The sequence below is a fragment of the Lygodium microphyllum genome, chromosome 9, assembly GCF_053477565.2.
Source record: "Lygodium microphyllum isolate KBCC chromosome 9, Lygodium_microphyllum_v1.1.10, whole genome shotgun sequence".
Classification (NCBI taxonomy): Eukaryota; Viridiplantae; Streptophyta; class Polypodiopsida; order Schizaeales; family Lygodiaceae; genus Lygodium; species Lygodium microphyllum.
The window spans coordinates 109,691,814-109,763,902 of record NC_141143.1 but is presented as its reverse complement, the minus strand read 5'-3'; the positions used below and the strand labels follow the sequence as shown (position 1 = coordinate 109,763,902).

Sequence of the window (72,089 nt, the reverse complement as noted above, 5' to 3'; positions counted from 1 at the left end):
TTTCACTCTTACTCTTGCTCTTGCTCTCTATCTGCCATAGCTCTCACCACCAAGCTTCTTCCTCCTGGGTTCCACTTCCCTTTCAACTGGTATTAGAGCAAAGGCATTGGATCTTGCTAGGCATTCTCTTTAGCGTGGATTTGAAGAGCTTCAACCCAAGCTTCAATGGCAGCCATGGGACCTTTATTTGTAGGTATGTTTTGATCTCCTGCCTCCTCCCCGAGAATCCGGAATTCCATTGGCACCTTCCAAGGCTGCATCGGAGCCCCCTCGACATTGCCAAGTGCTCCTGAGCATTGTTGAAGACCCCCAACCCCCAAGAACTTCAACCCGAGCTTCAATGGCAGCCATGGGACCTTCATTTGTAGGTATGTTTTGATCTCATGCCTCCTCCCTGAGAATCCAGAATTCCATTGGCACCTTCCAGGGTTGCATCGGAGCCCCCTCGACATTGCCAAGTGCTCCTGAGCATTGTTGAAGACCCCCCAACCCCCAAGAACAACCAATGCAAAATGCGGTGCATTTTTAGGGGGCTGGGCTGATCTGCTCCTGGCACTTCTCGCTTCTTCCTTGGCTTCCCGGCACTCTTTGCAACCTTCCCAATCATTGTTCAACTCCACGGCATTAGTTCTTGGCTCCTGGTGATTGATTCAAGTGCTTCCCCCTTCAGCCATTGATGTATACACACAGGACTGTCAAAACATGGCAGCACTTGACATTTACTGTTTGATGCTTCGCGGCATTGCCCATTTGATGCCTATTGATGCTCGATGATACCCGATGTTATGGGATGCTATGTCTATGCTTTGGGACTAATTTGGAGCAGATTTGGACACCGTTTGAGCTTCATTTAATAGTAAATATGATGTTATAATACAGTGGGCTGAAGCTCATTTACTTGGTGTATGCATTGGTTCTTGGATACGAGGTGCTTACTGGAAGTTTGAATGATCATACTGATGTATTTGGAGATTGTCAAATACTTCCTTTTGGTTCCAGAATGCTTTTGAGCTTGGATTAGGCTCCGAATCGGTCGTCCTTCATTGACATTTGGCTTCAGTTGGCATGCTTTGGACCGGTTTATGCTTATTGTCACTACTTGACATTTAGGCTCCTTGCATTTATGCTTTGGTCAGATATGGATGCTACTTGGTTTTCCCATGCTTGACAGTTACTTGGAGCTTTGTCTTCAAATGTATTTGAGCATTTTGGACCTACTGGGCATTACATTTGGTTGTCAGTTACATGCTCTTTGAATACTTTCAGGCTTATGCTTTACGGATCTAAGATAGCTTGGGATTTATGCTCCGGATGTTCCCTACTGGGATTTGGCATGTCTGATGCTATGTACTCCATGTATTAGAACATCGCTTGCTCTCTTTGCATCTGACTTTACTTCCAGCGGGAGCCTCTTGGTATATTCAAATGTACATAGAGTCTTACTTACACTTGAGCTTGAGCTTGTGGGATAGTTATATGCATTTCCTCTCTTGAGAGCTTTATGTCTGTAGTTAGTCTATAGTGGGCTAATTTGATACGCCTACTCTTACCCCAATACCCACCACATGCATGACTTCTAGACCTATGAGATGTCTCTTGCCTGATAGGTTATTGGTTTGACAGTTCTTGGTACCTTCTCGCCCCTTGACACTCACTATTGGATGCATCTTGCTACCTGGCAGTTGCAGTGACATATGTATCAGTGATTGCTTCACTTTGAGACAATTTTACATACTGATGTCATTTATTCCAACAAGCTGAAATCTGTAGATTTTGAGTAGTTCTATGAGGGTAATGCTTACTATTTGATGTTATCTTGGTCATATTTGGTGGACAGGTGTTTCTCTTGGTGATATCCACTCTTTCAACCAGTTTTAGTAGTGATTTTAGTGCATTTTTTGCTAATTACAGCAACATGTAATTTTGCTTTTTTGCTTTGATTTGGGACAGTATGGTTGGTCATTTGAAAGATACAGCTCTCTTTAACATTGCCAAGTTGGATGGTACCAACTATGGGTATTGGAAGTCCCAGATATGGCAGGTTTTGGTGCAGAAATTGCAGATTAAACCCTTGCGTTTCAAGGGTGTTAAACCCGAGGATATGGATGATGATGTTTGGATGGAAGTTGATGAGCTATGCAATTCTACCATTTTCTTGTCATTCTCAGAAGAGATCCATCATAATGTTGTTAAAGATGAAAATCAGAGTGTATGGGATTTATGGGAGCAGATTCAGGAGCTCTATGCGCAGCAAAGTCCTGCGTCACAGATGTATTGTCTGAAGCAGTTAATGGACCTTCGCATGAAGGAGGGGACCTCCCTATCATCTCATTTCAATCAATTTCATGCTATCATGAAGAGTCTGTTGTCACATGATATTGAGTTCAAAGACAACTTGCACCCATTGTTTCTATTTGGCACCTTGCCTGAATCATGGGATGTCTTCCGTACTGCCATATGCATGAATAAGCTTGATGGGCTGAAAATCAAAGATGTTGAGAGTGCTTTATTGACTAAGAAAATCAATAAGAGAAAAATTTATGCTTTCCGCTCTTCACATGCATTGACCGTTAGAGGTGGTAGACACGACATGCATGATAATGATCATAAGGGCAGGGATTCTCAGAAGTCCAGGTCTAAGTCACGTGGTCACAGTAAGTCCCGTGGACGGAAGTCTGATCTTACTTGTCATTATTGTGGGAAAGCAGGACATATTAGGCCGTAGAGCCATAAAATGCATGATGATAAGCGCAAGGAAAAGGAAAAAGAGAAAGTGCAGGAAAAGTTTTCTGAGCGCAGCATTGTACTTGCAAAGTCCATTGTGAAGATAGAAGAGGTTAATGTCATGCAGGCCACTAATTTAGATGACGATTACATACTTGTAGCTTCTTCATGCAATGCCTTACAGGCTTCTGAGATACATTCTATGTATGGGCAGTGCTGGCTCTTGGATTTGGGTGTGTCATTTCATGTGACGCCATGTAGAGATTGGTTTCATACATATCGTACCATCTCTGGTTCTGTGCATCTTGGTGATGACATGTCTCTTAACATTGTGGGCATTGGAGATGTTAGGCTGCAGTTTCCTTTTGGTAGTTCTTTTGTTTTGCATGATGTACGCGTCGTACCTACGTTGACTGGCAGCCTTATGTCAACTGGACAGCTTGATGATGCAGGGTATTTTGTGTCTTTTGGAGACTTTGCATGGAAGATTACTCGTGGTAGGCTTGTGCTTGTAAGAGGTGCCAAGTCTGGCAGCCTCTATCCCTTGTATTTGGAGCTACATTGGATCATGTTTTGTCTGTGGGTTCTATCCCCCATGTATCCCTCTGGCATGCTCATTTGGGGCATATGTCCCTTAAAGGAATGAAAATGCTCCGTGCTTTGCAGTATCTTCCGCCTTTTGACTCTTTGCATTTTGATTCTCGTGAGCATTGTTTGTATGGCAGGCAGACTAGAAATATGCATAAAAAGTCTAGTAAGAAACGCATGGGTGAGCCCTTGGCTCTTGTGCACTCAAATGTATATGGGCCCATGCCCTGTCAATCACTCGATGGGGCAAAGTACTTTGTTACTTTCATAGATGATTACTCACGTAAGGTTTGGGCTTATCCCATAAAGAGAAAATCTGATGTCTTAGATACATTTCAACATTGGCTTGCATTGGCAGAGAACCAGTCTGGGAAAAGGCTAAAATGCCTAAGGTCAAATAATGGGGGTGAGTATGTATCACGTACTTTTGAGCAGTTTTGTGATGAGCGGGGTATTAAGTGTCAGTTGACCGCCCCTTACACCCCTCCCTAGAATGATATGGCTGAACGCATGAATAGGACCATTCAGGAAAGGGTCTGTGCTGATGCCAGGAGGCATATTTCATGGTGGATTCCATGCCACGGTGGATTCCGTGAGGTTTTACAGTGGATTCCGTAAACTTTGATGACCGGGGCTCATACACAAAGTGGATTCTTTGTGCGAGAAGTTGATGGGGATGCCTGTCCTTTTCGGGTGTTTCATTAATTTAGTGTGTACATGGGTGATTCCATAGCGGGTGATTCCGCAAAATGCATATTAAATTAATAAACGTTTATGAGTTTAGAGTGCGCACTCGTAATAAATTAAGGTTAGGATTGATTTCTAACCAATTGATTTATTTATGTAGCTGAAGTCTGCTAGGTATTCACTTTTGTCAGTTTAATTGTATTATTTTACTAACGATTGTGAATGCTTCAATCGATGTGTAGAGATAGCAGTAGTGGCGGAGGAAAGCATTGGAGGATAGCGAGTATTCGATTTATCATTTATATTTTGATGGGCGCATACCTTAGGCATGGCGCCTATATTTTGTCATGCCTATTTATTGAGGCGTTGGATATTTATTTATTATTTTTGTATGCGCATGGGCGCACGATTATATTATTTGTACTGGGACATTGTATTGGGCATGTCAGACTCTTTGGGCATCGTCCGTTAGCTTTATTCCTATTATGTGTTAAAGCAAACTCAAAAGCTAAAAGCTTGCTATTTTGTAATTTGGGCTATTATTTGAGCTTGAAGATGATTAATACATAAAATACATGCTTTGTGGAGCGCTCACACAAGGCATGGGGGAAGATTGCACCCAATTGGTCTCTTGTTCATGTCGTTCGTGCTTTTTACCTTGAGTTTTGTGCAAAAAGTAGAGTTCTATTGTTCTTGGGGACCTTCCGGCATTCACTACGCAAGTGTACAACATCCAATCTGCGCACCAGTGGTATCAGAGTGAAGCTGAGATCAAGAGCTTCCAATCGCTACCCATCTTATGCGAAGGCGGAGCTCCTGAAACGATCGAGCTCTACGGTCAATATCGTCGCGAACAATCGATACAGGTGGATTCTTAGCGATCAAGAACCTCTGTTTCCATCATCAGATCGCGAAGGACCAGCCTGTAGCACAGCGGAGGACCACTCCTACATCCTCACATAGAAGTCGTGGAGTTGCAGAGATAAGTTTCAATCTTCATATCTTCAAAGCTTTAAAAATTAAAGCTTAGAGAAGCTTTAAGCTTCTCAAAATCTCATCGCGAGGTATCAGAATGTGCCGCGAATTTTTTCGCCGGGTTGAAAAATGCCCCTCTCCCCACCCCCCCCCCCCCCCCCCCCTCTCATGATTTCACGTTTTTCACTCACTAAGCTTAAAAGCTTAGTTACTAAAGCTCCAAGTCACTTAAGCCTTACAACTCAGCAAGTACTGCAAGTCTTCAAAGTTCTCCAAGTTCAAGATCTGCAAGTCTCTCAAGTCAAAATTCTGTGAGTCACATAAAGCAACCAAGTTCTGCAAGTCTTGGAACTCTGCAAGTCACATAAGTCTGCAACTCTGCAAGTCAGACAAGTCATCTGAAGTCAAAACTGACTTCTGTTCAAAACTCATAGAAGGGTTGTTCTTGCGTAGAAACTCCGAACTGCAAAGTTGTTCATTGGAAGGTGCTCTTCGCATACGCAGGTTTGCTGAACCATTTCAGCATACACAAAAGGATAAAACACAGATTTTTCAAAGATTACAAATCCTGCAATAGCCAAAGACGAAGATTGTGAAAGCCACACCCAAAAATATATAAGCCTTGTATACCCGATCTTGAGCTACGCTCATCCCACTAACTTGATTTTGAGAGTGAGAGGTCTTTTGAGTTTTGCAGGATGACGGAACCACATATGGATGATTTAATGGTCGAAGGTGACCTACCTGAACCTACGATGGAGCAAAAGCTGGACTTAATTATGATGCAATTGGATGAAGAACGACGAGCTAGGTAAGCATTGCAAGTTCAATTGGCTAATTTACAAAGATCGACCACCGACAAAGATGAACCTCAATCTGAAGATCTTATTCGACGTACCATCGACGCAATTCTCGAAGCTCAAACCATCCGCAAGGAAACAAAAATAAGTAAAAGAAATTTCAAATTCCGTACTTTCAATGGCACTTGAGAGGGAAAAACTGTTCTTGCATTCATTAGTCAGTTTGATGACTACTTTCATGAGGAAACCTATGCAGAAAAAGATAAAATCAAGTGTATCACTAATCATTTAGTGGATAGAGCATCTCTTTGGTGGACTGTGGTACGCAAGAGTATAGATTGTCCCACTACCTGGGAGAATTTTAAGAAGAAGTTTATGCAGAATTTCCTTCCTCCACAATTCCATGAAAAAGCCATAAAGCAATGGGACCTTCTTCAGCAACGAGATCATGAGCCCATTCCTCAGTACACCGAACGTTTTTGGAATGCATTACTCCAGTTACGCATGCTTGAAGACGTACCTGAAGCGACACACAAGCACAAGTATATGTCTGGACTACTTGGGCATTACTACGCTGAAGTTAATATGTTCAAGCCTGCAACTCTTGAAGACGCAATTTCATTAGCTCATAACACTGAAGACAAGCTGGGAGCAAGAGACAAGCGTCCATAGCAATTCCAAGCCAATGGTAACTATGGATCTAAGCAATTCAACTCAAATTTTAGAAGATTTAATCAAGGTCGTTTTCCTTCATCATCTTTCCGTAAAAATTGGGTAAAACCACCTGCTTTACCATCCAATACCAACCAAAACCCCAAGCCTATTCCACAACCAAATCCTAATATCCCTAGACTTCCTACCCTTGCAAACAATGTAACCAAAGCAAAACCTATAGTATGTTATAAATGCCACCAACCTGGACATCTAGCAGCAAATTGCCATTCGAAGAAGCCACTTGTCCATATCAACTACCTTGGAGCAATGGAAGAAGACGAACATGAAGAAAGGCTGATTTCATGGAAGATGAGGACGACATTACTACTCCTTCGGATACTCTACCAGGTATACCAACTCCACATTCTTTATTGACAATGAAATGTTTAGTGCATGGAAAGGAAAAGATTATTTTACATGATGATGGTAGTACTCATGATTTTATTTCTGCAAAGCTAGTAAAAGAATTGAAGTTACAGACTGTACCTACACATTATCGCATCAAAGCAGCATTCTTAGGCACTAGGTATAATGGCACACAGGAAGTGCATGACTTAGAAATTCAAATTGGTCAATACACTGAAAGAATAAATTTTCTAGTTGTACCATTACAGTCCAGTGACATTATTTTAGGTATGCCTTGGCATCATCAGCATAACCCAGATATAGATTATTCCACACATTCAATTAATATTCAATTTCAAGGAAAACATCTTACATTGTATGGTATGCACGCATCTAATGCTTTTCCACTGCTTTCGCATACTCAAGCTAAACGTGCATTACGCAAAAGTACTAAATCCTATCTCATTTGGGTGAATGAACTGCAAGTTAAAGAAAATCATATGCACCCTAGGCATAAAGAATTTCTTGCACATTTTAAAGACTGTTTTGCCGAAGATCTACCACCTGGTTTACCTCCTTCACGTCTAGAAGATCATAAAATAGATTTGATTCCTAGCACACAGCCACCTTGTAAAGCACCATATAGGCATAACCAGATAGAGCAAAAAGAAATTCAAAGTCAAGTTGAGGAATTACTAAATAGAGGATTGATTAGACCTAGTAGTTCTCCATTTGGTGCACATGTTCTGTTAGTAAATAAAAAGAATAATACCTATCGTATGTGCATTGACTATCGTGCTTTAAATAAGATCACTGTAAAGAATAGGTATCCAATTCCTAGAGTCGATGACTTTATGGATAAACTGCAAGGTTCTGTCATATTTAGTAAAATAGACCTTAAATCTGGTTATCATCAGGTGAGACTAGATAAGTCAGACATATTCAAGACTGCATTTAGGACACAATTTGGTCATTATGAATTTTTAGTGATGCCTTTCGGATTGACTAATGCACCTGCTACATTTAGTAGAATGATGAATCATATATTTTTGAAATATCAGTATTGTGTTATTGTCTTCTTTGATGATATTTTGGTGTTTAGTCAAAATGAGAAAGAACATTATGAGCATTTGTCATTGGTTTTCCAATTATTAAAAGATAATCAACTATATGCAAATCCGAAAAAGAGTGAGTTCTTTAAAACAGAAATTGAGTATTTAGGTCATATAGTATCATCTGATGGAATCAAAGTTGACCCTAAGAAAATAGATGCAATATTGAATTGGCCTGTACCTAAAAATGTGCATGAGTTACGATCATTCCTAGGTCTTGCTAGTTTCTATAGGAAGTTTATACATAATTTTTCATTACTTGCTTTACCATTGACTAAACTTCTGAAGAAAGGTATTGTTTAGCATTGGTCCGATAATCAACAGAAATCCTTTGACTTATTGAAACATACATTAACCCATGCTCCTGTACTACAGTTGCCTGATTTTAATAGACCATTCTTTCTAGTAGTGACCGATGCTAGTGGATCAGGAATAGGAGCCGTACTTATGCAGGACAATCATCCTATAGCCTATTCTAGTTGTAAGCTGAAACCCTCTCAATTGAAATATTCCACATATGACAAAGAATTATTAGCTGTCGTACAAGCCTTAAGACAGTGGAAACACTACTTAATGGATTCAGAATTTATGATTAAGACCGATCAGCAAAGTATTAGACATTTACTTAGCCAACTCCAAATATCTGACCAACATATCAAATGGGCATCCTTTATTCAAATTTTTCATCCTATAATTCAATATCAACCCGGTAAAGAAAATGTAGTGGCTGATGCATTAAGTAGAAGACCTGCCATTCATAATATTTATGTTATATCTTTTGATTCTTTGATTGCTATGAAATATACTTATCATCAGGATATTACTTTTCATGCTGATTGGAATAAATTAGTTCAAAATAACTTGATTCCTATTGATTCACTATCTTATAATGATGGATTTATGTTTTATGAAAAGAGATTATGTGTTACAGTTCCATTCAGATCTTTTGTTTTGAATGAGATTCATTGTCCTCCATATCAAGGTCATAGAGGTATCATATCTACTTTACGTACATTAGCTGAATATTTTTATTGGCCGCATATGGACACTGATGTATCTAACTTTGTTTCTGAATGTTTGATTTGTCAAAGAGTTAAGAGACATCATGGTAAACAGTATGGATTACTTATGCCTTTGTCTATTCCATCAAGACCATGTGAACAAATTTCTATGGATTTTATTACTGGTTTACCTAATACTAAATCTAACCATGATATGATTTGGACAGTAGTAGATAGGTTTAGTAAACAAGCATATTTCATTCCATGTAAGAAAACTTTAACAGCATCACAGGCAGCACAATTGTTTTTTAAAACTGTTTTCACTAACTATGAATTACTAAAAGTTATTATTTCTGATCGTGATTCTAGATTTTGTAACAACTTTTGGATTACTCTATTTGCTAACCTAGGCACAAAAATTGATTTCTCATCTGCATTTCATCCTGAAACTAATGGACAAACAGAAGCTACTAACAATACAATACTAGATCTTTTACGTGCTTATACTATTTCTAAACCGCAGACATGGGATATACATTTGCATTTATTATAGTTTGCATATAACAATACACCACACACATCTACAAAGAAAGCACCATTTGAAGTTATTTATGGTTATAGATTATCTACACTTGTTGCATCTTTGTCAAATAGAATTCAGAGTGTTGATGATATTGCTAGTATGCATAATACTATTTTTGATGAGGTTAAAGACATGATTGCCAAAGCCCAGCAATCATATACCAAACAAGCCAATAAGAAAAGACAAGCAATGAATTTCAAAGTTAATGATTATGTTTGGTTGAGAATAGAAAAACGTAGACTACAAAGTGTAGATAGACACCCAATTGTGAAATTAGCCCCTAGATTCTATGGACCATTTAGGATCATTCACAAAATTAATGACAATGCATTCAAGTTAGAATTACCACCTCACTGGAAAATTCACAACACATTTCACATTAGTTTATTAAGACCATTTAGAGGCCAATTACCTGTATACCCTATTTATGAAAACCCACCTTTATTAGAGGAAGAGACTGAAATACTTGAACCTGAAGCTATCATAGATACCGACTTTATGACCACTAGAGCTGGCCGAAGATATTCTAGATATCCAGTTAAATTTAAGAACCATCCTGTAGAAGAAGCCCAATGGATGCATGCTAGAGACTTAAATGCTTTCCCCACTCTGTTAGCTCCACATTGAGCTAATAGCAATTGAGATCGATTGCTATCCCACCCCGGGGGTATGATGCCAGGAGGCATATTTCTCGATGGATTCCGTGCCACGGTGGATTCCGTGAGGTTTTACGGTGGATTCCGTAAACTTTGATGACCGGGGCTCATACACAAAGTGGATTCTTTGTGCGAGAAGTTGATGGGGACGCCTGTCCTTTTCGAGCGTTTCATTAATTTAGTGTGTACATGGGTGATTCCATAGCGGGTGATTCCGCAAAATGCATATTAAATTAATAAACGTTTATGAGTTTAGAGTGCGCACTCGTAATAAATTAAGGTTAGGATTGATTTCTAATCAGTTGATTTATTTATGTAGCTGAAGACTGCTAGGTATTCACTTTTGTCAGTTTAATTGTATTATTTTACTAACAATTGTGAATGCTTCAATTGATGTGTAGAGATAGCAGTAGTGGTGGAGGAAAGCATTGGAGGATAGTGAGTATTCGATTTATCATTTATATTTTGATGGGCGCATACCTTAGGCATGGCGCCTATATTTTGTCACACCTATTTATTGAGGTGTTGGATATTTATTTATTATTTTTGTATATGCATGGGCACACGATTATGTTATTTGTACTGGGACATTGTATTGGGCATGCCAGACTCTTTGGGTACCGTCCGTTAGCTTTATTCCTATTACGTGCTAAAGCAAACTCAAAAGCTAAAAGCTTGCTATTTTGTAATTTGGGCTATTATTTGAGCTTGAAGATGATTAATACATAAAATACATGCTTTGTGGAGCGCTCACACAAGGCATGGGGGGAGATTGCACCCAATTGGTTTTTTACCTTGAGTTTTGTGCAAAAAGTAGAGTTCTATTGTTCTTGGGGACCTTCCGGCATTCACTACGCAAGCGTACAGCATCCGATCTACGCACCAGTAGCATGCTTAGCAAGGCTGGCTTACTGCATCACTTTTGGGCTAAGGTACTTATTACTGTAGTGCATCTCATTAACAGGTCGCCTAGTAGTGGCATTGACTTTCAGGTTGCAGAGGAGGTATGGGCATGCAAGCCCCCCTCTTATGATCATTTGCATGTCTTTGAATGTGAGGCATTCTGCCATGTGCCCAAGGACAAATGCAATAAGCTGGATCCTAAAAGTGTCAAATGCATTTTCACTGGCTATGGAGATTCAAGAGAGATGGGTTACTATCTATGGGATCCGCAAGTGCAAAAAGTGATCCGCAGCCATGATGTCATATTTCATGAGGACAAAATGCATATGTAGCTTGAGAAAGTGGTTGAGGTACGCATAGTTATCTTTCAGGAGGAGCCACCTGCTCCCATTCAGCTCGCTCCACGACCATCTAGACAACGTGTAACATCACTTGATGCTCATGGCCTAGATGTTAGATAGGATATCGGTCAGGCAGCAATGCTTGGGTTGAGGCGTTCTACTAGAGATAGACGACCTCCTAACCGTTTTGCACCCTATATGGATTATGTACTAGTTACGGATGCAAGAGAGCCTCTCACTTATGATGAGGCTATGCACAGGGGTGATTGTCACTCTTGGGAGAGGGCTATGCAGTCTGAGCTTGACTCATTGCATAAGAATCAAACTTGGGATTTGGTTTCCTTGCCTTAGTGTAAGAAGGCTTTGCCATGCAAGTGGGTGTACAAGCTAAAAAGTACCCCTAGACACCCCAAGCCGCCATACAAGGCTCGATTGGTTGCTAAGGGTTTTAAGCAGGAGCATGGTGTTGATTTGATGAAGTCTTTTCTTCTGTGGTCAAGATGACCACCCTACGCTTAGTCTTGGCCTTAGTTACACAGCTTGACCTGGACTTGTACCATATAGATGTCAAGATAACTTTTTTACATGGGGACTTGCATGATGAGATTTAAACATGGAGCAACCTAAGGGCTTTGTAGACCCTGGCAGGGAACGCCTAATGTGCAAGCTAAAGAAGAGACTATATGGCTTGAAGCAGGCACCTAGGGAATGGTACCATAAGTTTGATGCATTTATGCAATTAGAGGGCTATAACCGCATTGAAGCAGGCACCTAGGGAATGGTACCATAAGTTTGATGCATTTATGTAGTCAGAGGGCTACAACCGCAATGTTATGGATTCGTGCTTGTACAGAAGAAAGCCCGTGACAGTTCTTTACTGATTTTGGTACTCTATGTGGATGATATGCTTTTAGCAGGGCCAACTCATGAGGAGCTAGATGCTCTTAAGGCTCAGCTCAAGCAGAGCTTTGAGATGAAAGATCTAGGACATGCCTCTCATATACTTGGTATGTGCATTACGCGCGATAGATCTCAGGGACTACTCTATTTGTCACAAAGGGAGTACATTCATAAAGTCCTTGAGCACTTCTGCATGTATGATGTTAAACCTATTGGCTGTCCATTACCTTCTCATGTGAAGGTTTCACAGGTCGATTGTCCGCAGATAGATGAGCAAAGGGCCGAGATGGCCAAGATTCCCTATGCAATAGCCGTGGGCAGTCTTATTTATGCCATGATAGCCACCCGTCCAGATATTGCTTTTGGAGTTGGGGTTGAGGCACTTTACCTGGCAAGAAACATTGGGATGCCGTGAAGGGTATGATGAGGTACCTGAAGGGCACAGGAGATATGTGTCTTTGGTATGGTAGCCATGATACAGGAGTTGTGGGGTACACTAACTCTGATTATGCAGGACATGCAGATAGTAGGAAGTCCACTTCTGGCTATGTGTTCACTTATGTTGGAGGGGCTATCTCTTGGATGTCCAGGGCGTAGAAGTGTACAGTTCTTTCTACTACAAAGGCCGAGTATATTGCAGCCACAAAGGCTTGCAAGGAGGCTATCTGGTTAGGCCGTTTGATTGTAGACCTTGGTATGACAGATGGTATGCCTACACTGCATTTGGATTCTATGAGTGCCATTTAGTTGGCCAAGAATCCGGTCTTCCATGCAAAGACAAAACATATCGAGGTGAGGTATCACTTCATTCACGAGGTCGTTGAGGACAGGTCTGTTGACCTTGTCAAGATTCCGACTGAGCAGGATCGTGAAGACTTGCTCATGAAGAGCCTCACTATCGAGCGCTTTGCCTTCCTCAGGAGATTGATGGGCATTAGATGAGATGACGTTTTTTTCCTCATCTTGTTGTACATGTGTACATTATGTATTGTCTTTTCTTTTTTCTCTCTCACTAGGGCAGATTCGCCTTTAAGTGGGAGGTTGTTGGGGGTAAAGGCGCCTCCACCTGGCCGCCCGTGTATTACTACACTTTACTACACTGACAGTATTCGCCATTGCACACTGCAAGTGGCGGGCCCCCGTCACAGTCACTTATTCTTTATTCTTTTAGTGACAGTTTGAATAAAGGAAGGCACGACCACACATTGTGGTTGTTGGAGTTCCCACTTTGAGTTTCACTCTCACTCTTACTCTTGCTCTCTATCTGCCATAGCTCTCATTGCCAAGCTTCTTCCTCCTGGGTTCCACTTCCCTTTCAGAGGGGCGAGGCATGGGGTTGCTCATGCCAAGTGAAATGGTCAAGTCTAGTAAGAAGAGAATAATGAAGCAAGTTCAAGTGAAAAAGGTGGTACCAAGTTTGAGGATGAAGGACTAAATGTTGGAGTGACCAAATAGGGATCTATGTTAAAAATGATGCATGATTAATTGGAGGCTACCAAACCGATGTTGGGGAAGTAGGGGAAACCAAACCTAGTTCCAATAATGACTCTGATTCAAAATGAGAGTGACTCTCAAGATGAAGTTGAAGCTTCATGAAAACAAAGATTGAGGACTCAATTGAGGTTGAAAATGGTAAACCTGGAAAAGATGCTAATATATGAAAAGGAAAAGTACAAGGTGATGCTAGGAAAAAGCAAGCCTGGGAAAAACTCACGGACCTAGTGCAAGTCTAAATAAGCTGGGCCCTTTGCAAAGTGATGGAAGCCAAGTGCATGAAAAGGGAAAGTGCATAAATAGGGTGATTGAATCTAAGGGAGAGGAACTTGTACAAATGTAGGAAAGCACAATGGAAATTGTAGCCAAAACTAGCATTGTGATGCTAACAGCCTGAGGACTGCATTACAAGTTTAATGGTATGCTTATTGAAGATGGGGACGAAGCTTGTGATGTGCTTATTGAAGATGGGGATGAAGCTTGTGATGTCAAGTCCCAATTTAGTGATCTAGAAGAAGAATGTGAAGCTAGTTGTGTTGTGGATACCAAGGAGGCATAGGGGCTAAATGTTGTGGAGTATGATACGGCATGGCCAATTGGAGAGGAGAGCGGTGAACTCATTCAACCAAGCAAGTATAAATGAACTTGGACCATGCATTGATTGTGGAGTTGAAATGCATGCCTATGGGCCAAAAAGATAGTTGTGAGTGATGACGAAGATCCAAAAGAGGAGATTAGGGATGAGGTATTGAGGATAGCTTGACTAGAAGAGCAACTCAAGAGGGCCCTTTGGCACTTGAAAGCCAATGGTTTGAAAACTATCAAGTTGCGTGATGGGCAAGTGTGGGATTGTGATGGGAATGAGTTGGTGTGGAGTGAAGCAACGTTGCATGATGGAGTGGAATTGATGGAGAACTTGTCTAGCCTAGCAAGCCTAAATGAATTGGGCCCAAGTGCAAAAAATGTGGACATGGCTAGGGGGCTGAAAGCTGAATAGGGTGAAGACTCATTAAGCCTCAAATATAAAGAAATGGTTGGGTATTCGATATGGGGCGAAGTAGGAAATGAGGTGAGCTCTATTCGACCTAGTGAGCCTAAAGGAATTGGGATTGCTTGCCAACTATCACATCGAAGACTCCTTGAGTTGATAGGATAAACAAATGACTAGATAACCACAGAGGTAAATTTGATAGAGATATCCATAGGGCATTCATGTAGCAATATTCCATTAGGAGAAAAGAAAGAGCACTAGGACAATGCATAGAGGAGGTTACCTCAGAATCCAATGATGGAGGAGAGCACCTAGTCCCTTTTAGCTTTGGAACCTAGCAAGACGAGGAAGAAGCCCTTACCCCCACAAATTTTATTGTGAGTGTAGCTTTTCCTTGGTATGTAAACCAGTAATAGAACTCTCCCAAGGTGGACACCCTAGGAAGCAAAATGCATGTAGAAGCCAGGTTTGCATGGTGTTGCTTGATTTTGTCGAAGGAAAGGATTGACACCTTGTGCACTTGAGCACCTTTTGCAACTTGGACTTACCCCCTTTATCGAAGGAAAGGAGGACTGACACCTTGTGCACTTAAGCACCTTTTGCAACTTGGACTTGCACCCTTCATTATGTTTCCTATTATCCTTATGCAAGGAGCACTCAAATTTTGCCATATCCACCTCATTTTGCAGTGAGTTCCTGCTTGTAGTCGAACATAGGACTTTGTTAATCGATGTTCATCCCCTCAAGTCTCAACTGCTTCCCAATGTCACCAGCATGCATGGCGGGACACCACGTGGCGCCTTAGGCCCACATGAATGTGATGCTACCACGATGCCAAGCTCTTAACTAATGTCAGGCCCTTAATTGGATGTTCTTGCGGATTAAAGTTGTCAGGCTCCTTATTCGAATCCCTCCATGGCCCCTTGAATTGATCATCTCCCATTAGAATTGGAATCGCAAGGTTTTCTCAAAGGGTAGAAGACGTGGATCGTGAATAGGCCAGAGCAAACTTGCATGGGCGGGCGGCCCCACAGTCACGAACCACCGGACGCAAAGACAAGAGAAAACGAGTGGGGCCCAGGGACCGCTAATAACCCGGCGGAGGGATTAGGCTTAAATAAGGTTTGGCGTCCTATCCTTACTTCCTCTCTTTGGTCAGGCCAGCTCGAGTCTCACGGAAGGAAAGCTATGGCGGTGTTGATCGTCCGTCTCCTGTAGCTCCGGCCGCGATCCTTCATCTGCTTCAGGTTCGGCTCTGTTAAACCCTAAATCTATGTGCTGTAGCCTCTTGATCATCTCCGCTGTCCGCTTCTCTGCTGGCCTCTCGCGTCTTTCTTTTCCATACCTCTTGTCTGTATTTATACGTTCGTCGATCTGTTTTTGAAGCCGATCTTCTTGGAGGGTCAGTCGGTTTGGATATGTGAACTTAGCTTGTTGTGCTTTTGAAGAATGAGTTGATCTTTGCAAGAGTAGTCCTTGATCGTGACGGATCGGTCAGCTGGCGAAACCGATTGATGTCAAGAGATACCTTTTTTCCGTATAATGACGAGATTCGGCATCTGGTGTTGATTAATTGCGTTGTCTCAAGATAAATAGATACCTTGTAGGCAGCCACGAGTCCAATAGAATTTGATGTCAAGAAATATCTGTCTTCCTTTTAATCACGAGATTGGGAGTCTGTTGTTGATTAATTGCCTTCTCTCACGGTAAATGGATGCCTCGTAGGCAGGCAGAGTCCGAAAGGATCTGATGCTAATAGATATCTGTCTTCCATTAAATCTCGAGATTGGGAATCTGGTGCTTATTAATTGTCTTGTCTCAAGATTAATAGATGGCTCGTAGGCAGGCAGAGTCCTGTAGAATTTGATGGTAAGAGATACCTTTCTTCCGCACAATCTCAAGATTGGGAATCTGCTGTTGATTAATTGCCTTGTCTGAAGATAAGTTGCCAGGCAGAGTCCTATAAAATTTGATGTTACGAGCTATCTGTCTTCCATATAATCTCCCAGATTGGGTATCTGGTGTCGATTAGTTGCCTTGTTTCAAGATAAATAGGTGTTTTATAGGCAGGCAGAGTCCTACAGAAATTTATCAATTGGGATGCTTGTTATTGACATTTGCATTTGAGATTTACCATGAAAATTTCATAAAAGCATAGGATCACTGTTAGCAGATTGACCATAAAAGCATTAGTTTTGTGCAGCACAGCAGCTTACTGTTGGGAGATTGGCCATAGTTCATTTCTAGGATACATATCTATCTCCTCCCTGCATTCAAGTATGTAATTAGCTTGAAATAGCCCTTTCCCTTCAGGAAAATTTTTATTATCTTCAATGATGTATTATTCCAAAGGATAGACAGTCTTACTGTTTTATTTAGTTTAAGTTATGCTCCTTAGATACCGGACGGCTAATAGGGATCAGTTACACTGATTATGCAGGTTATCTGTAACTGCCTCAAGATGTATCGATGTCTAAGATGCTCTACTAAATTCTCAGCTTTATCTGTTGGTAGGAGTTGAGATGTATTTGCTAAATTCTCATATTTATTTCTTGGCATTAGTCAGGTATCCTGGGTTGCCCCTTGCAGCTCTTTTAGAGAACCAGGCACGTGTGGTGGCCGACTGGTAAAGTGCTATATCAAAGGCTCTTTGAGAGAACCAAGATAAGTTTTAAGTTTGCATGGGTTATATGATAATCAGCATCATCATGGTGTGTTCAAAATTTTGCAGCCACATGTGTTCCTTGTACCTTTATTCCCACAAAGTCAGTGTTTCAAACATTAGAAATGAACAAGCATTCAGCTTTATTGTCGACTTCTATGGAACTTCAGCCTCCACCTTGGCAACCTTATCGGGCCATGAAGGCAAAACTGTTGGCAGAGGAATCAAAAAGCATGAGAGAGATTTGTGGATAAAGTTCAGCCAACCCTTGCAGTTGGAAAACTGCTACTCTACTGGATCAGTTTATTTGCATGCTTATTGTGTCACTTGGAGTATTGATGGCAGCATTTTCTCAACTCTTCGAAGGCTCTTTTAGCACAACTATATCTGGACACAGAGATTTGTGCATCAGATGGTGTGAGATGCGACTTCCTGTCTTAAGATTCCCTATCTACTGTTTGGATGATTATCTGACCTGAATGGATCTTGTTCCTAGCAATCAATGGGTGATTTCTTTCGACGAGTGGATATATTGGACAGTTTCTATGTAGCGGGAGATGCAACTGCAGTTCCAGAATCATTATGTGAATGGAAAGACACTTTCCTTTTCAATTCACAAGGATCCAGTTTCTTTAGTTAATGAGCTTTCAGACAATTGTCAACAGCAGCATGGATTCGTAAGTCACTGCTCTTGTGCTTTTGGGTGCTTTGTATCTATACATTTTAAATCTCCAAGAATGCATTAGTGTCTAGTAATGTTGTAAAATGAATTCGAGCAATGCATTCGTCTATCTGGGTAGTTCACATACATAGCATGCTTATAGCTGCAGCAGTACATGGGGCTTTCTTGATCAAGGGGCTTGTGATTATCTATAGGTTTAGCATTTTGTTCACCTCATTGGCTTTTGAGCAGCCGTGTTGTGGTTTTATCTTTAGGACTTATTCAAAAATGGATACTAAAACATACACAGATGTTTCACATCTCACAACATTGCATTATTTTGTTTGCAACTTCTGTTTTTGTCTTTAATGCATACTTGTACTCTTTGAGGGATGGCTGAATCACATTAAGGAATTGCTCGAATGCTATTGCTATTGTAATGGTGTGGTTAACTGTGTTTGATGATTAGCTGATTTTTTGGAGGTAGTTGAAAGGAGCTATTGATGATTATAGCAAAGAGCGACAGCAGGTTTTTAAATCACATTGGTTCTCTATGTTAACAGATACAGGTTGATAAAACAAGTAGGTGATGGCACCTATGGCAGTGTTTCAAAAGCAGTGAATCGGAAGACAAATGAGATTGTAAGTTATTTTTGGAGAACTCAGATTGAAATTGCTTAGAGCACTCTAGAATCTTGTAGCTTATTAACTGCAATAAAACCATCTTGCCCTTTCCAATTCCTGTTTTAAAGTTTTAGCTTGTTTATTGAACCAATTGCAACTCAGTGCAATCAATTGCAACAACAATCTTTGTAGTCTCCAACCTTTCTAAGGTCTCAAAGCAGTACTAATTGCATTTATGGCAAGTACCTTTTACTGCGTCTACAGCAGCCAACTGTCCATAGCAGCTAGCCCTCATCCACAAGAAAGTTTGTAGCCCCCTCAGTTGCTCTGGTTCAATGATCGGTATTAGAGGGTGGGCTTTATAATGGGTGGCTTGGCCCAATGTTCCTTTTGGGTGGCCTTCTAATCACTTTACACTGCAAAATCTATATTCTTTTTTTTAGCAGAATATATATTCCATCATTGGCTATATGAAGAGAAACATGTGGCTGATTGCAGAAGCTGTTTGAGTGAGGACATTACATCCTTGAATATTTGGATGGGTGCTAGTAGCATTTGCACATTGGTTGTACTGCTAGCGCCCATATGGATGTCCAAGGATGTAACATGGAGTCCTAATCAAGCGCATCCAAAGCTTGGGCCTCTTAGATCCAGAGTGGCCTCTAATGTAGATCCTACTAGATGAAGTAGGGTTCAATCTTCCAAGTCCTTCTCAATTGTTCCTTAGGGACCAACCACTCAATAATCTTGGGGCTGGCTCTGTTACTCTCTGGTCTAGATTTTGGCTCGTTATCTTGTAAGTAAAGCCCAAAAGCTTGACATCCCTTTCACTCATTAAATTTTTACTGTATTTTTGAAATTAGTTACAAGTGGCTGTATTTCAGTGATTTCTTGCAGCACAATGGATCCATGTGTGCACACAATGACCTTCTCACCTTCAATATTGGTCTTCAACCAATTGGAGAATGTTCAAAAGTGCATATGAACTCTTTAGTCAACCAAAGCCTAAAAATGACAGCTAGGATTTGAATTGGATTTTGCAAAGCATTTGCCAAGACAATTGTCCTACTTTCTTAGTGACAATGTTGTCCACTTGAGATCTCAAAGGAAAAGAGAGAATCTCATCCCATAGTGCAATAACAACTTGTTTCAATGATTTTTAGATAAAAAACAATGGCATACCTTGTTGTAAATGGGGTTACAAAGTTGCCCAATAGATTCCCCATGCTAAGAGGAGGAGGTTGGTGGTTATCCTCACTTAATACATGTTATCAGCTCATGTTCTTGTTAGCATTGTATATATCTCAGGTGATAGGGCTCATAGCCAGAGGGCATTTTTTTTCTGAGATAGTGCATTCAATGTTGGCAAATCTGCTTACCATTTTATATCTATTTAATTTTATTAATGTATATTCGCTCTCTTCTCTACTATTTATCTCACATTTATACAAGCATGTTGCCTCTTGGTGGAAGAGTGAGATTGTAGTGCTCTATTGGTTGTCCATAGGCCGTACTTTTGTACACACTCTTGAGCTTTGAAACATGGGTTTTATTTTTCAAGTTTATTCTTGTCGAGTTATGTTTCTTATTATTCTTTTCAGCTCTTTGTGTTTACAGTTGTTCTATGAGCTTGGTCTCTTTGCTTTTGCTATTGCATACCATTTTGACACGGTATGAGTCTAAGTATCTTGGTTTTGGTGCTGGTTGCTGTTTTGGCCTCTAGCAATTCTCACACTAGTTGACCATGAGCTGCCTTTCGAAGATACTTGTAGTTGAGATGGCCAAATGGAGCATGCTATAGCTCAGTTTGAGTTTGAGAAGAAAGAAGAAGAGGAAGAAAAGTTGATGAAGTCTGCATCTTGTAGACTCTATTCTCCTCATGACTTACACAAAGGACTTTTCGAGACACTTCATCAAGAACTTGGAAGGAGTCCTTATCAAACTCGACTTTAAGGCCAAGAGCACAAATCTTCCTCATTGAAAGAAGATGATACCCTAAACTCGGTACATAGAGAATCTTTGATGTGCGGGCACCACCTTGCCCATCCGGAATCAATTGTGCACCTTTGGATTTGATCGGGACTGAAGAGCTCTTACCGATGAGAATTTGTCCATGCATTAGACACATACAGGCAATACCAGCTAGAGGAGGAGTCATGTGGTTGGAAGCATCACTATCCACAATCCACGCATGAGACTATGGAGCCAATATTATTGCATTAGCGGCCGTCACAAGAACATCCTTAAAATCACCTCCAAATAGAGGTAGGCGGTTGATGAAGGAGTAGCCATTGCTTTGTTCTTTGTAGTTTTCTCCTTCTTGGTGTTCTTCTTATCCTTGGTTGGGCAATCCTCCCAATGACTTGACTTGCCACAGATGTGGCAAGTATGACTCCTTGGCTTTATCTTACTTGGACTTGTTGTTCTTGTTCTTGTTGTTGTTCTTTTTCTTCTATTGGGAAGACTAACATGTCAATGTTCCCAACTTGGGAGCATGTTGAACCTTGAGTTGTTCCTCTTAGTCCAAGACCATTGGAACCAACTCCTTCCACTTAAGGGTTTTTGTTTGCCTTGAACCAATCAAGGAGGAATAAAATGCACTGAATTGGGGTGGTAGCTATGAAAGAAGAGTTATTGCCATGTTCTCCAAGGTAATCACCTTTCTTGCATTTTGGACTTGCATTTGCAATTGTCAAAGCTTATTGATATGCCCCCGCATAGAAGAAGAATTGTTGGGACTCAAAGTCTGTATTTGATCCAATTATTTTTATGAGCCACTAGAGAATGGTTATCCAATTATACATTTGATCCAACTCCAGCCATATCTTATGAGCCACGGTGAAGTGTTTGATGTGAGCAATAAGAGCTAGAGCGCGCGAGAGAGAGACAGAGAGAGAGAGAGAGAGAGAGAGAGAGAGAGAGAGAGAGAGAGAGGAAAAAGCGAATGCAGGCATTTAGTTTATCCTTATGTGCATGTACCTTGAGTAACTTAGCTTTATCATCTGTAGAAAGCTTGGAGGCATCACAAGCTGAGGATGGTCTATAGCCTCGATCACAAGCTCTGTTTGATCATAGGACTCCAAGATGACAAGTATCATTATCCGCTAGATGTGGTAACCCAAATGTGTTTCAACCATCAAAGGGGATGAAAACTTAAAATTTGCTCCAAGAGGCTGAAAATGCAGCCTTTTCTCCTTCACGAACAACAAAGACTTGCAAAAGAAAAACAACTTTGCTACTTTTCCTTGTGCTTCACCTGTGTGCCTCAACCTCCGAATGCTGAAAACAAAAACTTTTGTTGTGCTGAAATCTCTTGTTCAGGTCTGCCCACAATCAATCAACCCTTCAACATTGCTTTGGTGTAGTGAATGTGGAAGCATATGAATAAGATTGAGACATAATGAACATGAGAGGAGAGGGGGAGAGAGAAGAGACAATAGAACACAAAAATCTGCAGTAGACGAATGCTGAAATGAAGAAGGCAGATATATAAACGGGCTGTCGGAGATCTCCGTAAGCCGACCTCTCTCTTCTTCTAAACCAGCCAAGTGAATGTGGGATGATTGGAGGTTGGATAAACATAGCTAAAAAATAGGCCAAAAAATGACCATGTCACCTAGCTAAAATTGACGACCAGTTGCTGAGAATGACAACTGCATATAAAATAATGCAGAAAACTGTGATTTGCCCTAGATGTGCCATGTAGCATTGCCACTTATCCACTTATTGTCTGACCTGCCTTGAATAAGGTGACTATTGGAAAATGTCTAGATTGACAAGAAATGTGTAATTCTGTTCGAGAGAATCAATTGCACAATTGTAGCCTGACAATGCTAGTCGAGGGGATGACTAAATCTCTAACAATATTAAAGGGGTAATACCATTTATAAGTTGAACCTCTATACTAAAACACTCAAATTTCTCAATAATATAGAGTATACATGTAACATTAGAATAGATTTGATGAGCATACATGATTCTACTAGTAGTCATAGTGAGTATTGTTAAATCACAAGCCATGAGTTTCAAAACCTTTCAAGATTAGGATTCAAAACTCAATTTAAAAGATTGTAGTATGCTATGAATGATGATGTCAATAGAGAAACAATCATAGACTTGTATTATCATTTATGTCATATAGACTCAAAAAAAGAGAGTACTCAATAAACAATGATGTGAAAAATATATACATGTAACATCATCCAAATGTCACTGATCCATGAACATGATCAATAAGTCTGCAAAGTAAAGTGAAGAATAAACTGTCAAAATGATCATGATTTATCCAGTATGGATCGTGGTGTATTTGCTATCATTTATGATGTCATGAGAACATGTATTTTTGAAATCCCACTTAACATGTGGATTAATTTTTAATCACATGGTTAAGTAAATGTTGCACATGTGAGGTGTAATTGGATTTAGAGTAAATTTATGAGCTCGAGACCTGAGAAAATTACAGGGTGTTACACAAATACTTGGTAGTATTTGGTGCCAGTTGTTGGTCTAGGTTATTCATTTGGCCATGAATGTTAGTTGGTGGCACTAGAGAAGTGGCGTTTAATGATACCTAATGCCAATCTGATGGTTAAAGATGACGCAGAGACTCTCGGGAACGGAAGTTGCCTAGCCAATTTAATTATTGGCTAGTTAGATTATTTTTTTGGACATCGAAATAATTATTAGATTAATTTTTAATATTTAAAGACGGAAAATTAATATTTAATTATGAATAATGTTGGAAAAACCGTTTGGGAAGGTTGCCACTCGTTAAAAATGCCCATGCAAGACTGAAAAACCTCTTTAGAGGTTGGAGAGACATTTTTAGTGTATTCAACCTGAGAGAGAGAGAGAGAGAGAGAGAGAGAGAGAGAGAGAGAGGAGATGTTGCTGGTCTGATTTACCTCCATTGGAGGACCTTCTGAGGCAACTATGAGCAAGAGAAGACCAATCAACAACAGGTGACAACATCTACAAGTTGTTGAGACAAGGCAACAATAGTAGATGATCGATTCTCTTCAGCTCTTCATGAAGAAGGTCTGAATTTTCTCTCTCCTCAGTATTCTCTTTCATCTCCTATCCTTTCTACAGCCTTGCTTTGAAGATTACAACATTGAGATTATCAAAGGTTGGGAAATTTTAGATTTCTTTGTTGTAAACCCTAATCTGCAAAACAAAAATTAGGGTTAGCAGCAGCTTCGAGAAGCGTGCCAAACATTGGGAGCTCCAAGACTTGGATTCAACAGGGCTAAAGCTCTTTTCAGTCAAATTCTAGTGGAGGGACCAACAAATTAATGAATTTGGGGCATTTTTCATCTCCATCAAAGTGGGTGAAGGCCAATTGACTGCTCGAATCAAGGGGCAAATCAGATTGAAGAATTGTTGGTCATTTTGAACAACAAGGGGAGTTGGAATACCAGAAGGGATTGGGAAAATCCCAGTGTACATCAGTTTCTTCTTCAATTAAGCTAAAGAAATACTGAAAGGGGTGTCAGTTTTGGGGTGAGAAGGCTGTTCATTGTCTAAGATTATAAGTTAATTTGCATTTCTTAGTTTTGTATAAATGTTGCTGCTGTAACTAAGTTGTAATCAGGAAATTACTACCCATCCATGGAAGGAAGATTGGTTGCATATGATCTATCATCTAAAGATAATCGCTCAGCATCATCCAAAGGCATTTCCTTTGTCTTGGTCTCCTTAGTGCTACTATCAGTAGTATTAGTAGAGAAAGAGGAGGCATCAACATCATTCTTATCAATCTAAGAAGCCATTGGAGTTGTAGAGATAAAGTAGTTGCATGTTGAAGTCAAGCTCCTCTTGCTCTAGATGACGCATGGCCAGACTGTGTCCTATGCGTAAGTGTAGACAGGCTATCGATCTCCTTTGGAATGGTGGGAATGTCCTTTAGCTTATCTATATCAATATTATTAACATTCATCTATCTTGGCTCAAGTGTATAAGCTAAATTCCAATCAAGCAAAAGTTACAATGACAAAAGGCTAATCTCTTAGTTGGATAGTTTGCAGTTTGTTTCTATTTTTTGCATGAAACAAAGCCTAAGTGTCCTAATTTCTCTAAGCATGATCACTACCACAATCCTGCAAGAGAACAAAGCCATTCTTTTTTGCCAAATTCCATCAAGATTAGAATTTAAAATTTAGGATTTAAGAAGTATTAGCTAAATTCAAGCCCTAATACAATTCATTGTTTACTTACCAAAGTCGAAGCACAATTTTCGTACTTCTTCTGCCAAGATATTGTTGAGAAACCCTTCACCCTTCACCTACAGTTTGCGTAAAGGGGCGCCATCCTAGACTGATTGTGCCTATTTATAGGCCACTCTCTCATTCATTTCTTATGGTTGACTCATTCAGTCTGTCACCATTTCTCTCTAGCCTCTCCACTACCCTCACACCCCTTCAGGAGGACATTGCGGTTCGTGGCTGTCTTCATCATCTTCCTTGTGCTACGGCACCCTTGTTTCCTTGTATCACATTCGCTCCATGATTCGAAACTTCATCATTTCATTCATTAGAGTTTCTTCTCTCTTCTCTTCTTTTCTCCATGTTTGCTGAGTTCACTCCATGTTCCTCCCCGCCAACCCTATTATCTCGTTGGTACGTCATCTTTTGACATAGGTTGGAGCTATGTCTTAAGCAACTTTGTAATGGGGCGTGCAAATGAGAGAGTATGATCATGAAGCTTGAGAAGATCATCCTCAAGATGCATAATGACAGAAACATCTTGATTAGCCCACTTAGTAAACTAATCTTGTAGCTCCTCTTCAAGCTGCTCATTTGCATACTGATCCTTGCTACGTTGAAGGGGATGTAAACAATGTGCAACAACATGGGATTGGTTACCAATCCCTTCTCTTGTTCCACATTGCCGGAATGTCTTTCGCCCTATAGCATTTATGAAAGCTATCCCACATGTTGATATAAATTTTGATAGATCATAGATATGATTAAAAAGGAGAAATTAGAATGAATGGTCAGAAGTGATGCAACAATGGAAGCATAGACAAGTGCCGAAATAAATTGTTGAACACAAGACGTAAAAGAAAGGAAATAAAAGAACACTACAAAAGAAGAGAACTCAGAGATGTGCCTGGAAATTGGAATTCATATACCAAACACGAGAATGACTGTACAACAGCGAGTCTTTGACTCCAAGGCATTGGTTCTGGCTTCCTCTCTTCACAAATGTCAAAACGTGTAGGTGATGATGTAACTGAATGAGGAGGGAGCTAGGTATATAAAGAAGAAAATAATGCCAAAATAGGGGGCAAGTCGGCTAGCATAAAATGCCCCAAATAAACATTACAATAACCATAATAAAATGCCTAAATAACCTAGCTATGCCGAGCATTGGTCACTCTCGTCAATTGCAATTGGAATCCAGGCATAGGCTGAAAATGCAGTTTGCTGGTGTGAAAACGTAGGCAGCAGCTGAGTACACACAGGTTGAAAACCACCATCAACAGGTCGCCTAATCAACAAAGGGAAGAAAGACTTGTAACGAGCACAAAAATCTCATCAGGAACCTAGATCTTGCAATGTGATATAATGTCAGAAGTGGTGCAGCAATGGAAGTATAGACAAGTGCTAAAATAAACAGTTGAACACAAGACAAAAAAAAAAGAAAACAAAAAAACGTTGCAAAAGAAGAGAACTCAGAGATGTGTCTGGGAAATGGAACCAAACAAGAGAATGACGTGTACAATAGTGAGTCTCTAACTCCAAGGCACTAGCTTTGGCTCTCCCTCTCTCTCCACAAAATCTGTAGGTAGTGATGTAACCAAATGAGGAGGGAGCTGGGCATATAAAGAAGAAAATAATGTCAAAATAGGGGCAGGTCGGCCAGCATAAAATGCCCCAAATAAGCATCATAATAAAATGTGTAATTTGGCTCTCCCTCTCTCTCCACAAAATCTGTAGGTAGTGATGTAACCAAATGAGGAGGGAGCTGGGCATATAAAGAAGAAAATAATGTCAAAATAGGAGCAGGTCAGCTAGCATAAAATGCCCCAAATAAGCATCATAATAAAATGTGTAAATAATCTAGCCATGCGTGGCATAATTCAAACTCATGCATGAGTTGTTTGGACTGCTAACAGTCTTGAGAGAAGAAGATAGTTCTTTCAAGGACCTCTCCTATCCTATTCATATACTCGCATAAGAGGCCTAAAGTGTTGCCTTCTATGTTAGTGATTCTCAATGTTTTGTAAATGGGAGTTGGAGATTTCACCAATGTAGTTGTATCGTTCCAATAAGTCTCACTTGTGACATTTTCGATAAATGTCAAAGCCTTTGGCTGATGCCTCTCATCCTGTGCAACTTGCTCCCTAGAGACAACCGTCCTCATGAGGCCTTGACAAACTCTAATAAGCCTCTCCACAACAATGAACATGCAAATAGAATGAGTAGCTGATGGCTTCAAAAGATCTAAAATATTGCCTTGAATATAGCATGCAGTGTAGGCCTCTTTGTGATGAATTTTACCACGTTTCTGCCTCTCTTGAAGAGGTTATCTATACATCCAATCTTTTTCAAATCCTCCATAAGTATATCCAAGCAATGTGATGCACATGGAGTGCACATGATTTTAGAGAACTCTCTAACAAAGCACCCATAGCTGCACAATTACTGCCATTGTCAATGATAACTTGCAATACATCTTTTGCACCAATCTTCAAAATGGTAGCCTTGATGTGCTTATAGATATAATTACCTGTAATCATTGTCCTTGTTGTCGATGTATCTATGGCATGTAAAAACATGGTCCCTTTGCAGGACACTAAGATGTTATCCACATTCCTCCTCACATCCATCCATTCATCACATAAGATAGTGCAACCATATTGTTTGCCAAGTTGTCTTCAAATGTTGCACCCCTAGCTCTACAACTTCTCTCTCTTTAACAAACTCATATGTGTGCAAAGCATAGTCACAAGTGACAATCGTTTTTAGACTTGGAGATTGTTGGGACTGTAGCCTCTTTCGTTCCGTGTCCCCTTCCATGTGACTCTATAGTCATAATTGACGGCAAGTTCTCCCTGTTCCCCATTCCTTGTCCTTATCTTGTTTTGCATCACTTGTGACTATGGTGCATAGCCTCGTAGGAGGGGCTCTCCCACTCACATCTTCCCTTTCCAACAATCCCCTTGCTGCCCAAGTGGTATTTGTAGCTATTCACAAGCTACTACCATCACACCCACTCCTAAGATGCGGCAAAGGGATCCTTGAAGCAACTGGATCCTCCACAAATGCACTTGTATTTGCATGAGTTGCTTCTACATCCACATTCATAGAGGTGTTGGCACTATTGGAAGCATTGACATCTATGCATACTTTATCCTTCTTTGGGGCACTACCACCTATGATAGGAGGTGGGACTGTACGACGTGCACTTTGTTGTGGAGTATCATCCTCATTTGCTACATTGACCACAAGCATTGCCACCTCCAATGCTCTATACTAGCAAACATATCATCGGGCATATTAGAGCAATTATCAATAGCCTTGCCACTAACACAAGTAAGGTGATCCTTCACTCGTATAAAGCTACCCATTTGTATGGCATGGTAGTAGTTGCATTTCCACTGCTTCGAGCCACGGCTACCTCCATAGTTATTGATGATGTGCATGTGGCTCAAAAATGCGTCCTTCACCATGGTTGTATGTTTCTGGAAATAGCGAAAACCGGCAGCAAAAGGGGGGAAACCAACTCTAATGAGTGTGGACAGAGAAGGATGAAGAGAGAAGAGGGATTGCTCGCTGTGGGTGCTATGAAAAACAGCTGCAAATAATGTGTACAGGAAAGGAAAAGGATTAGGTAGCTGAAGGACGAGGGATTTAGGGTTTAGGGGCTGTGGACAGTAGTACATCTGCAAGGGGGAAGTGAACATTAGCTAAGGAGAGTGAGCAGCAGTAAGACAGGGTGGAGAGCAGAGCAAAACAGGTGAAAACTGTAGGGATGGGGGACAGAATGCCTAAATCCGGCCGAAACTGGGGTTTTACATGCATTGTCCCGAACATATTTTGGACGGAACGTTTTGGGATTGAAACGTTTTTGTTTCAAGTAGCCTGAAATGCAGTTTCAGACAGCCCAAAATGCTGTTTTGGGCAACTATGTTTGGTGGGGTAGCAAACGAAGGTCGATGATGACAAGCTTTGGAGTGTCCTAACTTGCTGTAGTACGTGCACGTTGTGTTTTGTGTTCCTTCCTATAGGAAGAAGCCATAGCACTAGTATGGCAAACTTATAATTGGGGGGGGGGGGGGGGGGGAGGGAGGGGAGCAAAATGTAGTCCTTGACGTTGAAACAAAACAAAATGAAGGAATAAGAGTTCCAATGATTTTGTCACTCCCACAACATCTGTTCCTTAGCTCTTGGAGCACCTTCCTTTTGATCCCATGTGAAGAAAGCACATAGAAACCCTAAGATAGTGTGAATAAGCTCCAATGTAGTCCTTTATCAAATCATAGTCCTTGATGTTGAAACAAAACGAAATGAAGGAATAAGAGTTCCATGATTGTCACTCCCACAACATCTATTTCTCATAGAGTAAGGATCCTTAGCCTTTGGGATACCTTCATTTTGATTCCATGTGAAGAAAGCACATGGAAATCCTAAGACAATGTGAATAAGCTCTAATGTAGTCCTTTGATGTTGAAATGAAATGAAACGAAGGAATAAGAGTTCCAATGATTTTGTCATTCCCACAACATCTGTTCCTCATAGAGGGTAAGAATCCTTAGCTCTTGGAGCACCTTTGTTTTGATCCCATGTGAAGAAAGCACATGGAAACCCTAAGACAATTTGAATAAGCTCTAGTGTTTGCACTAGAGACAATTGGATGTCCGACAATCACAAATGGTGCAAAAATTTAGAGAATAGAATGAAAAAAATGATGAATGATATACGATCATTATACAATGAGGCCTTAGGTTTCCATGTATCTAGGATTGGGGCAAATGCCTGTGTAATAGAGTTTGGAGTTGATGGAGTAATTCAAGATGATTGCATTGTTTTGGCTGATCAAGGTGGTGAAGCCTATGGAAGGGAATGCTTTGTGAAGGGAGTGAAATGCAGTCCTCTATAGCTGTGGGTGATGATGACAATGAAGAAGAATGACCTTAGGGGCTCCAGTAGCAGAAATGGAAGTGTATACTGCTGCTGATGAAGATAATGGCCTCCGTGTGCGAAACGTAGGTGGGCAACATGCCACCACAAATGGGCGGCTGCTGGACGCCAGCCAATTTCAGATAGCAGCAGCTCCAGGAAGTCCTGCAGGGGCAGTGGCACCTCCATTATGATTGCATCCACCAGGAGCATACAGGAGGAAGGGGGCAGCACTCCAATAAGAGGGAGAGTGGCTGAGAATGAGGAGATGAATAAAGATAGTCAAGAGCGATAGTGCCTTTTTAAAGGGATTTTTGGGCATTTTTCCTACTATGCAAATAAAATCCTCTTTAACATAAATAAAATTATTTGGGTTTGAAATTAGGAGCACAAATTAGGTGTAAATTTATGCCAATTAAATGTTAATACTAGCCTTGATTTTGTTTGCTCAACAAACCATTCATTCGGTAGTAGTGGATGTTCTTTGTGGGATGGGTTCTTTTATGCAATTGCTCTTCACTTCCAATCTAAGCACCAATTTGATGAGTGAAAGACATGTGAGTTCATTCTTAATTATATTTGTCAAAGTTCACTTGTGGATGTTACAAAGACAAGCATATTGTCAGAGTGCAGTGGTGCGGAAGCGTAGGACTGAGAGAGAGAACGCAGAGAGAGAAGAGAGAGAAAGAGACAGTGGAAGATGAAGATCTGCTGTATAAAGTGTGCTGTATACAAAGATATGCAGATATGTACACGGGCGCAGTGCGCTGGACTGCGTGTCTCCACCTCGATGATGCAACCTGCTGTTCACCTCGAAGTCCGCTGCAGTCTGCACTGTCTCCTGTCTGAAATCTGCGAACAAAGACGGAATCTGCGCGTGCCACCAGTCTGTAATGTGCGAGCAGAGAAGTGCGGGAGACTGCTGAAAACCTCGGCTATAAATAGCCAGAATCTAGGCGAAAAAATCAGGCAGCTGGACTGCAGTCAGTCGGACTGCCACGTGGCAATCCGACTGGATTGTGCAGTCCGGACAGGCTATGATCTCTAACACCCCCTCTCAGAGCCTGGGCGGGGCAGAAGCTTGAGGGATTTGGAATGTCTCCGAAGTAGAGCCTGGGGAAGTGCCTTCGTAAACAAATCTGCAAGATTGTCCTCCGTCTTGCAGTACTCCACAGTGATGGTCTCATCCAAAAGCTTCTCTCTGATGAAGTGGTACTGGATCTCTATGTGCTTCGTCCGAGCATGAAAAACAGGATTCCGTGCCAAGGCAATGCAACTCTCATTGTCACATTGCAGCAAAGTAGGACGAGTCTGGGGGCAGCCAAGCTCCTCCAACAATCTCCGAAGCCACACAGCCTCACATGTGGTGGAAGACGCGGCCCGATACTCCGCCTCAGTAGACGAAAGGGCTACCGTGGGCTGCTTCTTGCTACTCCATGAGATAACACCTGCACCCAAGGTAAAACAGTAACCTGTAGTAGACCGCTTGTGGTCCACATCACCGGCCCAATCCGAGTCGCTCCAACCTGCAAGTACAAGATCTGAACTATCTGTCCCTGTGGGACAATGAATCCCTAAATCAGACGTCCCCCTCAAATACTGAAGTATCCTCTGAGCAGCCTGCCAATGCATTGTCTGAGGTTCACTCATGAACCCTGCTAAGAGCCCAACAGCAAAACAAAGATCAACATGAGTGTTGAGAAGCCAAATCAAGGATCCAATCAACTGACGATAGCGGGAAGCATCCGCCATGAGAGAAGCTGAATGGGAAGTGGCCTTCTAGTTTGGATCCATAGGAGTAGAAAGGGTTCGACAATCCTCCATCGCAAAAGACACCAAGAGCTCCTGTACATATCTCTGCTGAGAGATGAAGATCCCCCTCGGAGACTGATAAATCTCATGGCCCAAAAAGAAATGGAGTAGACCCAAGTCCGTCATCTCGAACGTCCGATGTAAAGTTGCCTTGGTCTCTTGGACTTGCTGTGCATGATCACCTGTGACAATCAAATCATCAACATACAACTCAAAAAGCACACAACCATCCTCGGAAGTGTGAACATAAAGCTGCGGATCGGCCTTAGAACGTCGATATCCCAACTGTGACTGAAGGAACGAATCAATCTTCTCGTTCCATGCACGCGGAGCCTGCTTGAGGCCATACAAGGCCTTCTTCAACCTGTAGACTTTCCCATCTGAAGATCCAAAGCCAGGAGGCCGCTCGACATAGATCTCCTCCTTCAAATCACCATTGAGGAAGGTCGACTTCACATCCAACTGGTAGCAGGCCATCTCCTATGGCCAGCCAACGCAAGAACAACTTGAATAGTCGCCATACGAGCAGTGGGGGCAAAAGTATCATGACAATCAATCCCTGGACGTTGTGCAAAACCTTTAGCAACAAGGCGAGCCTTGTGCTTGTCCAAAGAATCATCGCTAAGGTACTTGGTCTTGAAGACCCATTTGACGCCAATCACCTTCTTATTCGGGGGGCGTGGCATGAGTGACCAAGTGCCATTCCTCTCAATAGCCTCCAACTCGGCTTCCATAGCTTTCTTTCATGGTGCGGACTGTAAAGCCTCCTTCACGGAGGTGGGCTCTCGATCCTGCATAACACGGGTCATCAAACAATAGTTAGAGCAAACAAGCTCCGTAGAATGTGCCTGGTGCCTCTGTGACCGCCGCGGACCATCCTGCGGTCCCCACTCCTCAGGAACCCCCTCGATCCCCGAATCACGGAGTGTATCACGGGCCCATCAAGGAGGAGGCCGAACCTCCCCTCGACTCTCCCCATCAGCTAAAGACTCTGGAATATCCACCGATGGTAACTCCTCAGGGGTGACCGGTGGAACAGTAGACTCTGTGTCAGAAACAGAATCATAATCAAAAGGCACGGGCTCCAAAGGAACTATAGCAGGAGCCCGACTCTCCCCTGGATCTCCAAGAACGGGATGCTCAGATCCAAGAACAGGATGCTCCTCACCCGTTGATATGGCCGGAACCTCCACAAACCGCACATCACGACTAGTGTACACATCCCGCTTGACGGGATCATACAATCGATAGCCTTGAGACTGGGAGCTGTAGCCAACAAATACGTGTCTTCGGGAAGCTGCTTCAAATTTATCACGGTGAGCCTTGGGAATGTGAACATAGGCATCACACCCAAAGACCCTAAAGTAAGAAACATCGGGCTTAGTCCCAAAGTAAGCCTCAAAAGGTGTCATCCCATCAACGGCCGAAGTGGAGGATCGATTAAGGATGTGGATTGCAGTAGCCACAGCCTCAGCCCACAGAACCTGAGGGTTCTGTCGGTGCTCCATCATGGTGCGCGCCATCTCGATCACACTACGGTTTTTCCGTTCAAGAATGCCATTTTCTTGAGGAGTGTTGGTATTAGCAAACTCTTGGTGAATACCTTTATCTGCACAAAAACGAGTAAACTCATTAGAAACAAATTCACCACCCTTGTTGGATCGCAAGGTCTTCAATCTCCGGCCTGATCGGTTCTCCTCAAAGAGAAGCCAATCCTTGAAGTGGGAGAAAGCTTCTGACTTCAATGCCAAGAAATAGGCCCATGTCATCCTGCTGTAATCATCTACGATTAGCATGAAGTACGAGCTCCCACGCAAGGACTGGTTCCTCATAGGGCCACATAGATCCGTAGATACAAGCTCCATCGGTGAAGTAGACCGCCGCGAAGCTGTGTGGGGAATGGCATCCCTATGCTGCTTCCCAGGAATGCAGGAGACACATGGCTGCTGGCTCACCACTATATCCGGCAACCCTCGAACAAGCTGTCCATGTGACGCCCTCCGAAGATAATCATAGTTGAGGTGACCAAACCGAGCATGCCATAACTCTGACTGTGTCTGAGAGGTAAGAAGAAGAGTAGAGAGGGCGGTGGAAGACTTCAATTTATAGATGTCGTTCTCCTCATATCCGGATGATAAAACCTTCCTTGACCCACGATCAAGGACTCGCACCGAGTTACTGTCAAACTCCACCAAAAGTCCAAGGGAGCAAATCTTATGAACTGACAGGAGATGATACCCTACACCTGGTACATGCAAGACCTCTGAAGTATGGGTACCACCACGTCCATCGGGAATAAGCTGCATCTTACCTCGTCCTGCAATAGACACTCAAGAGCTATCTCCAATGAGAATCTGCCCACGCGAGGGTCGCAATTGAGCAACACCATCTGATGAAGAAGTCATGTGTCGGGAGGCACCACTGTCAACGATCCACTCTCGAGCTTGGGGAGCCGTCATTGCAGCATCAGAAGCATTTGGGGAAGAGTCCTCAATGACAGCTAGATGAAGAAATACAGCTGATGAGGGTGCAGCCACCGCTCCAGAATCCTGTGTGTCCTTCTTGTCTTTGTCAGAGCAATCCTTCTTCCAATGGCCAGTCTTTCCACAAATATGGCATGTGGATTCTTTGTCCTTGTCCTTGTCCTTCTTTGACTTGTTATCCCCCTTCTTCTTCTTTTGGTCCTTCCCCTTCTTCTGAGAGGCTTGACTTGTCAGTGCCTTCGACTTGGAAGCATTCTGTTCCTTTAGCTGTTCCTCTTGGTCCAAGACCATAGGAACCAACTCTTCCCAACGAAGAGTAGACTCTCACCCCGAAACAATAAGGGCGGAGTAGAAAGTTCCGAATCGTGGCGGCAACTGGGACAATAGTGTGATCGCCATGTCTTCGGAGGAAATCGGCTTCCCCGCATTTTGAACCTGCATCTGAAGCTGTCTAAGCTTGTTGATATGTTCCCGCATCGAAGAAGACTTGTTTACGGACAAGGTCTGCATTTGAACCTCCAAAGAAACCCGCTTCATAAGGGTCATCCGGTTGTACATCTGATCAAGCTCCAGCCATATCTCCCGCGGCACCGTCAAGTGCTCGATGTGAGCTATCACGGCTGTAGTATAAGACAGAAAAAGAAAGGAACGAATCCTGGCATTCAGTTTGTCCCAGTGAGACTGAGCCTTGGCCAACTCCGCACGAGCATTGGAAGAGAGTTTGGACTCATCTCTTACCGAGGGCGGGTCGATCTCCTCCTGTACAAGCTCCGCCAAATCATAGGACTCAAGGATGGCCAACATCATGACGCACCAGATGCGGTAGTTGTCGCCATCGAGCTTCTGATTTGCGGGAAGAGCCGGTAAGACAGGCACCTTCCAGTCCATAATCGTCTGGAACTCCAAGTCAATCTCTGTAGACATCTTCACCTGTAATGCCTTCACAAACACAAAAGCAGCCCCCTCTAACTATGAAAACTCAGCCTGCTAAGGCTCTTCCTCGTCCTGAAACTTCTTCACCCACCAGAGGCGATGAAAAAGCAAAACCTGCACTTGAAAGCTGAAAACTCAAACTTCCTCCTCGTCAACCAGCAGTAAACAGGAGCAAATCCACCACCTGGACTCCTTTCCTGTGTGCCCATGCTCGCTTCAGCCTTGTTCCGAGGCGCAGCCTTCCTGCCTGCCCTCAAACGCTGAAAACGCAACCTTGTGTTGCGATTGAAACTCCTCTTCAGGTTGGTTCTGCACTCAGTCAGCCCTCTAACACTGCTCTGATACCATGTCAGAGTGCAGCGGTGCGGAAGCGTAGGACTGAGAGAGAGAGAACGCAGAGAGAGAAGAGAGAGAAAGAGACAGTGGATTTACGAAAAAAAAAAGAAAGAGACAGTGGAAGATAAAGATCTGCTGTATAAAGTGTGCTGTATACAAAGATATGCAGATATGTACACGGGCGCAGTGCGCTGGACTGCGTGTCTCCACCTCGACGATGCAACCTGCTGTTCACCACGAAGTCCGCTGCAGTCTGCACTGCCTCCTGTTTGAAATCTGCGAACAGAGACGGAATCTGCGCGTGCCACCAGTCTGTAATCTGCGAGCAGAGAAGTGCGGGAGACTGCTGAAAACCTTGGCTATAAATAGCCAGAATCTGGGCGAAAAAATCAGGCAGGTCGGCTGCAGCCGACTGGACTGCAGTCAGTCGGACTGCCACGTGGCAGTCCGACTGGACTGTGCAGTCCGGACAGGCTATGATCTCTAACACATATGAGGTTCCAATCGCAACAAAAAGAGTGGATGGGTAATTGAATAGAGAGATCATGAGATCAGATTTGTTGTGTTGTGCTTAGCCTTGTGCTGGGTTTGATGATTCAAATGGCTGACTCTTCTCTTCTTAACTTTCTAATTCATTCCATAGGGAGATAATTCTTCTATAAATAATGCCTTTCTATACACAGAGGCGTCCCCCATTGAACTGTTGGGAGGCTTATCAATGGGATATTGATTCACTGCTCATGTGATGCAGCTTGTGAAAGGCCAATGGGATATTGATTCACTGCTCATGTGATTCAGCTTGTGAAAGGCTAATTTCAGTCATTGGTGGCTTTGTTATTGATTTTCCTCATGTAGATCAGCCCATGACAGGCTAGATTTCATTGATGGGTTGCTTCGTTATTACTTTTCTTTTGTAGCACCAACTAGAGAGAGAGAGAGAGGCCATTTGGTTGGGGGGGGTGAAGAGTTTTTTTTGGGGGCCATCAAGCTGACTTATGGGGAGAGCATGTGTTGTGGGCATGTCTGCATGTTTTCATGTGTGTGCAAATGACTATAGCTGTCCTAGCATTCTAGGCTGGGGTGTCTAAAACCAAATGGAGAAGAGTATCGAAGGAACCAAAGCAGTGATCACAAGATGGGATCAATTCTTAGTATCAAGTTCAGTGTGCCAAGCTAAGGATACAAATGCACTTCTGGTCACTGTTTTCAATCTGTTTTGCTGCACTTGAGGTTGCAGTCGCACATACAAGTCTGGCAACTATTAGTACCAGCTGTTCTAAGATGAGAATGGTGTTGCAAGTGACCTTTTCCATAATAAGGTTTGCTCGTATCCAATCTTGTTATTTAGTTGATTGTCTTGCCACACTGTTGTGGAAGGAATGATGGTGAATCACCTACAAATGATATTGTTCACCTAGTAACTCTTCTCAGAGGGAGGGAGGCCCCATGGAATGCTTGGTGGTGACATCTTGCAAACTCATTGTTCTCATGCAATATACTCCTTGTGGCAACTTTTACAGTTTTGAGTGTGCTATCTACTATGGACCAGCTTTTAGTCAGTGTCTCAAAATTTGAGTACTTTTCCATAAGAAGATTTGCCCACTTTTTGTGAGAACAAAGAGGATTTACATTGTTAGTGGACCAGTCACCCTTTTGTGGATATTATGTTGACATTTGGGAGGGATTAGTGCAACTCCTGGATGTTGACCTGTGGTATTAGATGCTGTCAGAGCAAACAACTCAGCAACTACAAGAATAAGAGGTGTTTGTGAGCGTTTGGGTGCATGCATGTTTAGGTGCATGGTGGTCTTGATTGTTCTCCTCCTCCCTGGATGCATATACGAGACTGTTATATCATGTTGAATGAACAATGTGAAAAAGAGGAGTTGGTGCATGTGGACAAACAGCGAGCTTATTATATTTGATATTGTTCTTTTTCTTGTATCAGGTGGCTATCAAGAAAATGAAACGAAAGTACTACACATGGGAAGAGTGCATGAACCTGCGAGAAGTGAAGGTGACTTTCTTTGTATACAAACTGTGTATAATGATGGTTTTCCTGTCAGTTCTATCTTAACCTTAGTGTCCTTGTGTATGCAGTCATTACAGAAGCTGAATCATCAGAACATTATCAAGCTTAAGGAGGTCATCAGAGAGAGGGACCAGCTGTATTTTGTATTTGAGTTTATGGTGTGTAAGAAGCTTCCCATGTTTTGTTATTCTATATGGAAATCTGAACATATATAAAGGGTGCTCCTTGTTTTGGTTGATTCTCTGCAACTGACTATGTTTGAGGTTTCTAACCAGAGATTATGGATGACCATGTAGGAGTGCAATTTGTACCAGATTATGCAGGATAAGGAAAGACCATTTCCTGAAGGAAAGATACGCCACTGGTGTCGTCAAGTGCTCTTGGCATTGGCATACATGCATAGTCATGGGTTTTTTCACAGAGATCTCAAACCAGGTAATTGATTTTGGAGAACTTAATTTCAGGAGAGTCTTTGCTTTGAGTCTAATCTTTCTAATTGCTGGTAATGATGTTTTCTTGGGGACAGAGAATCTACTTATTACCAAGGATACAGTGAAGGTTGCCGATTTTGGCCTTGCAAGAGAAGTTTCCTCTCGGCCTCCTTTTACTGATTATGTTTCTACTAGATGGTGAGAGCTGTTCGAGGACTCTTTTAAAGAATATACCATCTTCTAGTGACTGCATCTTAACACATGCTATAACTTTCAAAAAGTCAAAATTAAAAAGAGCAGAATTAAATGGATTTCCAGTCGCTAATCGGGATATAAAAAGAGCATACTGTGGTGTGCTTAGAATCGATGAGTGTTATTTATTGAAAATCAAGGGGATAGGTGCTTTTGGGTAGGTAGTATGGTATACGCATATGGAGAAACAAGAAAGGAAGGATTGTCAATTCAGTCATTGGGGCTCATACAAAATCCGCATGTACCTTGAAAGGTTTACTGGATATTAGTAAATCCCCAAGCATGCCCTGTTGTAGAGCTTTAGTAAACAGACTTGCTAGGATGTGCCAGTTGAGAAAATAAGGAATGCTGATATGCAGTTTTTTTCCTAAAAGAGATTATACACATTTGTGCGAGCTGAGAAATACCTGGCTTTGGGCTGCTTCAAATTCTGAGAATGTAAGTGTATAATGTGCTAATGACAAAGGATATCATGCTAATCATGCAAAACTTGATGCCAACAATTCGTACTTTTTTTGAAGGGTGGTCTCCATATTCTTTTGTGCTGCCTAGCCTACACTGATGGCTCTACAGTAGCGTGACTTTCTAGCAGAGATCAACTTGTGGATCACAGCTGGCATTCAGGCCTGAAATGTGGACGTAATTATGGTGCATTAATCACTAATTGTCTCCTTAAAACAGCCCCAAAAAGAAGTTAATACTAAATTGTTTGTGCAACCTTATTCCCTCATTAGCCTTCAGGGCCTCTTGGAGTGCAAATGTCATCAATGTACTTGCTTCAAATGGCTGTCAGATCTGTGTTTTTGCTGCCATCATTAGTCGTCATTATTTATAGACACTGTGGACTGCTCCTACTGTGTTTTTCGGATCCATTTGTGTATGACACACTCCTTCAGCCACCTCTGCCTTGGTCCTAGAGACATGGAGGTTTGAGGCCCACTGATTTGTATCATCTTTTATTCACATTCATTCATTAGCTTTTAGCATTCTATAGATTGTGTTCCCTCCCTATTTCTGTCTTTGCCATACGATTTCCTTACACCCCTCCTTCTCTAAACTAGCCAAAGTCTTGCTCTTCTAGTTCCTCTTGCATTACTGTGGGATGGAGTAGGGTTATTCGTGGATGATGGGTGATAATAGATATACAGCTGGTGTTGATAGCAACTAGATGGGTGGGCTTGGGTTGCCAATTAATTCTTTATTTAGGAGAACACCAGTTAGCAGGTTGACTAGCTGCTGGATCGCGTTCTCCATGTTATTATTGTGCACCGTTGGCATTTCTGTCTTTGCTGACCGTTTCCTTACACCCCTTGTGTCTACACTAGCCTAAGGCTGCTCTTCTGGTTCGCCTTGCATTAGTGAAGGATGGAGTAGGGCTATTCATGGGTGATATTAGTTATACAGCTGGTGTTGATAGCAACTAGATTGATGCTTGATCCTGGATGCAGGTAGTTGACTTATACTTCCCTCTTTCGCACTCAACTGTGTATTCATAATTTTTTGTTCTTTCTCTTTGTATGTGTGCCATAGCAATCCACCCTTCTCACTTGAGTGTTCTTGTGAGCAAGGGAATGAACATGGCTCTTACATGTCCTATATGAGCCTAAGATCCTACTTGGTGTCCTTGATAGTTTGTGCTTTAGATCCATTTGAGAAATTTTGCATGTGCTCTCTTCTATGTATGGCACCGTGGCCATGAATGGGATATTGGGAGTAATAGACATGGTTTGGGTGGCATGGTAATGAGAGGATCTAGATAAGTATGGAGGTTGACATTCGGTGGTTTTCACTCATGATTAAATGACCACTATAGAGCAAGATTTTCATGCTCTTCTTGGAGTTTCCTTCATCAGCCAGGACTTGCATATGATGGATGTGGTTGTCTTGGAGGTTTTGATTTTTGGGTGCAGCCATTGTAGGAGTATCAACCTCTATGACATGATTGGGTTCATGGCAATATGATGGATGGTAGTCTTGTGCACAAACATTAATGGTTCGGTAGGCTGGTTTGTTGTCATAGCTCATGCCTGCACTCAGGTTGATTCGTTTGAGAGAGGTGTGAGATAATTGAATTTGGAGGGTGGTCCTCTTGTGGTGGTTTTGCTCAGCCTTTGACTTGCATCAGCTTAATATTAGGCTTAAAACTGTGAGAGTGCGCAACGGAAGAGGAAATACGAACACGGAGGAGAGGAGAGAAAGCAGAGAATGAAGGAAGAAAATCTGCACTGACTGAAATGAATGCTGAATACACTGAAATGTACTGATCAGTCCCTGCACGCAGCCCGAAGCGTCAGTAAGGGAATCAGATCAGGCTGATGACGATGGCAGCACCAAAGACGGAGGAGGAGGACGTCGGAGTGTGCACCTGCTGAAGAGAGATGATCAGCCAAGTGTGGGGGGCTGGCTATATATAGCCAAAAGAGCCCAAAACTGGCCGACCTGCCCCAGGGGCCCTAAAAATGGGCCGACTGCATTTAATGCAGTCCGACTGCATTAAATGCAGTCGCAAAATGCTGACGTGGCACATCTGGGGCCAAAAAATCCCGAAACAGGGGGACAATGCCTGGCAGGTGTGGGCAGCCTGGGAAATGCAGAAACTGCCCTAAAAATGCACACTGGACCCCGACAAATAAAGGGAATGTATAGAAATGCTAATTGACAGCCAGTCCGACTGTGACTAGCCTCCTCCATCATAACACATGACGGACATGTCAGAGCTCCTAATGTCCTCGTCTGACTCAGACTGAGGCTCACAGGCAGGAGATGACAAGGCATGACAAACATGACTGCTAACACCCGCTCTCAAATCCTGGATGTGGCTGAAGGCCGAAGAGGAAATAGATCCTGGGGTGGCTAGAGGAATGCCAAGGTCGATGAAGTCGGTCGATGTAGACTGCCGCTGAAGGAGCTCCTCACGGTACGAGGGAACCACCGGAGGAGAAGGTGGGGGATGGGAAGGAACCTGTGGAATAGAAGGTGCACAAGCGGGAACGGGTGTAGCAATAGACTGCCGCGGAGGACCCTGCATCAAAGAAGGGGAATGGAGCCTATAAAGCCCGCTCTCCTGCTAACCTGTAGATAAGACAGCTCCTGTAGAAGAATCCTCAATAACAACGGCATGCTCGGTGAAGATCACTCGTGTGCCAAGCCTCGTAAGGCCATAAACTGAGAGGAGGGGAAGGCCCAAATCCGGAACATGTAGGGCCTGTGAAAAGGAGCTCGAAGGGCGGTCAGTAAACAAAGGCAATGTGCCAACACCACTAATAGGCACCGATAAAAGGTCACCAACAGTGACTGAACCCTCTGATGGACGGAGATCCTGTAACAAATCACCTCGGGGAGTCATATGACTCGAAGCACCACTGTCCACTAACCAAGGCTGCGCAGAAGACACTGCAGCCACAGAAGAAGGATCCTCCTCCAAAGCATGGATATGAAGGAACACTGACTTATGGGTAACAGCGGGTGTAGAGGTAGAAGAAGGCTCCGATGTAGATCCACCCTTCGCTCCCGGACGAAGGTGAGGGTACTTCTTCCAGCATTTCTCCTCGGGATGTGTCCCTTTCCCACAGTGTGGGCACTTCGGTCTCTCTGAATCTGAGTCAGAGCCTGAAGAACTGTCCTTCTGCTTAGCGTTTGACTTCTTCTTCTTCTTCTGTCCTCCCGAACCTGCAACAAAGGCTCTAGTGGAGTCGGATCCACTAGCACTGACCTCTCTGAGTCGCTCGTCATGCTCCAAGACAAGCGGGGATAGCTCCTCCCATAGAAGCTTCTCACGGGTCCTTGATGTAAGAAGGTTGGTGTAGAAGACATCAAACCGAGGCGATGGCAGCTGAGTCAAAAGAATCATAGCCATGTCTTCAGAAGATATCGTCCGACCGAGGGATGCAAGCTCATCCCTCATATCCTGTAATTTGTTGATGTGGTCCTTCATGAAAGGACTATCATCAATAGCGAGCATCCGCAACTTCTTTTCAAGAGATATCCGGTGGGCAAATGTCTTCTGTTGATAGAGAGACGCTAGCTTCTGTCACACGTCCGCTGCAGTCTTCAACCTGTGAACATGAACAAGGACAGAATCCTGCAAACTCAGAAAGAGGAAAGATCGGGCTCTAGAATTGAGCCGATCCCATAAGGCTGCGCGATCCATAGATGTCCCATCTGCGGGATCCACCATAGGCCGGGGAGTAGGAACAGAAACAAGCTCCCAAAGATCGAAGGAGTCCAAGATACACTCCACCTTGCAGGACCATAAAGAAAAGTTGGAGCCATCCAATCGGTCCTCTTTGGGCAGTTGAGGAAGTACGGGTACCTGTACAGGGGGTACCAAAGGCTGCATCTTCGGCCCACTGGAAGTGGCTCGCCGAGATACATGAATAGAAGGGGGACGGGAACGAGGAATAGACTCCATAGGACGATCCTCGTGATAGAAATCACGCCTCCGTTCAGATGAGTGTTGAGACAAAAGCTCGTCATCTGAATCATCAAAGCCTGTAAACTAATGAGAAGACATCTTCCAATCTGCAAAATACCAGACACCAAAAAAAAACTGTGCCGATGCCGAAGAATGACCACCAGAAGGGTCACCAACCACCAGAAGAACCACCAAACTCCAAGAAATCAGGTCGCTTATCACCAGGAGGTGAAAACGCAGCTGTGTAGGGCACAAAATCCGGAGGGAAAGTTGCCAGGCACCAAAACGCAGCCCAGAAAAGAAGCGCCAGCTGGAGATGAGCCGCCAGGAGGGAAAACGACCACCTTGGATGCAAAACGCAGCCTGTAGGGGAGTCGCCCAGCTGAAGAGAAGGCCGCCCAGCTGAAAACGTAGGGAGCAGGAGCTGGTTGATGATGTGGCAGCCTCTGGAAGGGGCTGATGCAGCAAACGCAAATATTCAGACCACCTGGAGGGGCGGCCTGGCTGGTGGAGAGAAGGGGGGCAGCAACAGATGAGAGGTGTGGTCTCTCTCCAGTTGATGAAGACCTCCGTGCTCTCAGTTTGGCGATGATACCATGTGAGTGCGCAACGGAAGAGGAAATACGAACACGGAGGAGAGGAGAGAAAGCAGAGAATGAAGGAAGAAAATCTGCACTGACTGAAATGAATGCTGAATACACTGAAATGGATTGATCAGTCCCTGCACGCAGCCCGAAGCGTTAGTAAGGGAATCAGATCAGGCTGATGACGATGGCAGCACCAAAGACGGAGGAGAAGGACGTCGGAGTGTGCACCTGCTGAAGAGAGATGATCAGCCAAGTGTGGGGGGCTGGCTATATATAGCCAAAAGAGCCCAAAACTGGCCGACCTGCCCCAGGGGCCCTAAAAATGGGCCGACTGCATTAAATGCAGTCGCAAAATGCTGACGTGGCACATCTGGGGCCAAAAAATCCCGAAACAGGGGGACAATGCCTGGTAGGTGTGGGCAGCCTGGGAAATGCAGAAACTGCCCTAAAAATGCACACTGGACCCCGACAAATAAAGGGAATGCATAGAAATGCTAACTGACAGCCAGTCCGACTGTGACTAGCCTCCTCCATCATAACACATGACGGACATGTCAGAGCTCCTAATGTCCTCGTCTGACTCAGACTGAGGCTCACAGGCAGGAGATGACAAGGCATGACAAACACGATTGCTAACAAAAACAAGAAATGGCCTTCCCTATTATGGCTGCCTTTAGGTGCGGACCCTCTTCTAGTTTACTCTCCCCCTTGCACGTTCAACTATATGTACCTCATTTTTTGTTCTCTCTTTGTGTATTTGTAGCAGCAACGATCTGCCCATCTCAGTTGAGTGTTCTTGAGCAAGGGAAATGAATGTGGTTCTTACATTTGCTATAAGAGTACTAAGATCTTATGTAGTGGTGTTGGTTATTTGTGCTCATACTTGTTAGGTACGAAACGGTACGGTACGATAAAATATGGTACTAAATGGTTACCTTAAGATTTCATAAGGTACGGTACGATATTAGTACGACAAAAAAATAACTTGATTATTTTGGACAAAAGATAATAGAATAGATATTTCAAGTCTAAATAGCAATGCTATTAGAGTATATAAGACGAGTACTTGAGGGTAACATGCCAAGGCCCAAAACCTAATGCGGAATGCGCAACATGCGCTATTGCTACCTACAACTTATAACTACATAGATAGGAGTGGATACGTCATACATGCATGATCATACAAATAAGAGAAGTGTGGGCTTGATAGAGAGAAGGTTGAGAGAGATTGTTTGAATCTCAAATAACCTAATCTCATGGGAGAATCATATTAATATAAGGAGTATTTAGCTCGTCCCAAAGTGCAGTTCGAATGGAAACGATGCATCCATCAAGTTGGTACCTTATGGTACTAATACGTAAGGTATGATACCTAAAGTATGGTATAGTATCAAACCTTTCGTACGTGGTACTAGTGCAACTAGAGAGCGGAAGAGAGAGAGAGAGAGAGAGAGAGAGAGAGAGAGAGAGAGAGTTGGGGGAGAAATAAGAAATAAAGAAGAAAAAAAAAAAGAAAGGAGAAAGAAAAAAAGAAAGTTGTAGACTTAAAGTAGAGTGGCCAAAAAGTGCCCATTTTTTTGTACTAAATCGTACGGATACGTACTGTACCGTACCACACGGATCAGTCTGTACTACGTACGGAGACAACCCTGTTTGTACTAAAGATCCATTTGAGGAGCTTTGCATGTGCTCTCTTCTTTGATATGTGGCTATCACTGCGCTATTGGGAAACTATTGGATGCTATGCGTGGTTTGGTTTAGATGTTGGTGTGGTTCTATGAAGAAGGCACAAATTTAAGGTGTAAGCTACCTTACTCCACTTGCTCTTTGGTAAAATGGTAGAGGACTCTAACATGCTTTATGTTGTTGCTAAAGATAGGGTTGCCAACAAGTGCAATGGCAATTTGGCATTCACAATATGCATTGTGGGAGCCTCACATGGAAATTGCAGCTTCGCTATTGTACGCCTCAAGTAGATGGCTTTGGTGATATCATCATATGAGGCTCCATATTCAACTTTGGGTGAAGATGTAGCTACAATCCCTTGTTTTCAGCTTGGCCAATAGATGGGAGGTGAGCCCAAGGAGAATATGTAGTCACCATGGAAACGTCAAATTATTCGAGTCTCTAGACTAGTTAGAATTAGTATATGCTTGAAGGGTTAGTTTGTGCTTCAACATGTCAAAAGTGGAGCAAATAACCATAGGGCCTCCTTACAAGCCTCAGTGGCTGCAATGTACTCAGCCTTGGTAGTAGACAAGGTTGTGCATTTTTGTACCTTAGACGTTCGAGAAACAACACCTCCAACAAAGGTGAAGACATAGCTAGAGGTCGACTTCGTACTATCGACATGTCCTGCATAATTAAAGTCTGTATAGCCCACGACTTCGGTATCCTGGCCATCATAACAAATGCATATATCTGTAGTGCCCTTAAGGTATCTCGTGATGCCCTTTACGGCATCCCAATGTTGCTTGTGAGGTGTCACTATACGGTGAGCCACAACTCCTATTGCAAATGCTCATGGCATACATTAGGCTGCCCACAGCCAATGCATACAAGATCTTGGCCTATACTATGATATGTGCAATGGTGGTCTACCGTCTGAGTCTGTGATCAATAGGTGGTTGATGTACGAAAGCAAATATCCCCTTGGAAGTAGATTGTATATAGGGATTTGGATCATTAGGGCGAATGGAAGTCATGGGATTTGAGAAAATTGTCCACTCTGTGGAACCAAAATCTGGGATCTTGCTTCAGTCCAGAAAACAGCAATCTGGAGGTAAATGATGATGTGACAGTCTGCGAAATCTGCATTTGACAGCAGATGTGAATTCTGGAGGGGCAAAATACTATTGTTTGGAGAGAGAAAAATAATGTGGCAGGTTGCTATCCTGCATTTGACAGAAGGGCAGCTGTGTTTCAGTCTGTAGGAAACAGGTCTTAAAACGTTGAAGTGTAGCAAGAACATGAACTAGCAAGAGCAATCAACTAAACTGTATATCAGCAAATATATATGTTACAAACAACGAAGCTAGAATGCACCCATATTGAAAGGATGGCACCTGTTGGCCCCTAATCCTGGTATCCCTTGCAGTATTTCTTTTAATGATGAAGAGCTGTCAAATCGGAGGACAAAAGTTGATGCTCAGCTTGTACTGTGGTCTAGACTCGTATTTTGATGCCCCTGTGCCCAAATACCACATTTGGCAATCACAATTAGTGCATCCAACAAATCACTCTATGAGCCCTAATTCACAACAGTAAATTGTGTCAATGCATGCTCTTCCGAATTAGTCCAGCTTTGTCCCCTTACTTTGCCAACCGTTTCTGTCAGGCATCAACATTCTTCATCATTTAGCACACAGCCTTTTTAGTGGTTGACATGACCTTAAAACACTGCATGAATGTCTACAAATTTCCAAACTTTGATGGAATGCACAGCCACAAATTGTTCTATTCTTGAGCTTGTGTTTTTCAGCTCTTATTTATTTCTTCAGAATAAACCTCTTTGTTTAAAAAGTTTGCCTCATTTCTACTTGCTTGTGTCTCATCTTTTGGAGTGTCTAATGTGTGTGCTTGTTTCCTTTCCTGTTTAGGTATCGTGCACCAGAGGTGTTACTTCAAGCATCTTCTTATAATGCTGCAATAGGTGACACTTACTTAAGCTTGATCAGGCTGCAACTACTACTACTATTTTCTTTTATCCCTCCCACTACTACTACTACTACTACTACTACTACTACTACTACTACCACCACCACCACCACCACCACCACCACCACCACCACCACCACCACCACCACCACCACCACCACCACCACCAAAAACACAAACAAAAAAAAAGGAGAGAAGAAAAATCACATTTTTAGCTCACTTCAATTGATATGCAGACATGTGGGCAGTTGGAGCTATCATGGCAGAGCTGTTTACTTTACGTCCCCTTTTTCCCGGTGAAAGGTATATTTTTTGCTGCTTAATGATGGTGTGGCCGATATGGCCAAAGTTTTAGTCATAACAGCTGCATTTTGGCAGTGAAATAGATGAACTATGTAAGATCTGCAGTGTGATTGGAACACCAAACAACCAGAGTTGGCCTGAAGGCCTTGAACTTGCTCAATCACTAAGTTTTGATTTCCCTAAGGTATTTGTTTTTATTCCTCAGTTCAGTGCTTGCTTGTATACAATAGTTTGTTGGTTAACTTATAAAGGAATTATTGGGATTTTTAAAGTTTCCACGAACTCATCTCTCAAGCTTAATTCCGACTGCAAGTGTGGAGGCCATCAATCTTATGTCGGTATGTGACATGTGGTCTATGCCAAATTTCAACTCTGTTGTTTTGATAAGAGGGATTTGGATGTTGTGGATCTCTGGATTTTAATTTCTAACACTTTGTATCACATTCAGGCTCTGTGTTCATGGGATCCTAGCAGACGTCCTACTGCACTAGAAGCTCTTCAGCATCCGTTTTTCCAGGTGTGTAATGTATGTTGTTTTGTGGTTAGATGCTCGGTATCTTCCTTTCTTAGCGATAATGATAAGTTTATGCAGTGTTTTTTCTGGCTTGGATTGGAGATGGAAGGGTCATGAATAATTTTCAACTTGTGTCACACAGCAGGATAGCTAGTTAGCTAGTTCTCGTCTCTTTAAATGTGATTTTGGTCCCATCTTGTTAAGTTGTTCGAACAGGATCATCCACAGCATATTCAAAGTCTAGTCATTGCCAATTCATAGTAATTATTGACTGCAGACACCTATTCACAGAATTGAATGAGAGGTGGAAACATACTTCTAATTGTGTACAGCAACAAATTAATAGAAAATGATGCTGGGTTCTCTCTGCAAAATTTAGTGCCTTATATCAGTAGACCGAGGAGAAATGTCCTACTCACTAAGCTGTAAACATCTCCACCATAGCATACCACATATGTCTGATAAACATTTCTTACTTACCAGTCCCTGGAGTGCTGTTGGGATGTGTTTCAATCATGAGATTTTGAGTTGAATATGATTCTAGTTAGGAATGTTTGGCTGTAAATATGGCATGTTTATTGTTCTTATTTTTTGATGGATTTTTAAGCTTACATGCATAAACATTTTGTCAATAACACCCTTTGGGATTTTGGTCCATCGAGTATATCTAATTTTATTCCACTGACTCATCCACACATGGCGTCCTTAAAGAAGTCAGATGGAACTGCAAGGGCTCTGAGCAGTGTAAAACTCAGACTGTGTTTTTGTTATTGTTCATTCTCTCTAGGTTGGTGCTTACATTCCTCCAAGCATTCTGCGGCTTGGACAGTCATCACCAAAAACAGGTGGGGAATATTTACCTTGAAAAAATTCTCCCTTACCCCTTTCCAGTACAATTTTTCTGTTTTGCTCTTTGTTTCAAGTCTCATCCTTCCAAGAGCTATTGGCTTCTGGTGGCACGTTATGAGTGTATCTGATAGTTGATTCATCTTCTTAGGGAACTCTTTGAACCTTGGACACAAAGATCTAAATAGACCTGAGGAGGAGAAGAATACTGAGAAGGCTTTGTCTTCAACCATCATGAAGAAAAAACCACCCTTACAAGGTTTCTCTCTATGTCAATCATATTGTTGTTAATATTCTGGTGTTTTTTTGATGAATTACGACTGATGTCATCCATAAACTTGACAGCTCGCATGGCACGAGAGCAATATTGTGAATCAACTAAGATGGACAGTGTATCTAATTTCTCTCTCTCTCTCTCTCTCTCTCTCAAACACACACACACACACATGCATGCACATGCTCCCCTTGCGTGCCCTCAAGACAAAAATGTGAACACCCTACCCCCTTAGTCTCTTTTTCATTTTTCTTCCTTAATCTGGTGTTGTGTTGCATCCTATGTTTATATTCCCATTAGTTTAGCATTTATAGACTCCATGTTTCTATGTCTTTGTTCCAATTTCTAGTGATGAATGCATGCTCTTTTTTAAATTTTTTTTTTGACTGGCAGCCCACTAAAGGGATGAATCTCAATGGTGGTGGGAGAATTCCTCTCCATGCACAAGGTCTGTTATGTGTAAATTAAAATATGTACAGTAGAAAACCAAATGTAGTCAAACTCAATGGTGGAATTTATACCTTCGCAGGTGCTTTTGACAAATTGAAGTCTTCCCCAACTCTCTTCCACTCTAGGAGGTAGTTGAAGCCTATTTAAAACAATACTTCAGCCTTGGATACTGACTGATTTGTATCTATTCTGATCTGTTTTTTGATTTGATGGGTGTCTTGTTGCACAACCACAGGCAACCTTGGCAGCCGTCTTCAGATGGCTACAAAGGCCTCCCTCAATCAAGAGGAAGGCAAAATATGAGAGACTATCCTGAGCCACCGAACAATGTGTATCAGCAGTATGGGAGAGTCCTTGAGCGGACAAATTCTCGCTTTGAGAGTTGTGTTCGTGTAGGGGCTGCCCGTCGCCATTAATCTATCAGTATACATATATACTACATGCTTAGTTTCTTCCGGTGCTGCATTTTTTGTTTGAACCACTTCCTCTCTCCATCCAAACTACCCTTCAGGTTTTTACTCTGTAAAATCTATTTGAAAGTCATGTATTCTATATGATGAAGCAATGAACTTCAGAGCGTTGACTGGACGAGTACTTGCTTTAAGATCTTTGTTTACAAGGAGCTGCTCATTGCTCATATTATGGATATATATGACTTGAGTTTTTATTTACACTTTATACATGAGTGGATGCTTTATGACTGACGATTGCAAAGCCATTGTGCTCTACTTGCTTCATCAGAATCAGGTGGGGTCTGATGTTTAACTAATCAAACCCTTTCAGAATTTGAGGGCTTTAATCATGGGGGTTGTGCTTGTTGCCCTTGATTGATACTAAACTTTTAAAGGTTTTTATATGACACACATTTGCTGTTTAGATGATTGCATAGCTATTGTCTTGCACGTATATCACCATCAGATTGATTGCATACTTTTTGGATTAAAAACAGCTATATGAAATGTTAATCTCAAATGTTGTTTTTCTTGGATTGCCAGTGTTAATGTTTGAAGTTAAAACTCAGCATTGCAATCCTATTTTCTGAGGTGCTTCATACTTCACAGAAACTTTTCTTTAGATTCACCTTGCTTAATCAGACATACCTGGACAGAAAAGCCTTTTGATTGGTTGAGCGGGTGATCAGCTTACTTGCTATGAAAAAGTTTGCCAGGTTGTCTGGCCCAGCTTATATCCCATGGTTTCAAAATTCTAAGAGCCTGTTCAAAAGCCCAGAATACAACTGCTTATAAATGACGATCTGTGGAGTTTTGAGTGTTGCAGTCCTTGGGATGAGGGCATGGGGGGCTGGTCGATGGTGTTCTTTTAATGTATATCAAAGTTTAGTTGGACCATGGTTTGCTTTCCCTGATCTAACAGCTTTGGCTTGTGAATGCTAAAATATGTATGAATGATTATTATTTGTTGGTGTCTTTTCATGTGAAGGTCTGTACATGGCATAGCTGATGGGGGAAGTGAGATCGGTGACAATGTGATTGCATGTGAACCCAAACACAGGGCTTGCAAAATGGTTCATTACCTTGGTCGTGAGAGGATTGTAGGATTTATTCAATTATTGTGTTAGGATATTCTATATGTTTGATTGTGTAGTCATGTCCATGCTATTTAGAAATGATTCTAATTGAAACACCATACATGTTATCTAGTAGTGTGAAGGTTGAATGATGTTGCCAAGGGCAAGTAAAATCAATTGAGGAGGATGAATATATGAAAGGAGTTGGGCTAACTCATGCTATTTGGATTGACATGAACTTGATTATACTTGTTTAAAGCTGTTTTATGACCTATAGGGTTTGACAAGGTGATGGTGACATGTAACTCGCTCTAAATTGGCTACATGCAACTCTTGATGCACAGCCTTCTTAAGGTGAAGTTTGTTTAAGTAGCTCAAGAGCATCTAAAGTGGCCATGCATGTACCCCTCTCTTCTCTAAGCACCCTTATCTTTACCTCTTACCTTGAGTATTGCTTCTTGCTCCCTAACAAATTGATTGACTTGCACAAGCATTTTTCCAACCATTGGCACAAGCAACATAGCCTTAGCAAGGTTGTTAAGTACTTGCTTAGTTAATAGGAACATATGCGGCATGGTCCTCTATGGCAATAGTAGCCTCTAGCATGTGCGCTTAAGTATAAGTTTTTGAAGAAGAGAGCTACCTTTTGGTTCCTTTTTAAGAGAGCATAGGTAGGTTGATTTAATGAGTTTGTTGTTAACTGGGAGGTTGGGGAGTATTATAAGAGCATGTATGTATTGATTTGATAAATTTCTCATACTACATGGGAGCATGTGCCAATAAATTGAAGAAATTGCATTAGATGTACCAATTTTGAATCAAGGCTTGCACAAGTTTGCTTCACTGACTTGAATATTGAAGATTGGGTAAGGTGGTCAATGCAACTAAGGTTTGCAAAAACTTTCTTCCAGTTAACATGGAGGTAGTACATTGGTTTAATCTTATTGTTAAGTAATAGAATGTAGTAGTTGAGGGTTGAACATCTAAGAAGGCAACTTAGTACTGGTGAAAGGTGCTTTTTTCTAGGGTTTGCTTCCTTGACTTGAATATTGAAGATTGGGTGAGGTGGTCAATGCGGCTAAGGTTTGCAAAAAATTTCTTCCAGTTAGCATGGTGGTAGTACATTGGTTTAATCTCATTGTTAAGTAATAGAATGTAGTGGTTGAGGGTTGAACATCCAAGAAGGCAACCTAGTACTGGTGAAAGGTGCTTTCTTCTAGGGCCTTGACCTTATGCATGTTGTGCAGTGATGACATTAAACTAGGGAATTGGTGTGTGTGGGGATTTAGAAAAGTTGGAAACAAAGACCTTAGGAGCAATAAATGTAAATAAAGGCTTTAGCAAAAGGAAATGCCAAATAATCAATTTCAAGAGTATTATTGATGCAAATGACAAGTTGGGCATATTGCTTTAAATCTTAAGGGTTCACAATTTGGGCAGAAAGTATTTTTTTTGGCAATGGTCTACAAAGGTGGAGCTAGACTTGCCATTGATTCAAGAACATGATTGCATGACTTAGCTAGAAGATTTCTTACAAAAGTAGATTGTGGGGATTTAGATAGAAACAAAGGAGAAGGTTAACCAATCATTAATGCTCAAGAATTCTAGCTAGTCTTTATGGAGGTGGGTTGAATGAATCGAGAAATCAAAGTTCACAATATTCATGGTCTCTATTAAATTCAATGCTTAATAGAGCTTTGGCAAACACTTTTGACTCAAAATATTGATGGATTCATGTTGTGCAGAAGATAGATACAGTCGTGGAATGAAAGGATTCTAGTGTCCACCCAATATGTGGTATGACTTAGTTGGAATTCTCTCTTACAAAAGTTACGTTTGCTTTGTGGTGTAGGAGGTTAATAAGGCTTCCAAGAATCCTAAGTCTTTGCAAACTAGATTGCATCATTGAATTGGGTGAATTGAGAAATCGAAGCTTCCAATGCTATGCTTTCAATTGAATTTAGTGCAATAGATCTTTGGCTTGGAGTGTTGAGGAATTTTTTTTGTTTCAATGTCCACCAATACATTTGCTTTGGATAGTGATTGAAAAAAACTGGGATTGGTTGGATGTAGGCTCTAGTATGGGCTTATTGGATTTCTATGCCTCGTAGAACTCTAATATAGGATACCACCCTTGTTTCAAAGTAAGGACTTCAAAGTATAAAAGTGGATGCAAAACTATGTCTCTACAGGAAGCTTTATCATACATGCTCTTGAGAGCAAACTTAACTCTCTTGCAATCATTAATAATGCTAGTAAACCAAGTTGTATTCTCTTTTTCATACCATTCTTTTAGTACTAAACTAAGTGAGTGAGTGTTGTAACTGTCACATGTAATCTTTGGTTATTATTATTCTACAAGTCTAGCTGCATTTTGACAACTCATTGTACCACATGATGATGCCCTATCTCTTTAATAGTATTATATAAAATCTTTGTAATCTACTCCCTTGACTTAATTTTTTATGTACTATTTATGGCCTCTAAGAATGTCTCCCCCCTTTGTGAAACCAACATGATGTTTATGAATGGTGGTTGTCAACCATTTGATACAACAATATATCTAATCATGCCAAAGTTACATAGAACAACCCTTTCAACTTGCTCCATCTCTAAATGGCATTTATCAATAATATTGCATCGAATTGAGTGATAAGAAAATGGGGACAACCATCCCCAAACTCCCCAATTTTCTTTCACACGTTTTTAGTGATCGTTATCCACAGTTGTCAGTGCATGGCTAGGAAAAAAAACCCTAGAGCCAAGGCCATTTGCACTTCTTCTAATTGGGCCACATGAAAACTCGTATGGAGACATATACTCACATGCAAAGGCTATTCTTATATCATTTGGAGAACTATATTCAATTCAAAAACATTGTTCATTTTGGTGATAAAATAACAATTTATAATAATTCATTCGTATACTTTTAATAAACACATAATGCATGTGTGTCATGCCACAAAAGAATTAGGAAAAAGATAAGTAAACATGCAATAATGATGAGAACATTGATAGCTTTTATACCACAAAAGTATGTAAACACACAATAATATTTTGAACATTCATAGGCATGCATATATATTATATAGATATACTTATATTATAATGATACAGATTTAATTAATAAACAATTCATGTACATAAGTTACCAACAATAAGCATAACATTGAAGTACATGTTTAAACTAATGACAAACAAATGCACATGAGGTAATTTTGCCTAGTTAGGGACAACATAGTCCAAATAGCATCAAACAATAACCATACCATGAACTAACACTACCCAAGCTAGGATGCTAGGCCACTAAAAAAATCCACACATGTTTAAATACTATTATCTAACCTAATGCTTCATATTTAAGATACATGCGATCCATGAGAGAACCAAATACCCAAGATATAAGCACTTTGTGATTGCCTTAAAGTTTGTTAAAAAACAAGAATCATGACTAGCAAACAATCAAGGAACTCTCGTTGGAACAAGTAACTCGATCTTATTTGCACACTCTTTGCTTGCTTGTTTTTAAGTGTCCCCAAGCAAAGAATGAAACCTGGCTCATTGAAGGATTCTCCAAACCATCGATACTCTCGAGGTTGTTTTGTAAGAGTTCTTCACCCAAGAAGGATACACTCCCCAAGAGACTCACCTGAAAGTTGGAAAAGTGAGAAATATGATCAGGATCCTCTACATATAGTGTATTTTTAAAGATTTTAAGCCAACTAGGTTTTCTCTATATCCCTCAGGCTTAGTGGGCTACCAAAAAAGCTCAATGGGTCCTTCAAGATGCATAAAATGTTGAGAGATAGCGATGTGAACCTTATGTATGTAGGGGTGTATAAGCGTAGCTGGGTGTGAATGAATTGGAGGACAGGGGGAAACCCTAACCCTAGCCATCCAGAGGCTATATAAACAGCCTAAAGGTCACTCTCACAGTAGAGGAGAGTGTACTAGTTGTACTTGTGAACAACTCACTAAAGCAAGATCTTCTTCTTGTACTTGAGCTCTCTCTCTTCCTCTTATGCACACTCTCATGCTTCCAATCTGATATTTCAACATAAAACCCCATTGGGTTAATTAGCATAGCAAGTTTTATCTTATTAATATTAATTTTAATGTTATTGACATAAAATTGTAGAGTTAGTGAGGTGTTATTTATGACATTGCAAAAATGTAATCATGTCATTGCGATCCCTGTTATTTGAACACTAGTATCCACACTACGGTAGGGCAAGGTCGGCTATTTCTATTATACTCGTTTATGTGGGTTAGCTTCTTAGCTTTCTACTGATTGGATGTATGTCAAAGAAGAGGGGGCTCCATGCTTGATAGTTCATGATTCTCCCATTCTAATATCTAGCCTCCTAAGTGTACTTGAGCCCATTCTATCAAACCTCTCACTTTGTTGATTATTTCCAATTGGTGATTGGGGTCAAGGTACTCTCCTATCTTAGCACTTCTCTTTTTCTTACTTTTTGGTTCTAGGGTTTCAAGTTTTGCATTAGGCCATGACTCTTTAAGTTGATCTTTCCCTATTCTTTTTTCTTTTTCTTCTTTCCATTTTTCTCCTCTATTGAGGGAACATCCACGTTGCTAGGCCCTTGTATCATCACTCTTGCTTGTTTTATTTGCACTCTAATCATCACATTGAGTTTGGCGTTACTTCATCATTGAGTGATTCTACTCCAAAGAGTCCTAAGGGTACTGATGGGACGGGTGCATTACTGGTGGAAGCCTTTCTCCTTAGATAGTCTATATATAGATGAGAGACACCACCCTTAGGATATCTAAGTTCAACCTTGTCTTTGTTGGCTTGTTCCTTTTCAGAGCACTATGATGGAATATGCCTAGGATGTCTACAATTCCAACAAGTTACATGCTATTGGGATTGCAATCCTTTGAGACCTTGGCCCCTTCCTTTTTGCCCAACATCATCATTCGAGTTGATCTATAGTCCACGAGAACTAGATTGCCCTCTTTGTCATTGTAAGGAGATGTAAGAGTTCATATATGACTCCTCATCTAGTGTCTCCTCCACATAGTGTTATGATTGGTGCATGGGGTTGAGGTATCCCAGTTGGACAAATTTTTGCCCTAGGTGCAGCTAGTCTCTATTCATGGGGTGCCAAAAGAGCTAATTGAGTTCCCCTTTCATGGTGAAATTGTTTGTTCATTGGATATTATTGTTGTTGGTAGTACTGAGGATACAATAGTCTTCATGGCAATCAACAATGAATAGCTTCATGCCTAAATCTTTCATAATTAGTGCAAGATCTTGATTGAGGTTTGGGCCACTTTGTGCTGTAAGGTGAGTGCCTCCACAGTGGACACATGAATGGTTTGTCTCAAGGCCTCTTGGAGTTTGACTAGTTCCAACTTAAGGTTTGACATTTCTTGCATTAGATCCACTCCCTTTCCTTTCTCATGTACTTTTTTAGACACTACTTGTTTGCTACAAATAGTTGACCTCTCACTATGGATTTACCTATTGGTTGGATTGTCTTGTCGGTCCTTTCCTTTCAACAAGTCTTTAACTCATATGGCTTCATTACACACATTACCCAATACATCTCTCTACAAGCTAGAGTCGCTTGTCATGGCTTTAAAATAACTCTTTGTTTTTTATGCTATTAGTGAAGACTATGGATGCAACTCTTGGCATAGGTCTTTCAATACCAAGAATGCTCTTGTAGAGGCTTTGCACATACATGTCATAGTCTTGGATGTCTTCCTTGTCTTTTAGACTCACATTCATGAGGGTGACAATCAAATTATCAACATACCATGCTTCCAAAAGATACTAAATGAACAAGCTCTCGAGCATGTCGAAATTATTATTCTTAATGTTGTTTAGGTTAGTAAAACATGTTCAACCTTTTTCACCCAAGTGTAACCCAAAGGCTTATGCTCTCTTATCAACATCCATGAGGTTATTCACCTGGCAAACATGTTTAAAGTGTTCGACGAAGCTGTATGGGTCATTGCCCACTGCCATCCTATATTTGGTAACTTGGTTCATGTTGATTGATATTCTCATTTGGCTCCTAGCTCCTGATGCCACCCCTAGATCCATTAAGAGTGAGGTGGCCAAAGAAGCATTACCTCTCTCTATGGTAGTTCTATATAGCAATCAATTGAATAGAAGGGGTCATGTTGGCATTGGATGGTTTAGCCTCTTCTCCCTCTTTGGTTTCTATTCCTCTAGCCAAATCCAAAATTCATTGGACTTGGTCCAATTTTACCTCATTTGTATGTTTGTCTATTCTCTAGCCTTGCGTAAACCTAAGCATTTGTCTTATAAGGTCCCTTTCTTGACTACCACATCCACTAGTATGTTCTCCATTGGTTTCCTTGCATGCTCTATCCTTGTATGTTAGTCATAATGGGTGATTAGTTACTACATGTCTCATGGAATTTTGGTCAAATCAAGATCTAGGCTATTAGTGTTTGAGCTTGAGCTTGATATGTTTTAGTTCTACTTGGTTGACTAGTGCCTCGATAAAATTGATGAGTTTTGATAAGGAAGTGAAAGTTCCTATTTGACTATTCTAGGAAGTCATGTTTTGCTCAATGACTAGATCAAAATGTTTATGAGTTTGTAGCACTTTTAATGCCAAGAATTGGTTGCCTTAGTAACCCCCATAGGCTAGATAGGCCATGCTAATGATCCTTCCTACTAGCTTTGCAAGCATGGGAGTGGATATCATCAAAGATATCCCTCTTAGTTGACTATTCTTATCTTTAATTGGATCAATGTATGGCATTTGTGAAACCCTAAAAATGAAAGGGGGGCACAAGCTTTTAGATATAAATCTTAGGGACTATAGACAACTGGCTTTTCAACATATAACATTGGTGAAGTTGCTACTTTTTTGCATGACATCAAGGAAGGATGTGTAGATTATTGGCTTAAATGTCTCACAATGCTTTAATACTATGTGTAACATTGTAGGGCATTTGGCTCCTTGTATTAGGAAAGGTAATGAAGAGATAGGCTAAATATTTTCTAGACAAGAAACCTGCCATAGCTAAAGTTAAGGCGTTGGGACCACTTCATTTGAATTCAGTTTTGCATGTGCACATTCCTTTGCAAAAAAATTTCATGAATGAAGTTGAGGAGTGGCTAGAAAGTAAGTCTTATACACTATTGCATCTCATTGATTGTTTTCAGAAGCATTCAAAAGAACATTTTGAGGAAATTCATGTTACTTCAAGTACATGATGATGTGTTGATTGAAGACCCACAAATATTGAAATAATAGGTAGAGATGAGTTGTATGAGGATCATTGAAGTTCATTTTCAAGATCTTCCCATTGTACCCATGAGAATCAAGTTGAAGAAGCAAGCAATTATATGGGGAGTTAATCGGTTTGGAACTTCATGATTTTCTTATGCAATTGGAGGCATACAAGTCTTGACTATGATGACATTTCATTGTTGGAATACATGTGCCATATGAAGGCTAATAAATAAGGCTTGGATGGGTAATAGAGCCCCTAATTTCTTAGACTAAAGGAATATCTACCGTTATAAATTTCCCCTATCAGGTTAAGGTATTTGAGTCCTCTATTTTTGAGGGGCTCTCTTTACAAACTATTAGCTAAATCAATTGGTATCTAAAGCATCCATGATAGGCAACACTTTCATATTAATGTGCTTAATTAATGCTATGATTGTGATAGACTTGATTGAGGCATCATAGCATGAGTGTAATTCAATATTGAGAAAGCCTTAACGGGATGTCGATGTTTACACAATAATTATGGAGGTAATAGGGTTCTCTTCAATGTGATTTGGCAATCTTACTAGTGGATCAACCTCACAACTATTTTTGAGCAGAAGCTTATTAACTTTTAAAGGTTTGTGTAAGAAGGGTGATCCATCTACCATTTGCACTCTCCCACCCTTCCATATGCTTCATATGTTTCCCCATATGAGATTCTTTAAGGGAAATAAATTATTGACCAAGGATAAGTTGATAACCTATTTACACTCTCAAAAGCTTATAAAGCAATCTTCACAAGGACTATAAGTGGTTCAACTTTATGTTTAGCTGTAGGATTTCAAAACAACACATTGGGAAAATGATCCTTAGTTATCCTTGTAGAGAAGGATTCATTTGCTTTGGCACAACATGGAAAAATCCTTAGGGAGGGTGAGATTTGTTGCAACTTAGACTTTTTCTTTGGAGTGGAGATAATGAATAAGGATAAGTGCCATGGTGCTCATGAAAATTAAGAAGCAAATCAAACACTAGGCATGTACAACCCATACCTTTGAATTTAAGGCTTAGGACCATTGCTTTGTTATGATTGAGATGTGGTGCTCATACTTTCTAAAAGGAGATAAATAGTCTCTTGGTTTGCTTCTTCTTGAATGTAAGATGAAGGAATGTACTTTGCTCTAATGGCATGTAATGGTTTGATCATTCCAAAAGTGAGGGAGGTTTAAGCTTCCTTGCCTTGTAGTTTCAACGAGGAGCAAGCATGCAAAGATATGGAGCTAGAAACTCAGTGGGAAAAAAACAAGAATTTTTGTATAAAATGGAACTTAAGTAGGACTTTGGAATATCTGAAGCATTGTTTACTTGCAAGAAATTTGGGCTAATACAAAATCTAGGTGATAGTTAGTCTTCCTTTAGAATGATATGGGTGGAAAATGAGCTTTCAGAGTGATGGGGGTTTGGATAATATGTCTTGGTCAAAAGCTACTTCTCCTACCAAATGTGCGTATCAAAAGGAAATCAAAAGTTTTTAAAAGCATGGGAAATGCCAAATTTATCAACTAGTCAATCAAGCTTATTATCTAGATAGTACAGAGTAGTCACTTGAGTTCTTAGAAGCACCAAGATGACATGGGATTGTTTTGGTCCCTTAAGCATCATAATGGTACCCTTTGATTTCCTAGGAAGCACCAAAGCCCACGTGGAATTCTTTTGGTCAGCATCATAATGGAACACTTTGACTTCTCTAAGATAGAGAGCTTCAACATGTGGGGCAAGATTGTGTTAAAACATTGAATCTTATAACTATAGGCAAATTGATACAAAGGAGGAGATGTCATGGAAGGAAGTAAGAAATCTTGGGATATTGTTTGAAGCTATAATTAAACAAGCTCTTCAAAATTTGGGCATCCTCCCTTCCTCTATATGAGAGTAAGGGCTATAACTATTAGAGACAACCTTATTTTGAAGGCATATGCAAGAGAGAAAATGTGAATATGTAGATATGGAAAGCTTGTTCCATGTCTTCTAGAAATGATTTATTGTAGAAAGAGCTTGTAGTATTCTCAATCTTAGTTTCACTCTATGAGATGATGAAAACACAAATTAATTTTGAGATGCCACTTTTTAATAGGCTTATGAGTGGGTTGGACAAATAGTAGCTTTGTGATCTTAAGCCTTGTTATTTTGAAAAACTTATGTTACCTGGAACAACTAAAATTAGACATTGTTGGCTATGTAGGATTTTTTGGTATACGGATTTAGTTTTAAAGGCTAATCCAATTAGCATGGAGTAGGGATTGGCAATACATGAGAACCTTAGGCCTATTTGAAGGGTTGCCAAACTTTTCATTAGGAAGAAAGGCTTTGAGAAACTCCCTCTTCTTTTTAGAGAGATTGCAAGGGCGTGCAACTATGTACTATCCAATTGAAGTTTTATATTTGTAACCCTTCTCAAGAATGGTAGAACTCTCTTTAAAGGGTCTTACAACCTTCACATTTCAGGCCTTAACGAGATGGTTAGTTCAATTTTCTTAAAAGGATGATATTGCATTAACCTCGCTAAAAGGAAGTAATTTTTAGACACGTAATGATATGTCCTGCTCGAGAAGTGAAACCCAAGGTTTAAATTCATGCACTCCATGCACTCTCAAATCACTAGGATATGACCCCATTGGTCAAACATGAGTTAATTTTAAAACATTTAAGTATTGCAAGATATTCTCTATGGTCCCTCCTCCGGGAGGGAGACTCCTAAAGCATGATGAAAGAGACTCCTAAATCATCTCCTCCATAATGGGTTCCATTCTCTTTGTAATAGGAGTGAGACCCAACCATCTTGGAGGAGGATATTGGCTTCCAAACTTTGGAACCTCTGATGCTATAGGATGCTTATATGATAGAATCAACTAGCACACAAACAAGTAGTTCTAAGGAGTAAGAGTAGAGCCAACAAATGGAGGACCTTCTCAATCACCCTACTCCTAGAGTAAGCTGCATCGTACTAAGTGAGGCCAATAGAAGGATGAAGACAAAAAACAAAATGTTGATGATGAGTGAAGAATATCAACAAACCTTAATGAATTAGAGGGTCAAATATGGTCAATATTGGTGCTCTCTCCATTGGTTATGTCCATTGGACCAAAGCATATCCATCTAGAGCTTTTATTGGTTATTTGTGTCATGGGGCTTGGCCGTTAATAGAATATACAAGGAATTGGGTAAGAAATAGCTAGGAAAATATGCATTCCAAGGTAGAAATAATCTAGTATCTTCCAAACATTTATTTCTTCTCTTTGTTTGAGACCAAATACATGGTGCTCAAGGTTTTGGGCTTTGGATAATGTGCTTAGAAACTCACCTTTGGATCTCCTCAACTAGTCACAAGAATTTGACCCATTTTGTTCCAAACCTAACATGATACCCATTTGACTTGAGCTCCTTAATATTCCCTCAATCAAATTTTCCATTTTTAGGGATTTTAGCCTCTCCCTTGAGTAAAACCTTGGGGGAAAAACCCACTCATGTACTAAACTCTAGATGGCAATAGGTGTTAGTGGGAATGGACACAAGCAAAAAGCTATTGGGATTCCTTAATGCTATAGACAATGAAGGGAATGGAATAAAAAAGCATGCTATAGTCTACAAAAATTTGCCCAGTGCTTGCTTTAAAAAACCTAAAGACCGGACACTACATTAAGGATTCTCTTGAATTGAAAAGGAATGAATAATCCCTTCACCAAGAATGAATCAAAGTGAAGGATGATGGTTTTCATATTGTAAACATGATTGGAAAGGATTACAAAAAATCCCCATATGGTAAAGGGGCCAATAAAGTGACTCCCCCAAAAGCAAAATGCACCCCATCCCAATTAAATGATAATTTTGCAAAGAAGATGTAGCTTTTTTAGCCACTCAACATTATGATATACATTTTTTCATACTATATATAAGCTTAATGTGAGTTGAACAAATGATTTTTAAAAATATTTTGGATAATGTAACACCTTAAAAAAATGCATCCTTGAGTGTCACTCTATTGGCCCCACATCCTCACTCTTTTTTGAACCCTCATTTATAACAAGGGCTATTTGATAAAAACATCAAAATTTCCCAAAGTTTCTTTTGTAAGCTCCATATGATATACATCATTGGACTATTAAATTTTTTTAATGTAAATCACTTGGAAAAAAAAGCTATAATGGAGGATTGTTAGATGACACTCTATTGGCTCCTTTTCCATAGAATCTCTAATTGAAGAAGAAAGAAATGCTACTAGGTTGCATTGATCAAATGAGGGGTCCCATCACTCTTTGAGCCCAAAAGAAGAAATGCTACTAGGTTGGATTGATCAAATGAGAGGCCCCATCAACTCTTTGAGCCCAAAAGAAAGGAAGACAAAATTTCTTAATTGGTTTTAAAAAGGGAGGTTTTCAAAAGTAGGAAACAATTACAATAGTCCTTTTAATCAAGGAAAAGTGATGCCAGGAGGCATATTCCATGGCGGATTCCGTGAGGCCAAGGTGGATTCCGTGAGTTTTTAATTTCATTGTGGATTCCGTGAGGTTTTGCCGTGGATTCCGTAAAACTATATTTATTTGCCGGGGCTCATACACAAGGTGGATTCCTTGTGTGAGAAGTTGACATGGACGCCTGCCCTTTTTTGGCATCATGTTAATTTAATGTGCACGTGGGTGATTCCACAGTGGGTGATTCCGTAAAATACATAGTTAAATTAATAGACATTTATGAGTTTAGAGAGCACTCGTATTAAATTAAGGTTAGGATAGAGTTCCAACCTATTTATTTATTTTGTAGTTGAAGACCGCTAGGTATTCACTTTTTTTGGTTTACATTTATTATTTTCTAATAATTGTGAATGCTTTAGTTGATGTGTAGAGCAGGCAGCGGTGGCGTTGGGAAGCACTGTGGGCGATAGCGTGTATTCAGATTACTTTAGAAGAAATTATCATTTTTGATGGGCGGGCACCTTATCATTAAAGGCATGGCACTAATATTTATTTAGGCACGCTTATTTATTAAAGCACTTGACAGACATTTATTATTTTGTATGCCCATAGGCGCTCGGTTTAAATATTTCATAATTGGACATTGTATTTGGGCACAACCCGACTTTTGGGCCACCCAACTGCTTTATTCTTTATTTGGACAAAAGCAAACATAAAAGCCAAAGCATGCTAATTGTAAAATTGGGCTATTTTTGGGCTAGTTGTTGGATCGTGAAGGACTACTCTTTGGCAACGGCGGACCACTTCCAAAGCTCCTTTATCAAGACGTTTTTTTTTCTCAGAGAAGCAGAGACTTTTATTAGTCAATTGGATTATAAATCTTAATAAGCTTTATAAAAAAGCTTAACACCTCAAATTTTAGCGACCGTGGTGGCAATATGTTCTCGACATCACTGATTCGGATGACAATGTCCTCTTGTACTGTCGCAGACCAAAACGATTTCATTAAGCTTTTTCCTTAAAAGATAAGGCTTAAGGTTTTAAGCTTTCCTAAAGATTCAAAATTCAAGCCTTCCATAGCTGCTATTCACACCAAATTTACCTCAAACTACTCTCGAAAGCCTCAACAAGCCCCTTTCGTACCTGCACTCTGACAGAGATAATTTCCAGCAAGCAAATCGACACGCACAATCTATTTTCCACTTGGAAGAAGACCTTCATCAATTTTCGTATTCGCAAAAGAAGAAAGATCGCAAAAAGCCATATGTAAAAAAAAAGAAGCAAGCCTTGTAAACCCAATCTTGAGCTACGCTCATCCCTCTAACAAGATTTCGAGTGTGTGAGATTGTTTGAAATTTTGCAGGATGTTCGATCAAACCATGGAAGATTTTATGGCTGAAGGTGATTTACCGGAACCAACGATGGAGCAAAAATTAGACCCAATTATGATGCAACTTCAAGAGGAATGAAAAGTACGTCAAACTTTGCAAGCTCAACTGGCTACTCTTCAATGATCCACTGTCGATCAAGATGGACCACAATTCGAAGATATTATACGACGTACGATCGATGTGACACTCAAAGCACAGTCTATTAAGAAAGAAACCAAGATAAGCAAAACAAATTTTAAATTCCAAGATAAGTACTTTTAATGGGCGCTATATGATGGAAAAACTATTATTCCTTTTATTAGTCAGTTTGATGAGATTATTTCCATGAAGAACAGTATGCCGAAAAAGACAAACTCAAATGTGTCACTAACCATCTCATGGATAGAGCATCGTTATGGTGGACTGTTGTTCGCAAAAGTATTGATTGTCCTACTACTTGGGAGGCTTTTCAAATGAAAATTTTGCAGAATTTTCTTCCACCTCAATTCCATGAAAAAGCAATCAAACAATGGGATCTTCTGCAACAACGAAGAGATCGTGAGCCTATTTTGCAATACACTGAGCGTTTCTGGAATGCCTTATTGCAACTTCAAATGCTTGAAGATGTACATGGGGCAATCCACAAGTGCATGTATATGTCTGGTTTGCTTGGTCACTTCTATGTGGAGGTGAACATGCCAATGACTTTGGAGGATGCGATTTCCTTGGCCCATGATGCTGAATACAAAATTTGTGGACAAGAGAAGCGACCACAACAATTTTCAACTAACGGTAACTTTGGTACATAGTAATTCAATTCTAACTTTCAAAGATTCAATCAAAATTTCTTTGTTCCTTCTTCTTTCCGTAAATCTTGGACATGACCACCCCATCCTTTACCATCAAACACAAATTCAAATCCTAAGCTATCTTTTCAGCCAAATCCCAACATACCTAAACTCCCAGCCATTACCAATAATGTTTTCAAAGCCAAGTCTATAGTTTGCTACAAGTGCCACCAACCTGGACACCTAGCAGTGAATTGTCAATCCAAAAAGCCAACTGTTCACATCAATTACTTGGGAGTGACTGAAGATGAAGACCATGAAAAAATGCCAAATTTCATGGAAGATGATGATAATATCAGTACTACTTCACATACTTTACCAGGTATGCCAAATCCTCATTCATTATTAACGATGAAATGTCTTGTGCATGATCACGAAAAGATTGTTTTACATGATGATGGGTGCATACATGATTTTATTTCTGCAAAGTTGGTAAAAGAACTAACTTTACATATTGTTCCAACTCATTATCGTATAAAGTTTGTATTCTTAAGCACTAGATACAATGGTACACAAGAAGTTTATGCTTTAGAAATTAAAATTGGTAATTATGTTGAGCGCAGAAATTTCTTGATTGTGCCTTTGCAATCTAGTGACATTATTTTAGGAATGCCTTGGCGTCACAAGTATAATCCCGATATAGATTATTCCACACATTCAATGGAAATTCATTCTAACAGAAAACAAATCACATTACATGGAACGCACACCTTTGATAATATTCCATTGCTTAGTCACACACAGGCTAAACGTGCATTAAGAAAAGGTAGCAAATCATATTTAGTATGGGTGAATGAAATTGCAACTAAGGAAAATCAGATGCATCCTAGGCACACACAATTGCTTTCACAATTTAAAGATTGTTTTGCTGCCGACTCACCACTTGGTTTACCACCTACACGTCTTGAAGATCATAAAATAGATTTAATCCCTAGTTCTCAACAACCATGTAAAAGACACAATCAAATTGAACATAAAGAAATCCAAGCCCAAGTTGAAGAATTGTTAACTCGAGGACTCATTAGGCCTAGTAGTTCTCCTTTTGGTGCACCTGTCCTATTAGTCAAGAAGAAAAATAATACCTATAGGATGTGCATTGACTATCGTGACCTAAACAAGATCACTATCAAGAATAGGTATCTGATCCCTAGAGTAGACAACCTCATGGATAAACTACAAGGGGCCACAATATTTAGCAAGATAGATCTCAAATTTGGATATCATCAAGTACGATTGGATACACTTGACATTTTCAAAACTGCATTTAGAACTCAATTTGGTCATTATGAATTTCTTGTTATACCTTTTGGTTTAACTAATGCACCAGCCACATTCAGTTGTATTGATGAATCGAATATTTCTGAAGTATCAGTATTATGTAATTGTTTTCTTTGATGACATATTGGTTTTCAGTAAGAATGAGAACGAGCATTATTAACATTTATCTTTGGTCTTAAAATTATTGAAAGAGAATCAATTATATGCTAACCCTGAAAAGAGTGAAATTTTCCAAATCCACATTGAATACTTAGGACATATTGTTTCTTCTAATAGTATTCAAGTTGATCCTAAAAAGATAGAAGCAATTTTGAATTGGCTAATTCCTAAAAATATGCATGAGTTACGTTCTTTCTTAGGTCTTTCTAGCTTTTATAGAAAATTTGTGAGAAAATTTTCATTGCTTGCATTACCTTTAACGAAATTATTAAAGAAAGGTATTGTATATCATTGATTTGATAATCAGCAAAAGTCTTTTGATTTATTGAAACATGCTTTAACAGATGCACTTGTTTTGCAATTACCTGACTTTAATAGACCATTCTTTCTAGTAGTCACTAATGTTAGCGGATCAAGCATGGAAGTTGTCCTTATGCAAGATTCACATCCCATAGCCTATTCTAGCTGTAAACTCAAACCATCTGAACTAAAGTATTCTACCTATGATAAGGAATTGTTAGATGTAGTACAAGCTTTACATCAATGGAAATACTATTTAATGGGATCTGAATTCAGGATCAAAATAGACCACATAAAAAATCTCCTTAGTCAGCCACAAATCTCTGATCGCCATATCAAATGGGCTACTTTTATTCAAATTTTTCATCCACTTATCTAATATCAACCTGGAAAAGAGAATGTTGTTGCCAATGCCTTAAGTAGAAGACCAACTATCCATAATATCTCCGTTATATCTTTTGATTCCCTTATCCCTATGAAAGATACCTATGACCAAGACCCCAGTTTTCAAGCTGATTGGAATAAATTAGTTGCTAATAACTAGATTCCAATAGATTCATTGTCTTATTATGATGGATTTATGTTTTATGAGAAAAGGTTGTGTGTAACTGTTCCATTTAGATCATTTGTGTTACAGGAAATTCATTGCCCCCCATATCAAGTCCATAGAGGCATTATTTCTTCTTTACAAACATTGGTTGAAGGTTTTTATTGGCCACAAATGGAATTTGATGTTTCTAACTTTGTACATGGATATTTAATTTGTCAAAGAGTTAAGCGACACCATGGTAAGCAATATGGTTTATTAATGCCTTTATCAATTCTTGAACGGCCATGGGAACATATTTCAATGGATTTTATAACTAGTTTGCCTAATACCCAAGCTAATCATGATATGATTTGGACTATAGTAGATCGATTTAGCAAACAAGCATATTTCATTCCATGCAAGAAAACATTAATTGCATCTCAAGCAGCACAATTTTTTTTGAAGAGTGTTTTCACTAACCATGGTTTGCCAAAAGTTAGTGAAAACACTCTTCAAAAACATTAATTGCATCTCAAACAGCACAATTGTTTTTGAAGAGTGTTTTCACTATCCATGGTTTGCCAAAAGTTATTATTTCAGATCGCGTGATTCTAGATTCTGTAATAATTTTTGGACTACGTTGTTTGCTAATTTAGCACTAAGATTGATTTCTCATCTGCATTTTATCTTGAAACAAATGGGCAAACAAAAGCTACTAACAGTACAATTCTAGATCTTTTGCGTGCATACACAATTTCAAAACCACAAACATGGGATACACATTTGCTTTTACTTCAATTTGCATAAAATAATACACCACATACAACTACACAATAAGCACATTTTGAAATCATTTATGGACATAGATTGCCTACACCTGCTACATCATTGTCAAACAAAGTTAAAGCCGTTGATGATATTGCCAATACACATGCTACTATTTTTGTTGAAGTTAAAGACATGATTGCGAAAGCCCAATAATCATACGCTAAACAAGCTAATAAGAAAACAAAAGCCATGAGTTTCAAAGTTGATGATTATGTTTGGTTACGCATTGAAAAGAGAAGATTACAAACTGTTGAGAAACACCATGTGTTAAGTTAGCCCCTAGATTCTCTGGACCTTTCAAGATCATTTACAAAATCAATGACAATGCATTTAAATTAGAACTATCCCAACACTGGAAAATACACAATACTTTTCATATCAATTTGTTATGACCTTTTAGAGGCCAATTACCTATTCACCCTGTCAACCCTCCTTTGTTAGAAGAAGAAACTGAAATCCTTGAATCTAAAACTATTCTAGATACTGACTTTATGACTACTAAAATTGACCGTAGATACTCTAGATATTTGGTTAAGTTTAAAAAACATCATGTTGAAGAAGCCCAATGGATGCATGATCGCGACCTAAGTGCTTACCCCCCTCACTGCTCACTTCACATTGAACTAATAGCAATTGATGACAATTGCTATTCCACCCCAGGGGTATGATGCTAGGAGGTATATTCCATCGTGGATTCCGTGAGACCATGGTAGATTCAATGAGTTTTTAATTTCACGGTGGATTCTATGAGGTTTTGCGGTGGATTTCGTAAAACTATATTTATTTGTCGGGGCTCGTACAAAAGGTGGATTCCTTGTATGAGAAGTTGACGGGGATGTCTGTCCTTTTTGGGCGTCGTGTTAATTTAATGTGCACGTGGGTGATTCTACAAAATGCATATTTAAATTAATGGACGTTTATGAGTTTAGAGTGCACTTGTATTAAATTAAGGTTAGGACAGAGCTCCAACATATTTATTTATTTATTAGATGAAGACTGGTAGGTATTCACTTTTGTTGATTTAATTTTATTATTTTCTAACAATTATAAATGCTTCAGTTGATGCGTAGAGCAGGCAGCGGTGGCATTGGAAAGCACTGGGCGATAGCATGTATTCAGATTACCTAGAAGAAATTATCATTTTTGATGGGGGGCATGCGCCTTATCATTAAACATGTGGCACTAATATTTATTTAGGCGCACTTATTTATTAAAGCGCTTGTCAGACATTTATTATTTTGTATGCGCACATGCGCTCGGTTTAAATATTTCATTATTGGATGACTTTTGGGCCGCGCAGCCACTTTATTCTTTATTTGGACAAAAGCAAACACAAAAGCCAAATCATGCTAATTGTAAAATTGGGCTATTTTTGAGCTTTGAGATGAATAAATTTATAAATACATGCCTTGTGAAGCACTCACACAAGGCATGGGGGGAGATTGTACCCAATTGGTCTCTTTTCTTCATGTCATGTAAATCTATCTTTTTGTTTTATGAGCTTTAGTAGAGTTCTTTTGTTCTTGGGGACCTTCCGATGCTTGCTACACGTACGCATCTAGCATCCGATTTGTGCACAAAAAAGACAACCAAAAGAAAGGCAAATCCCATAAAAAGAACTAGATGCTCTGCACCCTAAGCCATGCATGGCACCAGGTTGATGTTTGGCATTGGTGTTATTGATAGACACTAGACTGGTGCTTGACATTGTTGTTACTAATAGTTAGGGCACTTTGCATCCTAAGACATGCTTCATGGGGCATGAGGGAAGGAGGCTTGATTGATAAATTCAGACCACTTATGCTGGAAATTGTTTATAATAACACATGTATGAATAATGTAGTATATAGTGGATATATATTGATTAATAGAGTATATAATTAACATAGGGAAAAAAAGAGGGGTTTAAATATGAAAGAGAGATGTAAAATAATGTATATAAAATCCCACAATAAGCATGCCTTGTTAAGGAAGAGAACCTTGGTGGTGTGTGTGAACATGTGGAGGGTTGAGCCCACCATTTGGTGTGAAGTTGATGTGGGCCATGGATAGGCCTTGGGTGTTGAGGATCATTCCCTTAGTAGGTTCTTCACTACATCCTTGTGCTCACATGGGTGTTTCTTGTACATTTTTGTTAGACTTTAGTGCTACCTTTTAGTCACATGTTTGACTAACTATAGTGGATTCTTGAATAGTCATGTCCTTGACTAATTGCGATGGTTTCATGGTTAGGTCTTAGAGGTTTGGGAATCTTTTCTCCACTAGACTTGGTGACTATTGTGTTTCCCTCCTTGTCCTTTTCTTCTCTTTTTGATATTTTCTTCACATTTTTCTTCAACCCATTTTTGATTGTATTTTTTGGCAACGATGTGTTCCATATTTGAGCATGTTCTTCAGTTTTTGGATCTTGAGAGGCCTGGCTTGAATCTTCAAGCGAATGCATTGGTGTCAATCTTGTGATTGTCTCACTTGGTAAACCATTGTTCATTGGGAGCTCTATGAACGTATGTGTTATTCCACAATCTTTATAGCTTAGGTCCTTTAGTTCCCCCTTGTTACATTCCTCTTGGGAATTTCTTTATATGTGTTCAAAGAATTGGGAGACTCTATATGCTAGTAAAAACAATTGCCCCTTAGCTTCAATGGCTAGATAGGCCACTTCTAATTTGCCAACAAGTTTTAGACTTTGTGGCAACAATTAGACTAATTGCGGGCAAACATTTGCTTCTTAAGAGTGGATAGGATTCTTGCTTCTTGGATTCTAATGTTTTCATCTCTTTCTTGAGTCAACTTAATCCACACTATTTCTAAGCTCCCCTTGGATTTTAAGATTTTCGTCTCTTTCTCGAGTCAATTTACCCCACACTCTTTTTAGGTGATTCGAATTTAAAGCTCCTCTTTGTTTTCTAGAGTTGATCCTTGATTGTTCTTAATTTGATTCTTTTCTTATTCTAGGTACCTATATGGGATGGTTCTGGACTTGTCCCTAGGGTTTTTCTTTATTTTGATAGCCTCTAAATAGGCATTTGATCAAGTATCCTCTCCTAGGTACTATTAGTTGATTGATGACTTTTCTCATAAGTTGGTTTTGATATACTTTGAGTGTTTGATATCTTAAGAGACCTAAAAAATATATATTTTTCAATATCAAGTTTTTCTTCAAAGGGTGCTCTCACCTTGATATTTATTCTCCATGACTAGTCTGGTTGACCCTTTCACAAGTAGCTAAATTGCATCAAATGCTACCTACTATGCCTAAGAGCCTAAAAAAACTTTTGATAGTGCAATAATTTTGCAACTTTACCTACATACAATTGCTTATTAGAATTTATCCAATTGATTTGAGTGCAAGAATGACTATTTTTAGATCGAGACATGAAAGTTATGGCCAAATGAAGTTGGAAAAATTTTGTCGGTAGTCATTGTTAGGCACTTGTGGGCATTTAGTCATGAGCTACTTGGGTGGTCTAGTGTTGGGTTGATGTAGTAGTAGATTGGTATGGGTAGGATACTTAGCCAAGCTCTTAGGAAAGTAGGCTACTCAATCAAGCCCTTTTAATTGGGATTAGTATTGGTTCTTGGAATTAGGCACAATCTTAACCTAGTTTGAGTATGCAAGCAAGCAAATAAGGAGGCTAAGTTTCAAGTAGATTGATGATACACCCAATGGTGGTCAAGAAGTTTAGCCCCTTGGGAAGGTAGGTAAACTAGTTAGGCTACTTTAGCTAGAGACTATGCAAGAATGGGTAGGCTAGTGATGATGTGGCATATCACTTTGAGTAGGACACCTCTAGTTAGGTTGAGAGTGGGTAAGTAGGTAAGCAAGTAGACAAGTGGGTTACCCAAAAAAGACTTAGGATGCTGTGGTAGTCTAAGTTAGTGGATAGATAAGTAGACTGATAAGCTTGGACAAGTATGCTCACACAATCTTGGTCTTGGGCTTCAAGTCTCTAATAGTCAAGTAGGTAAGCTGCCAGCTATGGGCAAGTAACCTAAGTAGGTGGGAAAATTGGAAAGCAAATAGGCTAACTCTAGTGACAGAGTGGGAAGAATGAATTGGATAGACAATTAGCCGCTTTAGTTGTGGGCTAGTCATAATGATTGGATAGATTGATGATGTGGCACCCTAAGCATGTGGATAAGAAAGTAGGCTTGGTAGTTCTAGGCTAGTCTAAGGAGGAGGCTATTGCTAATGTGGCAAGTAGGTCCCTCAAGGAGGATAGTCCAAGATTCAAGGAGACAAGGTGGCTATTGTTGATGTTGAAAGTAGGCTAGTCCTCAAGGAGGTTGACTCAAGTTAGTTCCAAACTCAAGTAGGCAAGGTGGCTATGACTTATGTGGAAAAA

General features: G+C 40.6%; 1 protein-coding gene across 1 annotated transcript; it reads left to right on the top strand.

Moving 5' to 3' along the window:
• Nucleotides 1–17,726: 17,726 nt before the first annotated feature.
• On the top strand, nucleotides 17,727–49,911 carry LOC148031420 (cyclin-dependent kinase F-4-like). Its single transcript, XM_087684962.1, has 17 exons — nucleotides 17,727–18,153; nucleotides 18,701–18,779; nucleotides 37,400–37,468; nucleotides 37,552–37,641; nucleotides 37,780–37,918; nucleotides 38,010–38,112; nucleotides 46,767–46,819; nucleotides 47,061–47,127; nucleotides 47,203–47,311; nucleotides 47,400–47,465; nucleotides 47,576–47,644; nucleotides 48,429–48,486; nucleotides 48,639–48,746; nucleotides 48,833–48,879; nucleotides 49,155–49,209; nucleotides 49,291–49,339; nucleotides 49,447–49,911. Exons 1-17 carry the CDS (start codon nucleotides 18,116–18,118, stop codon nucleotides 49,625–49,627), a joined length of 1,380 nt encoding a protein of 459 aa, XP_087541088.1. The 5' UTR covers nucleotides 17,727–18,115; the 3' UTR covers nucleotides 49,628–49,911.
• The last annotated feature ends 22,178 nt before the right edge of the window (nucleotides 49,912–72,089 follow it).

Bases quoted from the DNA above. Each gene is read 5' to 3' on its own strand.
- LOC148031420 (XM_087684962.1), top strand. From the start codon at position 18,116: ATGAGCTTTCAGACAATTGTCAACAGCAGCATGGATTC. The intron at 37,469-37,551 runs GTGACTTTCTTT...TTGTGTATGCAG, and splicing joins TGAACCTGCGAGAAGTGAAG to TCATTACAGAAGCTGAATCA. The intron at 48,487-48,638 runs GTGGGGAATATT...TCATCTTCTTAG, and splicing joins ACAGTCATCACCAAAAACAG to GGAACTCTTTGAACCTTGGA.